Source organism: Jatropha curcas, chromosome 4 (genome assembly GCF_041381405.1).
Source record: "Jatropha curcas cultivar XTBG-Jc1 chromosome 4, XTBG_Jcur_1.0, whole genome shotgun sequence".
Lineage (NCBI taxonomy): Eukaryota > Viridiplantae > Streptophyta > Magnoliopsida > Malpighiales > Euphorbiaceae > Jatropha > Jatropha curcas.
In genome coordinates, this window is record NC_143154.1 from 27599693 (window position 1) to 27671781 (window position 72089).

General features: G+C 32.5%; 6 protein-coding genes and 1 long non-coding RNA gene across 9 annotated transcripts; 2 read left to right on the top strand and 5 right to left on the bottom strand.

The window, feature by feature from the left end:
• Positions 1-6422: 6422 nt before the first annotated feature.
• On the bottom strand, positions 6423-9569 carry LOC105644179 (receptor-like protein kinase FERONIA). The gene has a single exon (XM_089720631.1). The coding sequence runs from the start codon at positions 9325-9327 to the stop codon at positions 6745-6747; it is 2583 nt and encodes an 860-aa protein (XP_089576757.1). The 5' UTR covers positions 9328-9569; the 3' UTR covers positions 6423-6744.
• A 12323-nt stretch (positions 9570-21892) lies between these two features.
• Positions 21893-22757, bottom strand: LOC105644177 (uncharacterized). The gene is made up of 2 exons (XR_001047357.4): positions 22481-22757; positions 21893-22213 (listed from the first exon to the last, which is right to left on the bottom strand). It is a non-coding gene; the product is annotated as an uncharacterized LOC105644177 (long non-coding RNA).
• A 5495-nt stretch (positions 22758-28252) lies between these two features.
• On the top strand, positions 28253-34990 carry ABCB27 (transporter associated with antigen processing protein 2). 3 transcript variants are annotated; one of them, XM_089720616.1, is made up of 17 exons: positions 28253-28471; positions 29230-29304; positions 29414-29449; positions 29543-29617; positions 29717-29841; positions 30005-30104; positions 30407-30578; positions 30694-30812; positions 31514-31624; positions 31730-31874; positions 32231-32363; positions 32557-32674; positions 32929-32994; positions 33071-33178; positions 33807-33914; positions 34022-34219; positions 34536-34990. In XM_089720616.1, exons 1-17 carry the CDS (start codon positions 28388-28390, stop codon positions 34737-34739), a joined length of 1977 nt encoding a protein of 658 aa, XP_089576742.1. In that variant the 5' UTR covers positions 28253-28387; the 3' UTR covers positions 34740-34990. The 3 variants fall into 3 exon arrangements, with proteins under 3 accessions (XP_089576742.1, XP_089576743.1, XP_089576744.1); XM_089720617.1 differs by having other exon boundaries at positions 28254-28471; positions 32599-32674; XM_089720618.1 differs by lacking the exon at positions 28253-28471 and having other exon boundaries at positions 29249-29304; positions 29374-29449.
• Positions 34991-35635: 645 nt separating this feature from the next.
• LOC105644175 (uncharacterized) lies at positions 35636-39724 on the bottom strand. Its single transcript, XM_012229450.4, has 10 exons — positions 39499-39724; positions 38999-39134; positions 37880-38018; positions 37592-37804; positions 37326-37464; positions 36725-36875; positions 36522-36631; positions 36323-36420; positions 36167-36236; positions 35636-35957 (listed from the first exon to the last, which is right to left on the bottom strand). The coding sequence occupies exons 1-10, from the start codon at positions 39589-39591 to the stop codon at positions 35868-35870; spliced, it is 1239 nt and encodes a 412-aa protein (XP_012084840.1). The 5' UTR covers positions 39592-39724; the 3' UTR covers positions 35636-35867.
• A 717-nt stretch (positions 39725-40441) lies between these two features.
• On the top strand, positions 40442-41155 carry LOC105644174 (large ribosomal subunit protein eL39x). The gene is made up of 3 exons (XM_012229449.4): positions 40442-40601; positions 40719-40822; positions 40938-41155. Exons 1-3 carry the CDS (start codon positions 40599-40601, stop codon positions 40984-40986), a joined length of 156 nt encoding a protein of 51 aa, XP_012084839.1. The 5' UTR covers positions 40442-40598; the 3' UTR covers positions 40987-41155.
• Positions 41156-42233: 1078 nt separating this feature from the next.
• LOC110010547 (protein SPIRAL1-like 2) lies at positions 42234-43450 on the bottom strand. Its single transcript, XM_020683205.2, has 2 exons — positions 43174-43450; positions 42234-42506 (listed from the first exon to the last, which is right to left on the bottom strand). The coding sequence occupies exons 1-2, from the start codon at positions 43393-43395 to the stop codon at positions 42426-42428; spliced, it is 303 nt and encodes a 100-aa protein (XP_020538864.1). The 5' UTR covers positions 43396-43450; the 3' UTR covers positions 42234-42425.
• Positions 43451-44978: 1528 nt separating this feature from the next.
• On the bottom strand, positions 44979-51466 carry LOC105644172 (putative methylesterase 11, chloroplastic). Its single transcript, XM_089720513.1, has 5 exons — positions 50871-51466; positions 49102-49338; positions 48363-48506; positions 47019-47150; positions 44979-45692 (listed from the first exon to the last, which is right to left on the bottom strand). Exons 1-5 carry the CDS (start codon positions 51228-51230, stop codon positions 45414-45416), a joined length of 1152 nt encoding a protein of 383 aa, XP_089576639.1. The 5' UTR covers positions 51231-51466; the 3' UTR covers positions 44979-45413.
• Positions 51467-72089: the final 20623 nt, after the last annotated feature.

Sequence of the window (72089 nt, forward strand, 5' to 3'; positions counted from 1 at the left end):
ATTAAGCTTACAGAAAGTTCCTTATTCAATTGTCTTCCTGCCTGCTTCAATTGTCTTCCTGCCTGCAATTTACATACTTGACCTTTGTGAGCTTTATCATAACCTGGTGGTACTTGCATGTATATAGTTTCATCAATGGACCCATGCAAGTAGGCATTGTTGATGTCCAGTTGATGAACAGGCCAAGCTTTAGCTGCTGCCACAGTTAAGAATACTCTTACAGTTACTAACTTTGCCACAGGAGAGAAGGTCTGGTTGTAATCTAGACCCAGCAACTGGCTGTAACCCTTTGCCACAAGTCTGACCTTGTATCTATCAATGCTTCCATCTGGTTTATACTTTATCCTGTATATCCACTTACACCCCCACAGGTTTTACATTAGGGGGTAAATCAGTTAGTATCCATGTATTGTTGTTTTCAAGAGCAGTTAATTCTTCATGCATGGCATTTACCCAATTTTTATCATTTTTAGCTTGATTATAATTTCTAAGTTCCTGGACTTTAGACACATGTGCAACAAAGTTTAGGTGTGAGGGTGTGAAATGACTAGAAGCTAGTGTGTGAGTGGAGGAGATATGAGAAACCACAAAGTCTTGTAACCAAGTTGGTGTATGTTTGGTTCTTATGCTTCTTCTTAAAACAGGAGCCTGTATTGGATCTGCTGATAATGATTCAAGAATGTTTGGTTGTATATTAGCTGGTTCAGTAGAATTGGGCTGTGATATGCCTTGTGGAGACAAATTAGGTGTTCTATTAGCTGAAGATGAGGGAGATGTATCATTTTCTATGATTGGTGGGGAAGGAGGATGTATTTGTGAAGTTTTTCTGGGTGAACCTTGCTGAGAAACATCAAATGTTGTTGTGGGAAATGAAATTGGGGATAGATATGCATCAGAAATGCAAGCTGGTAGTGTAAAATTTGTTATGGTTTCAGGTGTTTTGTGGTGAAAAGGGAAAGTGGTTTCAATAAAGATCACATCTCTGGAATGGAATAAAGTTTTGGTACTGAGATTGTACAATTTATACCCTTTATGCTGTTGAGAATAACCAAGGAACACACAAGGATGTGCTCGGGGCTCAAACTTCAGTTTGTGTGGCAGTGTATTAGTTGAGTAACATAAACATCCAATTACTCTGAAGTGAGAATAATCTGGAGGTTTATTATATGATCTTTCATAAGGTGTTTGCCATTTGAGATTTTCAAAAGGAATTCTATTGGATATGTAGGTTGCAGATAACAAGGTTTCAGACCAGAATTGGGTTGGGAATTTGGCTTGGTGGAATATAGCTCTAGCAATATTTATTAAGGTTCTGTGTTTCCTTTCCACTACTCCATTCTGCTGAGGAGTATATACACAAGTTCTTTGATGAATAATGTCTTTTTCAAGGAAAAACTTCTGACATTCAGAATTTATGAATTCTAAGCCATTATCAGATCTAAAGATCTTGATATTTTGTTGGAATTGGGTAAGAATTAACTAGTAAAAGGATTTCAAGGCAGATGGTACTTGAATCTTGGTTGTTAGCATGTAAGTCCAGCAGTATCTGCAGTAATCATCCACCAAGGTCAACATATACACTGCATTTGTAACAGATTTAACACTGTGTGGTCCCCATAAATCTATATGTACAATCTCAAAAGGTTTTAAGGTAGAAATTTGACTAGTGAAAAAAGGTAATCTGGTTTGTTTAGTTATAGGGCAAACAGAACATGCCATATCCACAAAATCACAGTCATGTACATCATTCACATGTTTCAATCTCTTATTTGAGATATGACCTAATCTAGCATGCCACAACATTGCTAGATGTTTATTATGACTATTACATTGAGCTGTCATATTGTTTCCCTTATTTTGAAAGAAAGAGTCTTTTGTCATGTAGTATAGATCTTCATACTCTTTTCCCACTGCCAGTAATTCCTCAGTCTGTAAATCTTGGAATAAGAAGTATTCGGGAAATGAGTGCACAGACAAATGACATGTTTTGGTGAGTAAGTTTACAGAAATGAGGTTGCAGCTGAAGGAAGGCACATACAACACATTGTATAGAGTAATTCTATTGTTCAATTTAACATTTCCAATGTGAGTAACCTGTATGGTAGAATTGTCAGGTAGTCTAATGGTTTTGGGAGGGTTCAGTTTATGTACAAGGTCAAAAAATGATAGATTAGCAGTGATATGGTCTGTTGCACCTGAGTCTATTATCCAGTTACTTTTGCAGTTAAAATCAATGCTATAAATGACAGAATTGAGTAAAGTACCTGCAAAATGAACACTCCTGATGTCGGCATCAACTTGCTCCATCTGATAATCAATTTGCTGCTGCAAAAGGTGTGGACTGCTGCTACAGAGGTGTATCATCCATCTGAACTGCATTCACCGTGTTTGTTCCAGTCATGTTGACTCCTCTTTTCTTTTGTAACTCAATGAACCAGTCTGGATATCCATGGATTTTGAAGCAGTTGTCTATGGTATGGCCATTCATTTTGCATTTGAGGCAATACTTGTCTTTCTTGTCTTCTTATTTGTTGTAGTATGGTTTCCTGTTACCAGTTGCACCTAGATTGTTGTAATTGCTGTTGTAGTTCCTTCTAGCTAACAATACCGTTGAAGTTTCACTGGATTCCACATTCAATGTATTTACCTCTCTTTGCTTCTCAACACTCAAAATCATGGAATAAGCTTTATTGATTGAAGGAAATGTATCCATTAAAAGGATTTGATTCTTTACATTGTCATATTCTTCACCTAGTCCCATTAGAAACTGCATTAGCCTTCTATTGTTGTCATATTCTGAAATTGCATTTGTTTGACCACAACATGTAGGCAAAGGTGCCAAACACAGTAATTCATCCCATTTTCTTTTGAGATTTGTATAAAAACTTGTTACAGACTCGTTTCCTTGCTTGTAACTTGCAATTTCTCTCTCAATCTTATATATCATTGGGCCATTACACTCTCCATACCTCTGTTTTAGCTCATCCCAAAGTATTTTTGCAATTTTGCAAAATACAAAGGCATCTGATATCTCCTTGGATACAGCATTAATGATCCACGAAGCTACCATGCTATCTGCTTGTAACCACCTCTCATATTCCTCTGACTGTGAATCAGGTTGAGCTATGGTTCCATTAATAAACCTAGCTTGTTCTTCGCCCTGAGAGCTACCATTACACGTCTGCTCCATGAGAGATAATCCTCTGGTCCTTTTAATGAAGAATTCACCAACCGAAATCCAGGAGATTCTGAGTTATTCACATTAAAGGATCATTATCATGATTTTTGCTAGTAACTGCAGCAATAAGCCTTGCCACATCTTCTAGAGTCATCATCTTGATGTTCAACCAGATCTAAAATAAATTTTACTCTTGAATTGCAGAAATCCAAGAAACAGATCAATTAACCTGCTTTGATACCATGAACAGGATTAAGCAAGCTTAAAAAAACAATGGACAATATCAGTACGGAAATGAATAAAGGAAAGAAGGAATGAAAATAGCAGAGATTTTTGATTCTCTGCTGCATCTGGAAACTGTAATTCTCACTGTTATCAAAATATCTATTTACAAGAGAGTATATATGATTTAGTGTACAAGTAACTAACTATGGGTTTGGCTAAGTATATTGGACTGTGATGATTATTAGACAATGGTGCTGTGATATTTAATATGTGTAGACTATGACTTAAATAATATCTCCTATAAGTGGTGGTGGAATTGGAAACTAATGAGACATTAGGGCCTTGGAGGGCAAAGGAGTCCTTGTTTCACTTTTTTTCTAAGTCTTCTACGGCAGCTAGACGCGTTCATGGTTGGTTTGATTTGGTTCTGTAACAGAGCAACATCGCTTGGAAATTATTAGACAAGACAGGGCTAAAGATATACTTCTTACATAAAATTAAAAGAAAAAAGGGGACTTTGATTCCTGGAAAAGCTACTTTTAACTCTCACTAAGAACTAGTATGAGAATTACGGCGCACACCCTTGAACTGAATGGTTTAGTAAGAAATTAATGTAAATGGGGTTATTCATTTAATAAATAAATTTATAATCTCAATTAGTAAAGGAAAAGAAAATAATTTAGAAAACAAAATCTTAAAATACGTATGTACTATTACTTCTATCTAATTTATTTAATTAAACAATTAGGCTGACTTTAACAATTATTCCAAGTCATTCTTTATAGTTTTAGAAGAGACCAGCACCATCATCTTTAACAATTATGCCACTCCAAATTATCTCCTTCGCTTTTGGTAAAAGCACGACAATTATTAGTCATGTTGTTCTCTATATTATCACTTGATAGAGAAACCAGAATCGTTGATATTTCCACAGATAATAAGCCTCCTTACCTTTTTAGCTCTTATGTGGCTGTCGTTCGTCTTTTTATTCATTTAATTAAACTCAATTTTATTGACATTTATTTCCAACAAAGAAAGTGTTTTGCTTTTCATTTAGCATTTCTCTACATGCTTTCTGTTCTTTTACATATACATAATATATACTTATATATATAAATTCAAGCAGAGATGATTGTGATAAATAAATTCAAGTTAGATAATAGGGGATATTATTTGTTTATATCTGTAGATTGACTCATCTATATACCAATACAATAAATAAGTGTTTAAAAAAATTTTGACTTAACTTAGTGGGAAGTGTATATACTATCTAGTAATAGATTCAGGTTCGAATTCCCTCCTAATACTAAATAAAAATAAAATATGATTCTTTTGTCTCTTTTTTTTTTTTTTTTTTTTTTTTTGTGTCTACTATATTCTCCTGCCCTTATAATTAATTATTATTGCATAACGTTAACAAAATGTATTCATTTAAATCTTGCCACATTAATTATATAGACAATCTCTGCAGTTATATTCATTAATACGTTTTTACAAAATAAAAAAAAAAAAACTCCAGTGTTATGCATTGTAACCACAATGGTGACTTCCCTAAGAATTTTCATTCTTTTTCTTTTGGAGGCCAAATTCAAAATGTCGGTGTTAAGATTACAATATCCTAAAGTGGTTTTTAATTATACATGTGAAATATTATAAATTTAAACTCAGTTTCAAAACCGGATGGAAGTATTCTTTTGAAAGTACAATTTTTCATCTAACAAAATGTTAGAAGTCTTTATATCTCGATGTATTATGGTATGTGAATCGCCAGCATGAAGATAATGAAGTATGCGTGCTACTGCAATGCAAATCTCTAGCCTTTGTTTCCATGGGAGTGGAGGATTATGACTTTGATAAAGATGATCACGCAGAGTTCCGTGGGCCATGTACTCGTAAACGAGGACCATGAGACGTTGATCATTGCAGTAACCTATCAGAGATACGAGATGAGGATGACGGAGCTTCGAAAGCGTCTCAATCTCTGCCCAGAACTGATCAGATCCTTGGCTTGAGTTAGGTTTAAGAGCTTTAATAGCTAATGGTGTGGTTTTTTCACTGTCCAAGTAACCTTTGAATACTCTACCAAATTCTCCATCTCCGATTAGAAGATCTCTGTCGAAGTTGGTGGTGGCGTTTCTTATCTCTTTAGCTGTAAAATGGCGGCAAATGCCTTCCGGCATGGGAATCATGTGCTCTTCACTGCTTCTTTTCCTTTTGCAATAAAAGAAAACTGTGAACCAGATAAGAAATAATAAAACGATTGTACCTAGGGCAGCTCCAGTAAGGGCAAGTATCTCTGCATTCATTTTCATGGAATTTCTTGGCTTGCTTGTCTGGTTAAGAGCAGAAACTGTAAATTTAATAAGGATGGCCAAGTGAGTGGTGGAATTGGAAAATGGAGAAACTAATAAGACGTTAGGGCGTTGCAGTCCTTGTTTCACTTTTTTAATTATGATGGAAATTCTCACCAAATTAAATATGAATTAGAGAATAATTAATTTTAACAACTAAAAAAAAATACTAAATTATCTTTCTTTTTTTTTTTTTTTTCTAAATGAAAATATATAATTTTTCAAGGTGGAGCAATCCTCACTGAACCCTTAAGTTTTTGTTCAAGGTGGAGCCCAGGCTCATGACTTTGGGCTGCAAAGCCTGGCCCATCATATCACCCTTAATTTACTTTTTTTTTTTTTTGAAATATTTAATCTACTTTCCTGATTACAACCATAATTCATTTATTTAAACAATTAATAAGCTTGACCTTAAACAATTATTCCAAGTCATTCTTTATAGTTTTAGAATGAGACCAGCACCACCATTTTCAGGTATCCACACATAGCATTACAACGTTGATTTATAATCGACGTGTTTTCTGCGCTTAATATGTCTTTTCTTTTCTTTTATCTTATGCATGATCCACATGAGGCTGCTTTATTTGCATTGCTACTCCAATTATCTCTTTTTTTTTTTTTTTTTTGGTTTTTCTTAGAAAAAAAAAATCTAATGATCTCCTCCACTCTTGATTAAAGCGCGATAATTTTTTTAGATTCATATGAATAATGATTGCTACTTTACAATAAGGAATGAGACGTTCGATGAGAAGCCTACACTACCCAACTTTGGTATTATGATTATTTTCTTAACAATTCCTACTATTTCAAAAACACATTAATCATTCTAGACAAATTAAGACAGAAACATTAACCAAACAACATAGACACACTTCCCAATTACAAAAATCACAAGACAGAAAACCAATATTTCTAGTTTCTTCAAGAGTTGATAGTATCAGAGAAGACATGGCTAGACGTTAAGCTACCAGACAACGTACTGGGAAAAGTCTATCCAGTAGTAATATCTGTATCAGTATCAAGATCCATTAACCCACTTGCATTACTTGAAGCCAACTCGGACCCACCAAATATATTTGCATATCGAGAAGGATGAAATGATACTTTAGGATATAAACATTCACCTCCGGGATTCACTTTTTCTTTCGCAGAATCTGCAGCTTGCTGCAACTCCAATGCGAACTGAAGCCTCTCCATTACATCATGCATAGAAGGTCTATCAATACCCTGATCACGCACACAGCTCTCTGCAATCTCTACAAATTTATTAAAACACTCTGGAGATATTTTTCCTACTAATTCAGGATCAATTATTTGATGAATATTCCCATTTTGGATGCATTTTCGCGCCCAATTGACTAAATTCACCTCATCTTCATCCAAATTGCGGTTGACTGCTTTCCGAGCACATAGCACTTCAAACAATACAACACCAAATGAGTACACATCAGATTTTTCTGTTAATTGATGGCGTCGAGCATATTCAGGATCCAAATATCCCCATGTACCCTTTACTACAGTACTAATTGCAGAATTGTTTATACCAATTTTTGACAATCCAAAATCTGAGAGTTTAGCAACCCAATTTTCATCTAACAAAATGTTGGTAGTCTTTATATCTCGATGAATTATAGTGTGTGAAGCACCAGCATGAAGGTAATGAAATCCCCGCGCAGCTCCAATGCATATCTCAAGCCTTTGCTTCCACTCAAGTGGTTTCTTGTTATTTTCATAGAGATGGTCTCGAAGAGTACCATTTATCATATAATCATAAACTAGTATCATTTCACCTCCATCTATACAATATCCTATTAAAGAGACAAGATTGACATGGCGGAGTTGGGAGAGCATTTCTATCTCTGTCTTGAATTCGCGAGCACCCTGTCGAGACTCTCGATTCAAGCGCTTGATTGCAAGGGTCGTAGCTCCATTATCAAAATTAGCTCTATAAACATTTCCAAATCCACCTGAACCAATTATCAAACTCTCATCAAAACCATTTGTTGCTTCTTTAATCTCTTTTAGTGAAAAATGGCGGCATAGTTCTTGCGGTAGAGAGGAAGAAGCTGTTGTCCTTGATGATTTACCTTTGTAAGATTTCAACCGCAAACAATAGCTTAATGATTTATAATAAGCACCATGATGATGCTTTCTCTTCCTCAGTTGCCAAGCAACTAAACAACCCAACAAAGAAATTATTATCAAACCACCACCAAATGCAAGGAACAGTACCTTTTTAGTATTGGACTTGCTGTTTGTTGTTGATGGTGGCTGGCTGGCCGGCGCTTTGTTAGTTGTTGGAGAGACAGACACAACAGGATTAGGTCCGGCAAGATTACCGTTAGAATCATTCAACTTGAAAACTTCAAGCCCATTCAAGAAAGAATCACCTAACATACTAGAAGAATTCGGCCTTAAAGTTATTAAAATGATATAATCATCTGCAACCTCTCCTTTCTCCTTCCCAGTTGCGAATATATAGTCATTATATATAGGAGTCAACACACCACCGCTTGATTCAATAACATCAAAACCCAGATTCGCCGTCTGATTGTCGAAATAGACATTGAATCGTCTCATGTTAATTTCAACATCTTCATGAAATTCACAAAAATGAAGCCTTACAAGGTACTTGAATCCTCGATCAACTGGTAAAATCCAAGTCAAATGAGTATCAATGATTCTCATTTGCCGAGCTGTCAAGTAAACATCATCGGGTGCTATATAAGCTGGAATTCTTGAATAATTAAGAGAAAGACCCGAACCATCAGCGACAAGGGCTCCGACATTTGAGAACATGTTATCAACATCCCATAATCTATACATGCCAGTATCACTCGTAGACGGAACGGTGGTTGCTCCAACATTTAATCTATAAATATTTTCTAATGCAGTGCCATTACCCACATAAAACTGTTCTCTTTCGCCGATGAATTTAAGACCTTTAATCTCTGGTGGCGTATGGTAAAGATTAGCAGGCATGGATAAAATCTCAATTCCATTAATAAAAGCATAGGAATTGAAAGATGGAGAAAAAGTTAAATTCAGTTGTTGATTCTCTGCAACATTTAAGCAGAATTCTTTAAAGAAAGTCTCTTGCCGGTTAGAAGAATAAAGAGAGGCACTGAAGTTCTTGAGTAAAGTGAAAGGTCCTGTTTTGACGTCAAAGAAGTCCTTAGACTTGTTAAATCCGCCTTGATAATTAGATGGGTAGAAGAAGAGGCGGATAAATTTTTGACCAGCAGTAACAGGGAATGTATAAGTGAATTGGGTTTGAGAGATGCGAGCTGTCATGTAAGGAACAGACGCGACAGAGCTGCCTTGCCTAAGAGCGATGGCGGATACTGATTTGGTTGAATTAGAATGATCTACAGGGCCAAATTTGGAGTTTAAATCACCAGTCCATTTGCTGCCATCAGGTGCGGTTGTTTGGCCTGAAAAGCCACAATTGGAAAGGATTATGTCAGTTGGAGTGTAAGGAGGTTTAGAAATGGCGATTTTGATGTGTTGCAGTAAAAGAATGAAGAGAAAGGAGGAGATAGGTTTGAGAAATGAGTGGATATCCATGGACATGCGCGAACAATCAAACAGCAAATAGCTAGTCCTGAAGATTGGATTAGATTGATGAACTCGTGAATTTGAACTACTGATAATACTGCTCAATTCATCATCTTCAAACTGCAAAGGTATCTATTAAAAGCTAGTAGATTGGCCCCATACCCAGGTATTCCAGTCAATTTCCAATTAGTGTGATCGCAAAACCAATTTAAGTTCAAAAGTGGACTTCGGCAGACCTCTATTCATTGTTGATATTGTAAAATGTGAAAGCAAATATAAAGTATATTTGTGTGGTTATTTTTTATAGTTAAAATAGCGTTAGAATAGCTGTAACTCTAACAGATATTTATTAGTAGCGATAGAATAGTAATAACTCTAACAGATACACACTTGTATATATTCTTACTCTAATATGCAGAGTAGATATTACCGAATAATAATATTCTGAGGAGGCTATCATTCATCAGCTCCTCTTTCAATTTTGTATATTTCTATTTTATGAAATTCCTTTTTTGTTGGCTGCTTTGATCCTTTTCATGGTATCAGAGCTAGGGATAATAGATTGATTTGATCCCTGTATTCAATTTCTTGTATCTCCTTGTCGAGATTTTTTTTAGAAGATGATGTCCCCAGACGATCTGGCGAAAATTATCGCCGCCGTCAACGCCAAAAGTAACGAGACCGATCCGTATCAAACTCATAGTTCTGAGGCTCCCGGATTTAGTCTTGTGAGTGTTCCTTTGAAAGGGCCTAATTACCTTTCCTGGAGCAGAGCAGTACAAATAGCACTGAGAGCCAAGAAAAAGTTAGGGTTCGTAAATGGGAAAATAAAAGCCCCAGAACCAGATTCTGATGATTATGAGAAGTGGTTGACAGCGGACAGTATGGTAGTGTCGTGGTTGCTTAATGCTATGTCAAAAGAAATATCCGATGCTTTCATTTTTTGCAAAAACGCAAAAGCCCTCTGGGATGAGCTGAAACAGCGATATGGCGAAAGCAATGGGCCTATGGTTTATCAGATTGAAAGAGAAATTACAGGTTACAAACAGGGAGATGATTCTGTGACTGGGTATTATACAAAACTTAAGAAGAAGTGGGATGAGCTATTGTGTCTAGCTCCTTTACCAGTATGCTGTGAGAGGGGAACTACAATTACAGATTATGACAATAATAGAAGGCTTATGCAGTTCTTGATGGGTTTAGGCGATGAGTACGATAATGTGAAGAACCAGGTGTTATTGCAGGACCCTTTACCTTCGATCAACAAGGCTTACTCTATGGTTATGAGCGTAGAAAAGCAGAGAGAAGTGCAAACCAGTAGTGTTACATCTGCTGAAACTGCTGTTGCTATGATGGCTCGAAGGGGAAGCAACAACTATTCAGACAATGCCAGCAGCTCTAGAAACAATAACAGGAGCACTTGTTATACCAAGAAAGAGGATAGAAAAAAGAGGTATTGCACCAAGTGTAAAATGGGTGGGCATACTATAGAAGATTGTTTTCAAATTCATGGTATCCTGGTTGGTTCATCGAGTTACAAAAGAAGAAGGGGGTAGATGTGAGAAAATATTACAGTGCAAATAATGTTGCACAGATTGCAGTTACAGACTCTCCACTGCAACAACATGTCTCAAACCAGAGGGGTAATGATGCTCAAGACAAAGGGGTATCAGATTATATCTAGCAGGAGTTTCAAAAGTTTCTTCAAGCTAAAGGAGGGTTTCCTGAAACCGATGAGGAGGCAGTTAGAAACGTGAATTTCGCAGGTACGTTACTCAATTCTGTTATTACTGGTATTGATTTTAATTGCAAGGATAATTGGATAATTGATTCTGGTGCAACTGACCATATCACACCCAAATTATCCTTCCTTGATCAAGTTATTCAGTTAAATCCACCCAAAACAATTCGTTTACCTAATAACTCCACTAGAAAAGTCACACACATAGGGAACATAAAATTGAATGATCGGATAATTTTGTACAATGTTCTATATGTTCCTTCATTTAGCTACAACTTGTTATCCGTTAACTTGCTCACCCGGACTTGTCATTTGTCAATACACTCATTCCCTGAACATTGTTTATTCCAGGATTTACTGACTAAGGAGGTGTTGGGAGAAGGAAGAGTTATTGAAGCTCTTTATTTTGTGACTAGAGATTCTTTTAATAAGCAAATAAGTTGTTTTTCTGTCACTGGTTGTGGTGAACATGATAGACATTTAGCTATGCTTTAGCATGCTAGATTAGGGCATGTTGCTCATAAGAGATTGAAGCATGTTGATGGTATTTCAAAATGTGATTATGCTGATTTGATTTGTTCTGTTTGTCCCATTGCCAAACAAACCAGAATTCCTTTTTCACCTAGCCGAATTTCAACTACGGAAGTGTTTAATCTTATTCATGTTGATTTATGGGGTCCTTATCATTTGAAATCTATCACAAATGTTGTTTATATGTTGACTATAGTTGATGATTTTAGTCGGTTTTGTTGGACTTCCATGTTGAAAAGTAAAGATCAAGTATTCTCTGCCCTGAAATTTTTTTTTCATTATGTATTCACTCATTACACCAAGAAGATTAAAGTTATTCGAACAGATAATGGTACTAAGTTTCTCAATAATACTTGTAGCTCTTTCTTTCAAGAAAATGGGACATTACATCAATGATCTTGTGTTTACACTCCGCAGCAGAATGGAGTTGTCGAACGGAAACATCGGTCATTGTTAAACATAGGCCGAGCCTTATTATATCAATCCAAACTTCCACCCAAGTTCTGGTCTGAGTTGTTGTTGACTGCCACCCATATTACCAACAGATTACCCTCTGAAAACTTGAATTGGCAAACACCTTATGAGCGACTACATGGGCAGCAAGTGGATTACAGTTACTTCCGTACTATAGGCTATCTGTGTTTCGCTACAAATACCTTACCTCATAAACTGAAATTCGATCCAAGGGCATCTCCATGTGTTTTAATTGGTTATGCTCAACAGCAAAAAGCATATTGATTATACAACTTGATTATAAAGACTATAATCAATTCACGGGATGTTGTTTTTGCAGAGTCAGTGTTTCCCTTTCATCATACAAAACCCGAAACTGTCACTGATTTTTGTTTGCCTACATGTATTTCCGATGCAGACCTTGATGTTTTATCGTATCCTATACCTTCCACTGAGACAGATTTTGTGTCGCAACTAGACCAACAGTATGTACCCGAAGGAGATAGTGTACCTCAACTAGACCAATTGAATATACCCGATTCTGCTTCTTTTGAATCAGTTGAACATGTCACAGCAGAATCGTCCCCTGTTTTCCAACCTGCGAACCGAAGAAGTACTAGACAACGAAAACCCCCAGCTTGGCTTGCTGATTTTGTCACTAATCCACAAACCAGTTCCCACATACACTTTAATTCTTCTCATTTATCCTTTGTTGCTCAAATATCCAAAGTTATTGAACCTTGCACTTATAATCAAGCTAAAAATAACAATAGTTGGGTAATTGCCATGAATAAAGAATTGACTGCCTTAGAACAAAACAATACATGGGTGCTTACTGATTTGCCTTCTAATGTTACTCCTATTGGTTGTAAGTGGATATGTAGGGTTAAATATAATGCTGATGGCAGTATCGAAAGGTACAAAGCTCGGCTTGTTGCTAAAGGGTACAATCAGCTTCTTGGCTTGGATTACAACCAGACATTTTCACCTATTGCGAAACTTGTTATAGTTCGAGTGTTTTTAACTATTGCAACTGCATTTACTTGGCCAGTGCATCAGCTTGACATCAATAATGCGTACTTACATGGTTCTATAGATGAAGACATTTATATGCAGGTACCTCCAGGGTATGAGAAAGCCAAACCAGGGCAAGTTTGCAAATTGCAACGGCCTCTATATGGGTTGAAGCAAGCTGGCAGACAATGGAACAAGGAATTAACTGCAAGTTTAATAGCTGAAGGTTTTTGCCAATCCTCTTTTGATCATTGTTTGTTCACTCGAGGTAACGGTAATACATTCATTGCTGTCTTGGTTTATGTCGATGATTGCCTGATTTCTAGTCCCTCAGTTGCTTTGATTGATGAATTAAAGGCTTATGTGCATGGGACATTTACTATTAAAGATCTTGGACATGCCAAGTATTTTTTGGGCATCGAAATAGCTCGGTCAACGGACGAAATGTTGTTAACTCAGCATAAGTTTATAACAGATATTGTTACAAACACAAGTTTACAAGATTCCAAACCAACGTCTAGTCCTTACATTCAAGGACTCAAACTCAGTTCCGACATGAGCAGACCTTTGCAAGACCCAGAACGTTACAGACGTTTAATCGGCAGACTATTATATTTGTCACTCATTAGACCTGATATTAGTTATGTTGTTCAACAACTAAGTCAGTTTATGCAATCTCCTCACCATCAGCATTTCCAGGCAGCATTGACAGTGGTGAAGTATTTACATGGTACTATTTAAAGGGGTTGTTTCTTCCAGCTTCAAATGATCTAAAGCTTCGAGCTTTCTCAGATGCCGACTGGGCCTTTTGTGCGGATACTAGGAGACCTGTTACCGGGTGTTGTATCTTTTTGGGTACTTCCTTAGTGTCATGGAAGTCGAAGAAACAAACGACTGTAAGTCGATCTTTCGTCGAATCTGAGTATAGAGCTATGGCTTCAACTGTTTGTGAAGTTCGGTGGCTGTCTTCTTTACTTACTGATTTTCACATTACTGTTCCTACTCCAATTCCGTTACATTATGACAATAAAGCAGCAATTCATATTGCAGCTAATCCCGTTTTTCATGAGCGAACAAAACACATCGACATTGATTGTCATGTGGTTCAGGCACAGTTACAAAATGGATTCATTAGTACTCCTTATTTGCCCAGCTCCATGCAACTAGCTGACATGTTCACAAAACCTTTGTCTACTCAGCTATTTCAGAATTATGTGTGCAAGCTTGGATTGGTTGATTTCTCACCAACTCCAGCTTGAGCGGGGGGTATAAAGTATATTTGTGTGGTTATTTTTGTATAGTCAAAATAGCGTTAGAATAGATATAACTCTAATAGATATTTGTTAGTAGCGTTAGAATAGCAATAACTCTAACAGATACACACTTGTATATATTCTTACTCTAATATGCAGAGTCGATATGACGGAATAATAATATTCTGAGGAGGCTATCATTCATCAGCTCCTCTTTCAATTTTGTGTCTTTCTATTTTATGAAATTCCTTTTTTGTTGGCTGCTTTGATCCTTTTCAGCAAATTCACTTATTGACTATTATAGTGTAAACCTGAAACTTTGTTCAAAAAGTGGCCTTCTCTTTTTTTTTTTTTTAACTACTAATTATTTTTAAACAAAAAGCAAATCGATATCTCCATCTTATGGAATTGACTACCTACATTTTTTTTAATATAATACTACCTCCGTTCAGAACAAATTTTAGGATTAAGGAAAGAGTTAAATAGAAATTTTTATCTATTTTTTCCAATAACACCTCCAATTAGCTTTCAATGCATAATTAATAGTTAGAAAGACAACTCATTAATAGAGTATTTGAAGGATGCATTCATTAGTTAAAATCTTTAAGAATTTTAAAGAGTTTCCTCAATCTCAAATTTAGTAGATTTACATCGTTTTCAAAAATACGGCACTAGTAAGCAGAAATGATGAACTTATCTTCTTCATACTGTGAAAGAAGGGCATTGGGTTTATTCGCTAAGACAAAAATTTGTGCCCATATTAGTAAGGTGCAGTGTCAATTTAAAGGCGATTTTGGAGGAAGGATACAATAATATAAATCCGTGACCGTATTATAAAAACTTTCTGAGAAAAAATAGTCATATTCATGTCCACATGTGTAAAGTTGAGCACACTTCTTCAGTCATAAAGACTTTTTTATTATTAACGCACAATAATTAAAATGTGTGGCCATATTAGGATACCCGGCTGATCCAATACTCTTATTCATGCTCAAATTTGTAAAGTTGAGCACATTTCTACTGAACCGCTCATAAACATAGCAATTACTCATGCTTTGGAAACATAAGTTCATTAATTGCCCAACCCACATTTTGTTTGCCACTATTCTTGTTAATTGAACCGAAATAAAGGCAGTAATAAGGGTTATTGAAGGGTATTTTAGACTTTTTCTTTTGGCATCCTTTCCAAAATTTTCATTTATATTAAAATTCTCTATATAAAATAAACACCAAAAATAGAATATGTAACACCCACTGCCCAGTCCCGAGAGACCGGACGGCGAATGCCACATTCTGTGCCGGAGGCACCGTCTTAACTTAACATATAAATTATAAAATTAAAAATTATGAATTAGAAGTAATTGAGTATTCACAAGTTTAGCGAGTAATAATTTTTTTTATAATAGTAATTTCATTTCATTTTCTTATCTTTTTTGTTATATAGATTGGGAAAAATCCTACATAAATACTGAAAGAATATCCCTTTAAATACTGAGCTCGCCAAACATGTGAATACAAAACACTCCCAATTAAACTTCAAACTTCCAACATCTCCAAATTATCATCATAATACAACAACACTTTTATATTTTCATAATTGTATAAATCCTCGATGGCGTTTAATATCCATCAATTAATTGCATTCATTATATATATCAAGTCTTAATGAACTAATCATACCAACTATCTTAAAATATTTCATATTCAATCATTTAATAAATCTTATGGTTATATCCAAATATATACACCAAAATAATTTATAATTACATGCTTAAGTTATAACTCAAATAACATAATCTCCAAAAATGTAATAATTATACATGCCATAATTCTTAAATACATAAATCTCAATATACTACTACCAAAATAGTCACTTCTGCTCTGATACTACTCTTCTAATCTTCAAGTAGCAACCATGGTCTTCAACCTACGCGTGATAAAAATCGACGCGCTGAGTATAAAACTCAGTGGTGCTCATAATTCACATACTTACCAAAGTTGCGATGGCAACTTATTTAAAACACAAATTTCATAAAATCATTGATAATTATAGAATCATTAAATTTCAACATACATTTACATTTATAGCAAAGAAATATCAAATAAACTTATAATTAATAACATGAATAATTTAGTTCTAATTATACCATAAATCCTTCACATAAACATTTAATTACCATAAATACTTTAGTCCTTCGAAATATCAAATAAACTTATAATTAATAACATAAATAATTTAATTCTTTCAAATCATATATTCATTACTTGAACATTTATTATACCAATACATATACTATTTATTTTTAAAATCATTTACCGAAATATCATGCTTTGAAAATTCATTTGATAACATAATCATTAATTTCCAAAGTAAGGTTTACTAAAATAATATTATCTCATTCGTTTAATTGTCTTACAAATATTTTCCAAGGGGCTCGCATACACTTAGAAGAAAGAGAAGCAGATAGGTTTTCATAATAGCCTTAGGTCGCCAACCTTTTCATAATGGCCTTAGGTCGCCATCTTATTCATAAGATATAGAGCGCGTCCGCCCTAACATAAGACACCCATGTGCCTAGCATATGATCATAGCTTCTTATCATAATGGCATCAAATGCCGAGCATGCTCATCATACATAATAAAATCAAATCACGCATCAAATTCACACTAAGTACATTAGAGCCCAAAATCCTTGTTTTAATTCTTAATTCATAACACTTATCATAAAACTTGTCTTATTCTTTAGTCTTCTTAAATTCATATTGTAAGCTTACTTTAGAACGTAAGAAACTCATGAAAAATTCATACTTAAACATAATTACTTAACATAGAAAATTTCTTATCATATGAAATCATACATGTAAGCTTACGTTAGAGCTTTAGTGACTCATGAAAACTTCATACTTAAATATAATTACTTAATATAGGAAATTTCTCATAAAAATACTATTTAACATAATTACTTAACATAATTACACACCGTTAAAATACTATTTAAGATTTGAAAATATGTTTCAGGAAAATAATTTATTTTCTTTCATTAAATCTCAAATTAATACTGATAAATTTTGGTGGTCATAGTAATAGCAGTGGTGATCGTGACTAGTGCATGGTGATTATTGATGATTGACGATGATACCTACCCATAAATCAAAGTATTAACATTATATAAATCTGTGTTTATAAAGTTATAATTTCACTTTTCAAAAAATATTTTTCTTTTTGAAAAATTTTAAAATGACTTATAATTATTTTATGACAATAAACTTAGAAATGTTTTTATCTTACAAAGTTGTCTAAAAACTTCCAAGTATACAACTTTGTATATATGAAATAATTCAAAAAACTATATTTTTTAAACAATTCTTACAGTTAGTAATTCTTTCATTTTCAAATTGTAGCATTAATTAACATTTAATTATATTTTCAAAAAAAAAACATTTAATTATCAATTACACAAATCTTTAAAAATTAAAACGTTTTAATAATAGTGGGACTAATGAGCAACCAAAATACATATAATTCACAAATGCCATCAAAATTAGCAACCAAAATGTAAGGAGGGCATTTGCAATTCAGATATGGATAACCGTCTTTACATTCAGGTGTTTGGGTTCGAGAGGGTGTATATCCAGAAAATGGATCCCCACTCTGTTGAAGCATCCGGGTTATGTCAGAATCCAGCAAAAACTCCACCTCCAAATCGTCGGCGATGAGGCAGTCGTCGAGGTTTCTATCGTCGCAACTGAAAGAGGTGTTTCTACTGCTGATCTTGTAATCAAGAAATGCAGCTCTGCAACTATTATTGGTGCTGGAAAATATCAACAGCACCAACAATAATACAAGAAGAGTATTATTATAATTAACACCCATTTCTTTTCCAACACTTATCCTCTCTCCCCTCCTTTCTTGTCACCTTACAATCAATATGTTTAGAGATGGTCATATTACGGTTCCGGGAACCGGAACCGTCAGTTCGAACCGGTCCGGAACCATAACCGGAACCGGTGAGAACCGAAACCGGGCTGAACCGGAACCGAAACCGGAGAATTCCGGTTCGGTTCCAGTTCCAAATTTTCTGGAATCGGAACCGGCGGTTCCTGAGAACCGGTCGGAACTGGACTGGAACCGCCGGTTCCCCGGCCCGTTCGAACCGGCAGTTCTAGCCAAACTGTCAGGTTTTTTTTTTTTTTTAAATTTTGTTGTGAAATCTCTTAATTATGTTCAAGTCTTTAAAAAAATAAATTTAATTTAAGTATTTTTTTAATTTTTTAGGTGTATCTTTTAATTTTTATGTTCAAATATTTTTTTTTATACCAGTCTTCAAAATTTAAAATTATGTTCAAACTTTTTTAAACAAAAAATAAATTCAGTTGAAAATTTTTTTTAAAAAAATAATTATGTTCAAGTCTTTAAAAAAAATAAATTTAATTAAAGTATTTTTTAATTTTTTAGGTGTATCTTTTAATTTTTTATGTTCAAATATATATATTTTTTAAAACCAGTCTTCAAAATTTAAAATTATGGGATTCACCAGAAAACCGATCGGAACCATCGGTTTGGTCACCGTACCGAAACCGGAACCAGAACCGGAACCAAAACCAAAATTTTTCGGTTCGATTCCAGTTTCAGTTTTTTGGAAATCGTAACCACCGTTCCGGAACTGTGGCCACCCCTAAATATGTATATATATAGGCTCATGGAGGAGCGGACTTACAAATATCAACCAATGCACTAAAACCTAGAAGTGAAATAATTGTTCTACAAGTTCTTTTTTTTTTTTTTTAAAAAAAAAGGGAAAATGCAATTATATTTTAGAAAATGTGAAATAATTATTCTCATCACATTAAAATATGTTTATTAAATCAAAATTAAATTAATGAAACAATTTATATAAAATTGATCCTGTCAATTAAGAATTTTAATGCACATTTTATACTTGAATTTATTCAAATTCAATTAAAAAATTGATCTAATAAATTTTTTTTTTTTGATATATTAACAATTTTTAGCTATTTAGGATATAGGGTTCCTTAAATATAATGGTTAGAAGATAGAATTTGGCGTTGAAATTCCTAAATGCCATTATCTTAAATTCTATACCTCTTATTGTTAACATAAATTAATTATTTAAAAGCTTTTTGTAAAGATGGTGAGAAGAGGTCCACCAAATTCATGCTTTATTCGAAAATCCAAATTGAAGGCTCAATTTTTATTTTTATTTTTATTTTTTTATTTTTATTTTTTGTCTTCAAATGAGTAAAAGCACAGTCCACAATCCACATGGTGCTATTTATATTTGCTATCCATTAATTAACTAAAAAGCAAAAGCAAAAGCAAATTCCACACTTACACATGAGTGCGTCAATTTTTTTTAATATTGCGAGATGCATTTTTGCCTCTTCACGCAATGATTGATGCTATTAGTGCTTCCCTTTCTTTTTGACTGCGTTGGGCCTTGTTTGGTTCACGACAATGAAATAATGAAAAAAATGGAACAGGTTTTTCGTCAAATAAAATATTTTTTTCACTTTTTACAACATTTGTGATTTATAAATTTAAAAAAAAATATCTATCATTTATTATAAAATGTTATATGTTTAGAAATTTAATCAAAGATTAAGGTTATAAAATTGTTATACAATTGCAAAAGAAGTGGTAGTGCTCATTCTTTGGAACTAAAAGAAAGCAAATGAAAAAGAAAAGCCATGGAATCGATCTGCCACTGTCACTGATGTTCCAACATTTCTTTTTGTAAAGTTGTCAGAAATTCTTTGCTTCTAAATAAAAAAATTTGAAAAATATGAAATTACTATTTTGTCATTTTGCAAAAATATACTAATTTTTCATCATGTTTTTCAACGGTTACCCTGCTTTGTAGTTGATTTTTATACTTTGGTGAACTTTGGTGAATATATAATATATATATACATAGGGACAATTCAAGTAGCTATACGATTAAATGTGAAATTCAAGAAAATACAAAGTCATTTTTAAGATTCAAGAGGCCATATAATACTTTTATAGATTATATATTTAAACTTGTCATAAAGTTAATTTTTAAATTTAGAGTACTAAAAAATTTTTTTGTCAAAATTCGAGAATTAAATTATGTATTCAGCCTATTTTTAACAGTTTTGTATTGTATATTTTCTATTTAATTAATAAAAAAACTACACATACAAAGAGAAATATTATCTGAATTAAAATTTTTATTTGTGAAAACTTGTGAAAGAAAATCCTAATTGGAAAAGAAAAATCGAGATTGGCTAAGGGAAGATAAGGTTTGTTCCCCATGAGCGTGATTCATGTGAAATATACTTCGTTTGGCAACTTTAATAAAGTTACTTTAAAAATACTTTATCCCTTCGAAAAAAAATTTATTTAATTAAAGAGAAAACAAAATCAAGGTCATCTTATTTCATAAAAAAAAAAAAAAAGTAACATATGACAATAAACTAATAATTATTTTTAAAAGTATAAATATCAGCATGCAGAGCCTATTTCAAAGGTGCTCTCTTCATTCTTTATCCTAGTTTTCTTTTTTAGAAAATTTTGTGTTTTTTACTTTTTTTCCCTTATTTTTTTATGTTTTTTGATTTGTCAACGTAATTATTTTTTAATTTAATATTTAATATATAACAATGATATTTGATAATTTATGAAATCAAAATTTATCCAATTATCCAACTTGACCCAGCCAAAAATATAACTTTTGAATTTATTAAATTTAAAAAAAAATTATGGCTATATCGACCTCTCTATATATAGAACATACAGTTCAATTTCTTCATACCCTAATTCATTCTTCATATATTCTCGAAAACCAAACTGATAACAAAAAAAAAAAAAAAAAAAAAAAAAAAAAAAAAATAATCTGTATTCAAGCTTTTCTAACATTTATATTAAAAATAAAAACTTTTTAAAAATAATAACATAATTGATAATAATATTTATTTAAATGTATATATATATATATAACATACGCGGACGAAACGCAAAATAACGACTAGTTTAATAATGATATCAATTCAAATTCATTTAACTTAATTTAAATGCTAATTATTATTCAAAGGTGTCTTCTGTCTTAGGAATAAGCAGCAAAGAAGATAAAATGATGCATAAAAATAAGAAAACGAATGGAGATCTATGCTTGGCCCTATTAGATTATTTAAAATCACATATGTGGAAAGACTTAAAAGTTGTCTTCCAAAATACTTCTATGGGATCTATATGAGTTTACATGTGCAGGTTAAAACTCTAATCTCCTCCTGGACTGCGAGACAAATGGCAATCAATGATGTGAACACATGACTTAGCCTTTGACATATAGTACTTTTCTTAGGAGAGAAACACACACTAATACTAGTATTTATCAAAACCATAACAATCAAATTATGGCAAACAAATATCAAATCGTTCTTTCTCTGACGCTAATAGTATCGGTCAAATGTGTGTCTTGTCCGGTGTAATACTGCAAATTGAGTTTCAAGCTCCGACAATGCTCTCTTGATTTTTCTTTAAGTTTTTTCTAAGGGTTCCTTTGAAATCTTTAAAAAAATCAAGACAGTGCATAAACAAGTTGAATTCTGTCAAACAACCATCCTTTACTGGGAGCAAATACAGTAATACATGAGGGAGAAACACTTACAACTCACCATTGCAAAGCCAACGTAAATATTAATTAGAATAATACAAGGAACCACTTTGCTTTGTATACTGTAATATATACTGTTCTTTTGTTGCTTAATTAGCATCTAGGTCTGTAGACAGGGCATTTGCATCTATAAGATGGACTCTGACGACGGGTACATGTTGGTACTGCATCTCCAACGTTGCTTCCTCCTGTTGCTTCACTTACACTTTCTTTCTCCAGCAGAACTTCAGCTTTTTTACCTCCATTTTCATCTGAAGAAGCATTTAAATATAACAAATATCGCGAATTAACATGCCCAACTATTAATAAAAAGGAAAAATGTGGATATGTACAACCAATTGATGATAAAGAATTAACTGAAAGACTAGAAAATCATCAAATTGAAGAAATCAAAATTTTCTGCAAAATTTATAAAGAAACACAAAAGAATTTTTTATATTAGAACGTCAAAATTGTTTGCTTCAATCGTTTGAGAAGGAAATAGAAGCAATTTTTGCAAGTTTGTTTTCTTTTCTTACCGTTGTGAGCAAGCTCTCGAGCCACAGATGGAGAAGGAATGAGAAGCAAAGAAGAGAAAAGGATGCATACGATAAGAAAGTGAAAGGGCTTCATTTTTGCAGAATGGAGATCTCTAGTGCTGCATTCTTGGCCCCTTCAATTAGGTCTCTAATTTATTTATAGGACTGCATGTCAAAATTTTTGTTTATAAAAATACAAAAAAAAAAAAATTGTTTATGAAAATTTTGTAACTGTAAAACTATTAAAAAATCTATTGACTTATTTTTTTATACATATTCTAAATTATTAATATTTTTATCTATCATTTTTAAATGATTTTTATTTTAGTTGAAATTTGTAAGTTATATGTATTCAACAAATTGTTTCAAATAATTTAAAATTTGAAATTTTTAAATGCAAATAAATTGATTAAAAAATAATAACACAAAATAATTATAAAAAAAAGTATGTTGTGGTGTGACAATGACATGTGCATAATAATTGAAAATTGGGGTCCCATTTTTCCTTACTGATATTGATCTCCTCCTCCTCACTTCTTGGCTTTTGGAAAGTTATTCGATCATCGTTCATTTTAAAGGGCTGAGACAATCAACTATTGTATCACATACCTACCTTAATTTATTATTATTATTATTATTATTATTAATTGATATGAATCACCATTATAAGGGGAAAAAAAACAATTACCATAATTAATAATGTGAACACATAATTTAACTCTTGAAGTATGTTGTGTTATATGTTTAAAAAAGAAGGCAAGGGAAAAAAATAACATAAAATTCCCCCTCCTTGTCTTGAATTATGCTTCTAAAAATTAAACTTTGGATATTATTTTTTGAAAAATCTTTCCCGATTGGTTAGGTACATAAATAAATGGTTCTAAAATAAAATAATAATAATGAGCGAAGATATGTTTCTGAACATATATTAAATGTAATAATATAATTAATTGAGTCTTTTCTAAACATATATTTATTTGTATTTAGTTCTTAAATAAAAATTCTTCCTTACAAATTAAGAAAAAAAGCGAAGATAAGATTTGTTCTCAAAAAGTGTGATTTATGTGGAGCATACTTCATTTTGCAACTTTGATAAAGTTATCAATAAAAATAATTGATTAAATAGAAAGCAAAAGCAAGTTTATCTCTCTTTTTGGGAGATAGTACTTGTCGATATTTTAGAGCTCTTACAATATAAGTGATCTTCAATTTTATGGAGTAAATTAAATTTCTTTGCTATTTTACTCTATTCCCTGAATTCCAATTGATTCGCAAAAATAAAAGAAAGAAAAAAAAATAAAAGAGTAAGAAATATAGTCAATAATACTTTTTTATGAAATAATACTTTTTTAGCAAAATGAATCTGAAACAGTGTGGTCTAACAATTAAACGCATTAATCTCATGCTATTAATCAATAATAAAGTCAATAAAATCAGGGTGAAATGAATTATTCTTCTACTCAATTGTTAAACTAACAAAATATTTTAAAATGAATAAGTGTTCAAATTTTTAATTTTAAATATTGAATGATATTATCAAACAAAATAAATTAAAAAGGGGAAAAAAAAGAAGAATAAAAGAAGGAAGAATGTGTGTGCATGACATATGCATATGACTTGCGCGTACTCAAGTCAAGTGAATGTTACTACAACTCTGAAAAACGTAAAATCGATCAACATCATTCTTCAATGGAACTTCAATTTGCCTTTGTTATCCTATGAAAATAAACTTATTTAGCCTAATTCTATCAATTCCAAATGAATTTCATAATTTAAATTGTACAGTATTACCACTTTCATCTGAAGGCTAATCATTCACTCAAAAAAAAAAAATTTGTGAAGGCTAATAACAAGCTAGGTAGCTTCAAACCAGTAGTCGTGGCCCATTACATCGGAACAAACCCAAGCTCATGAGTGATGAAATTGTAACCCAAATCAAACCTTGGCCCAAGTTAACTTGAGATCCATGAATTGAAGATTTTAGAGCATTGGCAAGGCTACAGTATTTTTAAGAATTAAAAAAAAATGTAATTTAATTTTAATTTATTTTCAAAAAACGGAACTTAACCGATTTGCCACTGAACTCACAGAAGTAGGAATACTAAGACGCAATGGTGAGTATCTAAATACCAGTCGAGTCTCCTTACAAATAAGCAAGGCATGCAAAATAGACTCGTCCGCAGTTCCACAACGAATACAAATCGGATCAACTTCCACTCCTCTGTGAATCAAAGCCTCCTTAGATGGTAATAAATTATTAATTGCTCTATACGCAAAATGCTTCACCTTCGGAGGAATCTCCAACCTCCACATAAACCTGACACAATTGAGTTGCATTACCTGTACAAGAACCACCATCTTCATTATTGGAGAGAGCCTGCAGTGCACAAAAAAAAAAAAAACCTGTTTTTACTGTCTAAAGTCCAATCTTCGAACATGGCCAAGATAAACAATCCAAACCTCGCCGCGTAGATTAATTTTAATTGATATATATTATAATATGTTTAGTTATTCTTTTTAATGAATCTTTAATTTAATTGGTTATAATCTTACAAGTAATTTACTCTACGAAAAATAAATGAAATTTATTATTATTTATTTAATAAATATATCGTAAAATTTATTGTTTCATATATAAAATAGAAAATAAAACTGCCTATAAATATATATGTATAATATTGAAATATGATTATATAAGCAAACCATATAATAAATTAAAAAAAATTCTCTTATTCCCTAAAGGAAAGTGATCGTAAAATTAATTTTATATTTGTAGATTTTAGGAAAAAGTAAAAAAAAATTTAAAACTATAAATGATGTTAAAAAATATTAATATATTAATTATTATTAATATAATATGATAATTTATGAAAAGGATTATATACATAAATTAATAAAATATTTATATACAAAAATAAAATTACATTCACTTACGAACGGGTTTTATTAGTATAAACAAAACGTACTAAAAACAATTGGAGATAAAATCAAGAATGGTACCAATTTTGTCTTGTTTTTTGACTTTTTCTTTTTTAATAAAATCAAGAATGTGGAGATAAAAGAATTGATGTGCAATTGGACATCACCAAAGACAATTTAACTAAAATCATTTTACCCTTGTGCCTTCCTCCACAAACGACATCACATTGGCCACTCTCCACCAAAAGAATTAGAATTTCAAAAAAAAAAAAAAAGAATCATATATTTTTTGTCATTAAAATAAAAAACAAAATAATCTTGCTCTTGTTAGTTAATTATCTTTCTCATCGATTCAAGTCAATTTAAAAACTACTCTCTCTTACGAGAATATATAATTCAATTAGTATTCATGTGACATCCCGACCCGACAAAGCGATCTTAGGATGGCAGGCTAGCTAAGGTAGTGAAATACGGGACACATGAATGAATCGGATCATATATCGAAAAGGAGGAAACTAATCATTAGAGGGGCCTTTTGGTGGAATGGCTGAAGAATTAGAAGAACTTCAGGGTTAAGCATGCTTGCTTAACAGAAATCTCAGGATGGGTGACCTCCTGGTAAATTTCTCATTTCACCTACGGGACAAGACCGTGCGAGGACTACACTGAGGTGTAGGGCGTCCGTGAACTACACCAAAGCGGACAATTCCTTTGGTGATTAGAGTCGGGGCGTGGTGATTAGAGTCGGGGCGTGACAATTCAATTATAGATTGTTTTTACCAAATTATAGATTAGTTTATCAACAGACAACTGGATTAACGAAAATAAATTATATTTTCAAATAAATTTTATCTCTAAGTTAAAAAGTTGTAATTTAGAGTCGTTCTTAACGAGAGAATTTTACGAAGTACTATCTCAATGTGAACATAAAAGTACATAAGAAAAAAAAAATAAATTATAGAATATTTTTATTACAGTATAAAACATTAGGACTTTAATTTTCATAATTCTTTGATATTAATAATGATTTTATGTATTGAAAAGACCAAAGTTAAAGTTTGTCGTGCTTAAAAAATAATTTTGTGATTTCGCTTAATTATTGTTGTTGTGGTTAAATTTTTATTGTCGACAAAGTTAATTTTGGTATTTTAGTCTTTGGTGATTATAAAACAACCAAATTGTTGGTATTTTATTATAAATTGTTGGAAGTTAGAGAAAAGAAAAGAAAAGACATATTAAGCTAAAGACACAAAGGGAGAAACAAAAATTGTAATGAGATCAATATTGCATCATGTGCTGCTAACGCAGCTTATTGTCACTTAATAGACTTTTCTCTGTACCAAATCTCCAATCCAATCATGTGAAAGATAAGTGCCAAAGGAGAATACATTATTTCTAAACCTATTTCAATGGCACTTCCACCTTCACTTTAGGGTTTTAGACTTCTTGGTATATTTGGCGCCATGCATTTTTTCTCATAAGTGGGCTAGCCCATACAAATTTTAGCTACAAAATAAAAATAGTCTCCGTGATTCATAAAATTAGTGAAAATAATTATGATTTAAAGGATTTAAGCTCGAAATTTTCAATTCCTTACATAAATGAGAAGACTAACCAGACTACCACGTGATTGGCAATTCTAGAAAATATTTAATCATGAATTCGTGGCAGGGAAAATAGATTTTTTTTTTTCATATATATACATATAACTTGTGAATATGGCAATTGTGACTAAATAGAATACCGTTAAAATTATTTATTTTCGAATAATAATAATAATAATTTGTGCAAAATACATGTAAAAAATATCTCTATTTGATTTGATCTAAAAATATTAGTGATTCATAGTTCTTAAAAAAGATCTCAAAGCTAAACACCATGCCACGATTGTGATTTATAACATAAATAAAATTAAAAATATGAAATTCCAAATTAATTACTCCATCCATTCTATTTAAATAGCAACAAAAGGCATTTTACTTTGTTCTAATTTAGGTGATTATTTAGGATTTTGAGAATATATTAATATTTTTTTTTTCAATTTTATCCATATTTATTAATTAAGTGTAAATTTATTTTTATATTTATATTTATTTTTCTCCTTTTTATCATTAATTTAATTGTAGTTAAAATTTTTACTACGCCCGGAACTAAAATTACTACTCTAATGAAATGAAAGTACTACTCTAATGTTGTGTTGGTGTTTTAATATTTGATAAAATTTAGCATTGCTTTACAATAAAATTAAATGGGATTTTAAAATTTTAAGAATGGTAATTTACAGATTTTGTTATGTATTTTTAGAAAATTAGTGTGTTCTAATTATTTTCTCAATTCTTGAAAAAAACTGAAATATTACTATTAAAGTGGAACGCGTGAATATAATTTAATGAAAATTATAATTTAATTATATAAGTATAAATTTGTGCAAACAAATTAGAAATCAATATTTGCCAACATATGGTTAAATTAATCAATTTAAATTTCCCTACAATATTTATATACAAGTTGGTGGTTGTAAGAATATTATCAATTGGATTGGTAGAGGCTCTGCAGTGGAGACAGAGACCATTCCTATAGAATAAGACTCTATCAATACAATTTAACTATTTGCTACAATTCTAAAAAAATTAAGAAATATTTTATTATATTTTAAATAATTCAATAACTCTTTTTGCAAAAAAATAATTATCTTTTTAATCACCCTATAACTATATTCAATAATCTTTTATTTCTCAAATAATTTTTTTTTAAAATGCTGACGCATGTCTGGTTTTGGTCACCGTTGAAATCTAGTGGAGGGCGGAACCTTGCGTTGTCCTATTCTTATTAAACCAAAGAGGCGCATTTAGCCAATTACTATCACATGCTAACGACTTCCATGTGGACTTAATTTTTATCAGTACTCCATTAGAATTATAGAATCTTTCTTTCGCCTAACAGAAGCCTAAGCTCCTCCCGCGAAATACAGCTATTCATCTCCTTTTGATGGGCAAGAAACAGCAGTTGGATTGGACAACAAAGTCCATTTCATCTTCAGGAAGTGAGAGAGTCTCTCTCTTGACAAAGGAGGTTTGATTTCATTAATTCCTTTAAATCGTTTTTTTTTTTCTTTTTGGTCTTTTTATGGGATTTTTTTTTTTTTTCATTTGAAACTCATGCTTGTTCACTTTAGTACTGTTTTCTATTCTATTGGTGACTTCAATATGTGTTTACCTTTTCTGGGTATTTGCTGAATCACTTTGGTTGTCTGGAAAAATATGTTATTACATTAATTTTGTTTGGTTTGGGGTCATGGATAACAAGTTGATAGGCTAAGGATAGCTTCTTGTTTGTTCTTGGAATCGTGTAACTGAGTTTTGTTTCCACTTTTTTTTTTTTTTTTTTTTTTTTTTTTTTTTTTTAATTTCTCTGTTGAACTATTTATTTTGGTTGGAAGGTTATTTAGGGGTTTGATTCTAGTTGGAATGCTGCCATATCCTTAATGAAATGTTTGTTGAAATATTTTGGCTATGTCCCATTTTGATTGCTTGGCTTCGGATTTGTCTAAAATCCTTTACTTTGGGATCTTGTAAAAATAAATGAATAAAAAAAAGCATAATATAAGTTGAAGCACCCTGTAGTTTTTGGTTTTCAATGTTTGTGAGACAATTAGATTATTATGATGTTCTTGGCTCAAATTTTTGTTTTAATCAATCCCAAATAAGGAAATCCTAATCACCTATAGCTTGTAGCTAAGAGGTGTGGAAAGAAAGTATGGTGCCATTATTGAACATGATGGATTATTTAAGCACTGAAGATGCTTACTTAATGTGCATAATGTTGTGTAGGCACAGAGGAAAGCAAATGAAGACCAATCGCCCGATGGACCTCCAAATGATCTTGAACTTGGGGATGCAGTGGAGGTGATAACTTTTGATTGTTATTTCATGCTACACATTCACGTATACACATATTTTTGGTTGCCTTTTCAGGTTCTTTTTAAGGGGAGCTAATGTTGTTTTTGAAATTCAGGCAACAAACGTTGGATTTGGTAGAGTTTTTTCACTGGTAAGGACTTATATTTTCATTATTTCTGAGGATGGAATCTAAAATGAAATATATGTTGGTTCATAATCAATCTTTTATTTACTTATTTTGCAGGCAAAACCAGATGCTGGGAAGCTAGTAGTTGGCACCATTGCCCTGCTGATCGCATCCACATCAAGTCTTCTGATTGTAGGATTAAACAAACCATAGAATCAAAAACTTGAAAGTGGGGTCCTGTCCCATTGAGGTCTCTGTCTCTTTAACATGTTTTAAATTCTTATATTGCAGCCAAAATTTGGTGGAATAATAATTGACATTGTATCAAGAGATATAAGAACTCCTGAAGAGCAATCAGAAGCAATTGATGATGTCAAGAACACGATACTAGAAATTGTGCTGATAGTTGTGATTGGGTAAGACCAAGCTACTGTATCATTTGCCTCATTTTCACACCATTATTTACACTTTTGTAATGAAAGATATTTGCACAAACCCTCACCTACTTTGTTTCTTTTAGAGCATTTAGCTTTCTTGAAATGGGTTAGTAAATCATAGCTTTCTTTTCTCTTGTTTTAGTTCTTTATGCACTGCACTTCGAGCATGGCTGTTTGCTTCTGCTAGTGAAAGGGTTGTAGCTCGTCTGAGAAAGAACTTATTCACTCACCTAATCAATCAGGTGAGATCTCCTAGTTGTTGAACTTGTAAAAATCTGGACAAACTATGAAAAATCATTCTGATTCCTGATCCACTCACTTTATTGTCTCGTGAATTTAAGACCTATTTGAAATGCTTTAAGCATTTTGAAACAATAAATGTTTTATTTAGTGAAAAAAATGAAGCATAACAAAAATAGCTAGTTAAAGATATTGGAGCCCATCATTTAAGATACTGGTTTGCAATTGCTTCTTCTCTTTCTTCATTGCTAATTATTTGAAACTGAGCACATCTTATTTTTGTTTTACTACAATGATTCAACAGGAAATAGCTTTCTTTGATGTTACTCGAACAGGGGAACTTCTAAGCAGGCTGTCAGAAGACACCCAGGTCATAAAAAATGCTGCAACAACCAATCTTTCTGAGGCTCTCCGTAATGTAACAACTGCATTAATTGGTGTCGCTTTCATGTTTTCATCATCGTGGAACTTAACATGTTGGTAATCTAAGCTGAAATTTTGCAGGTCGTGTTTTTTATCAGAGGAATATTCTGCTCATCATTTCTTTGTTCTTTTTTTTTTTTTTTTTTTTTTTTTTTTTTTGCTGCTCAGTGTTGGCTTTGGCTGTTGTACCAGTCATTTCAGTTGCAGTGAGAAAATTTGGGCGCTATCTTCGTGATCTCTCACATGAAACTCAAGCTGCAGCTGCAGTAGCTGCTTCAATAGCCGAGGTTTGTAAGCTGCGTTTTTTCCCCCCTTGCATATATATATATATATATATATATATATATATATATATATATATATATATATACACACATGTATGTATGGACCATTAGTTCCATATTTGGTTTAAACATTCACAAGAGAAATAATGTTTTGAATACAAAAAACTTCAGATGGATGTAGGAAGGTTTTGAACTCCTCTTTTCTTTTCCTTCTTTATTAAGAAAATCTGCAGTTTGTTTAGATACACTTACAATGTGGAAGCCCAACAGACTCCAAAAGTAGTCGTGGAGTTTACAATTGGTTCAGAATTTTAATGAACATGTTTAGATAATCAGATAAACATTTTCTTTGCATATTTGAGTAGTAATTAGTTTTTAGGATAAGCATCATATATTAAGTAAATCTACCAATATGAATGTTTACTGCTTGATCCAAGAAGACATCGATAATCTTATGTTTTGGGCAGTTACAATATCACTTGTGAATGAAAATAAATGAAAACCCTAGTAAACATTTTACTAATGTTTCTCTGCTAGGTTTGACCATAAACTATATTCTGGAAATTAAATAGGATTTTGAACCCTATTCATAGATATCTAGTGCTTCTTTTCTTCTTTATTCGTTTCCCTTTATTTTGCATCTACTGAATGCAATGCAACTAGACTAGCATGACAATCAATTCCTAAGAAAAATTGATATGTAGGAATCTTTTGGCGCCATTCGAACAGTTAGATCATTTGCTCAAGAAGGTTATGCAATTTCAAATTATTCAGAAAAAGTTGATGAGACACTGAAGCTAGGACTCAGACAAGCGGTGAGTCTCTCTCTCTCTCTCTCTCTCTCTCTCTCTCTCTCATGAAGCTGAGAGTACAAAATAAAAGGTTTACAAGCTTATGAGCTTTGCTGTTTTTTATCACAGAGAGTAGTTGGTCTTTTCTTTGGAGGACTAAATGCAGCATCCACATTATCTGTTATCATAGTGGTAGTTTATGGTGCATACCTGACAATAATAGGTTTCATGACCGCGGGCTCTCTCACTTCCTTCATTCTTTATAGTCTCACAGGTACTTTCACTTTGTTCGACTTGTCTGGGAAATGTGCTACCACAGCTCACACGACTTAAATGATTCCCCGGGGGAAAAATAGAAATGTCTCCAATTAAATTTCACTTAACGAAAGCTTTGAATATCTATCTAGATTCTAAACATCCATGTAGCACTATTAACTGTCTTAGTAACTTTTTATGATTGTATCTTGATTATTCTCATGATTGTCAAATCATCCTATTGTTTATTTTAGAGAAATGTTCTATGCTCAAGCTAGCATGTTTTGAATGCTATTGTTCAGTAGACAGCAAATGACTTGCAGCTTCTGATGCTTTGAATTAGTTATTTATTTTGGCCAATCTTTCTGCATGCAGTTGGTTCTTCAGTATCTTCTTTGTCAGGATTGTATACTACTGCAATGAAAGCTGCAGGGGCCAGTAGGAGAGTTTTTCAGCTCCTAGATCGTGTCTCAAGCATGCCAAAATCGGGAGATAAGTGCCCTGTTCGGTTAGTCCACACCTCTCTCTCTCTCTCTCTCTCTCTCTCTCATGCAAACCTCATCTTGGAAATCCATTTTACTAGAATTTAACTTCAATCATTTTGACTGTATTTTGAGAATTGATACACTTACATTTTCCCAGTCATCAGTATTTGTATGTCTGCAGTGGATATTGAAAATAAGTTCTCTTAATATTTTAAGATCAGAGATATACCAACCAAAGTTTGCATGCTTCTTGGGCAGTGATCCAGATGGGGATGTGGAATTGGATGACGTGTGGTTTGCTTATCCTTCTCGTCCTAGTCACATGGTACTCAAGGTAATGCTTCAACCCAATTAAAAACAAAAAGATTCACATACCTATTATAATATTTACACAAAAATCAACTTATCTTCTGATATTGCTTATTTCTTTTGACTTTTCATTTTGCTCCCTAACAAAATGTAGATCATATTCAGTACAAGCGTTTTGGAATTTCTTGTGGTTGCAATATTTGGATGCAAACAATGCAGTGATTTTTGGAAATATTTTAACCTGACAACTGTGTCTAACCACGACTATTTGAATTCCAGGGCATAACATTGAAACTGAACCCAGGCTCAAAAGTTGCTCTCGTTGGTCCAAGTGGCGGCGGCAAGGTAACTCCAACATCACTTTTGCCACTTCAGATGAAGTAAAAGAAAACCAGAACTCATTCATTGTTTCTACTTGCAGACAACAATAGCAAACTTAATTGAACGGTTCTATGATCCTCTGAAGGGAAAGATCCTGCTAAATGGTGTTCCATTAGTGGAAATATCACACGGGTATCTTCACAGTAAGGTACCTTATTGTAAATTCATAGTATGTTTGGAGACTATAACTGCGAGCCACATGCTAAAGTAAAAACCATTACAATGGACCTTGCAATGTTTCACCCGTACTTGTTTTTCATGAGGTGATGGATTTAGGTTTTTAAAAATACCCAGACTATTTTCCTCCGTGAAACCCTTTGTTGTACAAGCATGGGATTCATTTTCCTCATGATGAGATTTTCCTTTTTTATGTTATGCTGGCAACATTTCCTTTCTAATCAGCATCACAATTAACAGAAGTGGACTGTGGCAAATTGTCACACTTAAGCTATATAATAGACAATAAGCCCGATAAATTGCCTCCATATGATCTGGAATTTCTTGAAATATTAAGTTCAATATATTCTGATATCTTTAGATTTTTACTGTTTTAAATCGTTTTCTGTCCGTAGAATGCTGAACTTAATGTATATCCCTTCTACCATTCAACTATTCTCTCTCTCTCACTCTCTCATGCTTGCGTGCACACACACTGACACACAAATCTTTGTTCTTCAATTGTCACTTGCATGATTTTGTAGTCTATCAAAATTTGATGACATGAACATCTATAGATTTTCTAAGATATCCAATTTCCCATGTTTCTTGGACTGTAGGTCAGTATAGTGAGCCAAGAGCCAGTTCTGTTCAATTGTTCCATAGAAGAGAACATTGCCTACGGGTTCAATGGCAAAGCCAATTCTTCTGAAATAGAAACTGTAGCTGTAAGTATCCAGTCAGCCTTCATATTTTCTGTTTTACCAGAAATCTAAACATCTAACTTTTCATTTTCCAAATACATCCATGTGCTTATGAAGTGATGACAATGCAGAAAATGTCCAATGCCCATGAATTCATAGAAAAATTTCCAGAAAAATATCAAACAGTGGTTGGTGAACGTGGGCTGAGGTTGTCCGGAGGCCAAAAACAAAGAGTGGCAATTGCAAGAGCACTATTGATGAATCCAAGAATTTTGCTATTGGATGAAGCCACAAGTGCTTTGGATGCAGAGAGTGAATACCTTGTTCAGGTACAGTTTGCATTTTCAGCCATAATTTCACTAAAGACTTTCATATGTATTGGTTGAGCCATTCTTAACTATTTCCTATATTTCATCTCCATTTCTTGACTATCCCCTATACTGCACCTATCTCTTTGATTCTAACTACAAATTTTGGAATCATTTTCCTTCTAGCATGTTCTGTCAGAAAAAACAAGTTTGTGTTTCACTAGAACCTGTTAAAAGATATAATGAGAAGGCTTTTCATTTGGCCAATCTTTTAAGAATTTATTTTTTATTTCTAATATATATGTATGCTGACAATTCTTTTTACGATGGACCATAGGACGCCATGGATTCTCTGATGAGGGGCAGGACTGTTCTTGTTATAGCACACAGGCTTTCAACTGTCAAAAGTGCAGATATTGTTGCTGTTATATCTGATGGACAGATAGCTGAAAGCGGCACCCACGAAGAACTTCTCAGCAAGGATGGTATTTACACTGCACTAGTCAGGAGACAACTACAAGAACCCAAAACTGCAATCTAATTTTTTGCAGTCCTGAAGAAATGAAATTGGAAACTATAGCATAAACATAATAGTTTGCTCCAGAAAGGTATAATGGCATGTTTGCCAAACTTTCATTAGTTCTGAAGATAATGTTATTATGCGAATGGCTTTGAATCAATACTGGCCCTTTCAACTCTTACAAAGGCTGAAGACTTTATATCTAAATCCGTCAATTGGATTGAAAATTTATCTAGAATTATAAATTTTTCATAACATATATTTTTTTTAAATTTCATAATGTGAATTTAGTTATTCCCAACCAAATGAACTCGCAATTTATTGGTGGAAACCTAATAAATTTGAAATACAAACTAATAAGGTACAAGGTCAATCCAAACATTATAACTCATTTACAAATAATCTTTTATTTATAAATAAATTTCGTATGAATTTATTCCATTTATTTGATATTATTGTTATTATAAATAATAATTTTAAGGCGGATTCCATGCCTGGCTTGAAGAAGCGAGATCTTGTTCCTTTTGATTTAATCCAAGTTCTTTGATGCAGTTCAAAAAAAGAAACAGCTGAAGCTTTTTTATGTAATATATAAAAAAAAGGCAATAGCTAATGATTACAAATAGCTATTGAATTCGGTTGCCTAATATATATTTTTGACTAACAAAAATATTCTGAAAAGTTCAATAATTCAAATGTGTAATCTTTATTCACAAAATACTTACTGATAAAGAGCATAAAAACGTATAATAGAAGCACTAATGCAAGAAGTTGCAGCGATATAATGAGAATTAGCAAGTTACAAAATTCATTTGACCAGCGTTGAACAAGCTTCGATAAAAGCAATTAGGACAACATCGAATACTCAGTAATGAGTTTTAAGATTAATTTAAGGAAGAAAAGTTTAACAGTAAAACTAAAAGCAAAAAAGGGTTGGAAGATGATACATACAATCTCAGTAAATCATTCGGAATTGTATAATGTTAAACAAGACTACAAGACTCCTCTGTCAAAAATTTTTGAATACACTATGGCTCTAGCTAAAACAAATTATAACTGAAAATAAACACATTGCGCACCAAGATTAGTCCCACCTATCTCCAGATTGATAGTGTCCTTGGAATAAAATGACAAATAAAAAAAATAACCTTAACGAATCATCAGCCCTTGCATTGCCTGTGATCCATCTTCAGTAATCTTGTTAGATTGGATGGTGCTTATCACATTCGCAACGTTACCCTGGAAAATATACAAGAACATCAACTCTGTAATAAATTGATACTAGAAGAGAAGTCAGTACAACGATTAGACCCAAACAAAGTATTAGTTTCCAAGATTTTCATTTGTCACATAGGGTAAAACAGAAGAAAAATAGATTAAATACAAGTGGATGCATATTAATGATAGATGATGCACATAGCAACTAAATTTTAGTCAAGAAATTTTACCCTCCAAGCTGCTAGCTTTGTTCTAAGTGCTAGCCACTGATGCTGCCCAAATACCCGCTCAGTACAGTTACTACACATCAGAATTAGACTCACCAAGTCAAAATCTCAAGAACTGTAGCATAATTGCTATGATCAGAAGCAAGCACAAGATTTTACCTCACAAGTACAACTTGATTCATCTGGTCCATTTTACAGCTGATTAACTTGGCAGTTATGGCCTTCACTACCCACAATTCCACCTCTTCATCATTAATCTGAAAAACAAAAATCATATCAATACTAGTACAGACAAGGAAATAACACAAAGTAAAGCAGAATAGCAAATTTTATCAAACTATAACAGAAGCCAGATTACCCGAAGAGTATTCTTGATAAGGGTATAGGGAATTCGACCAGATTCATTCGAGGCAAGATCCACCAATGACATCAATCTCATCTTTGATATACAATCTTCATGAACAAGACCTATAACATCCAAGAAGTGAAACTGAGAAAAATCTTACAATATCAGGCCATTAGCCAGTCTATCAGACTATGTTTTTTTGAAGAAACATTTACCATAGCTTTTCAGTAAAGCAGAATTTGCAGCCTGAAACTCCAAATAGGCATCTAGCCTCTGAGTCAGAAAGATCTTCAAAAGCTGGTATACTAATGCATATTTAGCGTCCTTTTCCAATTGCCCCACAGCAGGCATATCTAACAGGTCACACTGCAATAGAGCCATACAGATCAATGTCTGAGCACCCAAAATTCAGCTCATGGGCAGGTCCAAGAAGAGAATAAAAGGAGGCACAATAATTCAAATGTCCATGCAAATTGCAAAAACAAAGACCCAAATTTTAAAAGTAAAATAAAATCAGAACAACAGAAGACATAGTCAATATTCAGAGTACAGCATGTACATCTATTAGAACAGTATCATAGTATATGCCAAAATATAAATCATTTGGTAAAAGCCAAAAATGGTCAGCTTATGGGTCTCTATCATTTCAGTTTAGACTAAACATGCTTAAGCACATAATATAAGCCTATAAAGCAAGACATGATTAATATATGGAAATTCCGCTGTTTTTAGATAATTTTTTCTGCAAAAATAAATGCATTTCCTTCACATTTAATTTAGTGCAACAAAACAGGCAACATTACATAAGAAATATACCTGAAACATATCAGGTGCCTTGACAAATTCAATAATTGTGCGCACAGCTTCCTCCTTGGCTTCAGCCATTGCATATGCATCCTCACCAGAGAAGGTTGCTAAATACTTGGTCAGGAATTTGAAAGAATCCTTCGCTGAGCTGGAAAAGGGGCCAGGGGAAGCATAAGAATATACTGATGAATATTACAAAACAAGGATATTTTACAGTAGCAATTATATAGATGAAAAAGTACTTTTAGTTTCAGGCTCTTTGCTTCTTATCTCACCTCTTACTCTCTCTCAGTACATTAGCAATGCTGAGAAAAAGCTCCCTCTCATCCTTCACCTCAAGATTCCATTCTTTCAAGAAGCTGTCAATTTTCTTGAAAGAAGGTATGACATGTTCTGTGACTTTTCCACTCACTGCCAAATTTAGGGCCTTCAGGTAAACATAAAACCGGCTGTATGTGTTTTCCAGTAGATTGTACAGGTTGAACAAGCTGATAAAACAGGCAAGGATAAGATTATGCTTCAAAAAATTTTTAAACTAAAACTGAACTCCTCATTCACATTACATCTTTAATCGCAATGCAGGCTTGTCAGTAGGTTGCTGGATAATTTTTCCACATACAAGTTTTGCCATCTCAAGCGCTTCATCTGGACTTTCAGACTTGGTGACAAGATTGCAGATAACAGTGAAGATGCACTCAAGTTCTGCCATAACGAATTATAAGCATATTATGCTTAAGTGAAAAGTAATATATGTACCATAACAATAAAATGTAGATAGACAGCATAATATGAACACAAGAAGTTTATGTAATGGAAAATATTGCTGGTTGAAAGTAGCTTTATCACCTTAACTCATCATTGAAAACAAAGAATTAGCCTCTGCATAACACAAGGAAGGGCTAAATAGATATCGACTGCTGCCCACACACTGCATTAGTGGAAGCCTTCTACAATAAACTACCCTTATTCATTTTGAAGACTTCCACTAGTTTTCCTTGATCAAATCATAAAAATAAGCCTATGTTTTTTAAGATTAGAACAGGGGAGGCAGAACTGAAGCAACAATGTGAGGGACTTTGATAAGGCAAAGTTGTTTCAATTCAAATAAATGAGAAATATTTTGCAGTGAAGTTGCTATAACTGAAGAAACGGCAGCAATCAAGCTATGTGCTTAGTTGTATAAACTTAACAGGTAAGTTAGTCTTCAGATTTCAGTTCAAGCCAATCTCACGAGCCACATCCGCAAGTAGGTTGCAAGCACCTCCAAGATAACATCAAGCAGAATCTATAAACTAATAAACACCCTCCTCTGCAAGTTTCTAAAAGTTGGCAGGTTTCGTGGCATCAATAATACATCAAACGCCATAAGACCCTCATTTGATCTAATTCTTCAGAATCTGAACTAAGAAAACTCCAACAAGTTTTACATACATCTTCCTACTCCTATAAAGAGGTATAACCAACCACAATAGTTGAATGTTTGACCACATGATCCAACTGATCCAAAAGCAAACACATCTCAAATACATAGCATTAACTTATTTTCTCACATATTTGCTCAAATACATAGCATTGTCCACCTACTTAAAAGCGTAGGGCTATCAACCTCCCCACCACCACAGTTAAGTTTCCACAGGAAAAATATAATACTACAATTTCATAATCACAGATAAGAACCCTACCTTTCTCTGAGACCTTAGAGTTGGAAAATATCAAATCAGCAGAAGTGAGCATTAAAGATGCCAGGTCCAGCCATCTGCCCACCACCATACATTCCTGTGCCTCCTCACAAAGCCTAGTAACTTGTTGCTCTGCAACCTGAGCATCAAATGATACACCATTAGAATTCATTATAAATTACAGCATGACATCCAATTTAACCATCCACGAAGAAAAAAATCCTTAAAAACAAAAACGGCATTCCTTTTACGACTATACACCAATCAAGCAAGCCAAATACTCGTGCTCATAAATTATTTTGTTGAGCCAATAATTACAAAAGACAAATATATATCTAAAAGAACTCTAATTTTCTCAATCTAACTGACCGACCAAAATCCATTCCAAATATATTGAAACAAAAAGCTAAACTATTAAACCAGAGGCTGGTTCGTAAAGCAAATCTTTACAAGACAAACGTTTTAGATGTACCGATAAAATGCTATTAAGTATATATGGATACCTCAGGACCCGCGTCGGCCCAGGCAAGCTCAGACGTGAAACGGACGACGGCGAGGGCTGGATCTTCTTCGGAGGTGGGAACGACGGTCGTCATTGCAAGAGCTGTCTGCAGCGGCTATACTAAAATTTCTTTCGCTGCAGAGAGAGAATGTAAAACCCTAGCTACGGGACCTTTAGTCTGATGGGCGCTGCAGTTCTTTTTCAGTGTTTATCACTTATGCACGGTAAATATCGTCTACAGGTTTTTATATTGTACAATCGACGTAAAATTGGATGAAAAATATATAATTCATTGCTAAATTTAGACCTTGATAAAAATCAATTTCACAACACACATATATATATATATTCTATTGTTTTTTATACATAAAATTTTATTTAAAAGTATATTTTTAATATATAGAATTATTTATATTTAAATCAAAAGTTGCTAAAATATATAAAAAAAACACATGAAAATATAAATTTTCAATGATTTATTAAATGTTATTTTTATAAAAGTATTTACAAGTCAAATGCATTTATTTGAAAAATATTATAAGTATAAATTTTCTGTAGGAAAATATTATAGCTCAGTATATAAACTATTTAATTTGACTAAATAATTACGATTAATAAATAATCATTGACGATTCATAAATTAAAATGTTAAATAATTATTTATACCACGCTGATCTATATAAATATGTATCTATGCTAAAAGTTATCACATCAAAATATGAATCTCATCATATATCGTTATTTTTAATAATTTTTGAAAATAACAAGAACTACAAAATTTAAGGAAGGAAATTAAGAATTAGCAAGTGTTTTTTTTTTTGGTGAAAAATAATTAGCAAGTTTTTACTGTTTAGACATTGAAAAAGTACCACATATTGCCTGGACCATAGTCCATTGACTACAAGGTCGGTAGTCATAGGCGGTTAAAAATCAAAGGTAAAGATTACTTCAAGGCAAACAAAATAAACGATCGTGATCAAATCCCACACGAACCATACATACAAGAACACTTGAGCTTTACTGTTAGGGTTTCCAAAGCTGCCGCATTTATCATCGCAAACACATATCGGTAGGCAAAGCTGTCAGCTAGAAGACTCGAAAATGGTACGCTCTCTCCCTCCTTGCTATCGCCCGCTCGTCTCTAAATGTATATAGTATATTTATATGTTTATATATACGGTTATAAGATATCTGATTCTAGAAATTGCTGTTTAAATGTAGCCGTCGCACAAAACTTTTATGATTAAGAAGAAGCTAGCGAAGAAGATGAGGCAAAACAGGCCTATTCCTCACTGGATTCGCATGCGCACCGATAACACCATCAGGTTCCGTCTCTTTTATCTTTTATCGATTTCATTTTTGTTAATTTCGTTTCGATTGAATGATTAATTCCAGTTACTGTAATTGTTTGCTTTTTCTTCTTTCTTGGGGAATTTGTAGGTATAACGCGAAGCGCAGGCACTGGCGCCGTACCAAGCTTGGATTTTGAGGCTGCTTTGAGTAATTCGCTGTTCTTTATAGGACTTAATATTATGGAAGTGAAAAGTGTTGTATTGATATGAAGAGATTAGAATTTACAAGTGATAATTACGTTTCTGATTAGTAATTCTTTCTGAATTGATTATCGAATGCAATGAATTAATTGCTTGCTTTGGCCATCTTTTTTGTGAAATTTTTAGTTTTTGTTACTATTATATTCATGTCTTTGTTGTTGTTTCTAGGTGTTAATGTGGAATTATGGGCATGTGAAACTTTTGGGTTTGCAAATTAATCGTATGGTATTCACTAAATTAGTTCGATGGATCATGCACTTAGAAATCCTTGCATATGATTTTTTGGATGAAAAATATAGCTAATGAAGCATTCAAGCATAACAATCAATGGCTAAGGATGGTTATTAGTTATGCTGCTCTTCATTTCACTTTGAGTCTTTTACATATATTTGGTGAGCTATGATTAAAAGCATTATAATGTTTGATGCTAAAATAATTATTTCTTCTTAGTGTTTACAAAATTAATTAACTCAGTCCTCGTATTTCTGTGTATTAGGTATTTACTATTTAGTTCTCGTGAAAAGTACTATATATTCTATAATATTTGTCACATTTAAAATTTTAAAATTTTACGTCTCTTAAGAAAACCATTAAATTTGTCAAAATTATAATAAATTATTTGTCATATTTAAAATTCTATGTCTTTTAAGAAATCTATTAAATTTGTCTAATTTATAATAAATTATTGTGTAAATTGATTATATTACTCTTAATTTAATATTGATTTTTTAAGAAAACCATTAAATTGAAATAATAATTATTGGTTATATATAAAAGGTAAATATTGGAAAAAAAATATTTATTAGTTCTTGAAACCATTAATGTGAAAGTATTTTGGAACAGGAACAAAGAGATAAGAGAATTAGGCCATGCTTAAATGGCTAATTAATCAAACTGAATTAAACCATAGGTTTTGTTGTTTGAGTTCTCTTTTTGTGATTTAGTTTGATTTATACTTTCTTTGATTCGTTTTGTTTGCATAGTTTGACAAAACACGCATATTAAGAATTTAGTCAACAAAAATTATTTTGTCCTTTTTTACCTTTAACTTATTGAAGATATTAATAAAAGTGTCTCATTTAATAAATGATCGTAAAAGTTATCATGAAAAAAATAATTATTTACATGTCTAAATTTAGAAATTTTGTAAATATTTTGAAACATCCATCAAAGGAATAATAAGTAAACAAAATGGGACTGAGGCATTATTTTTTACATATCATCATTATTAATTTTGTTTATACAAATCTTTCAAACTGAACTAAATCAAACTATAGGTTTTCATAAACATTGAGATTAGACAAGAATTTCCAAGATAGAAATTGAGCTTCCTAGAAACTAGACAAATTATACATTATAAAGGAATATAGATGGATTAGTTCCCATTCCCACCAAATAGGTAACCAAGAGAAGATCCACCCCCTGGGGCAGCATGCACTTTAGTGGACGGTCGATCCTGCACCCATGTGTAACAGAAAATAAAAAATCAGATTCATCTTAATTAATTATTTATACACCAAATTTTATATCAACCAAATTTAAATCAGATTTTTCTATTTTACCCTTTGCAATTTGAAAATTATGATTTAGTCCTTGAGGCATATTGAAATTTAATCACTTAATCATTATATTTCCAAAAATATATTACTTAATCATTGTCTTTGGCAACCGTTAAACAAAGTAGTCATTCTATTTATACTTTTTGCTGTTATTCTATTTTTATTGTACGTTTTATGCTAAAAGCAAGAATTAACTTCTTCTTTTTTCTTTTTCTTTTTTTAATAATTGTCTTCAAAAAGAAAACTTTTTTAATAATGAATAATATACTTTTGCTTTTTTGAGCATATTATTTTTTAATAACACTCAATTAATTGGTCATAAATAGATAGTCTTTATTATACTTTCTTAAATTGCACTTTAAACATGACCAACATGAGATTTTTTTTTTTTTTTGGTTAAAATTTTATAATTGTTATGAGGTTTCTCAGATAACAATAATAAAAAAAAAATTTTAAAAAAAAATCTTCATAATCAACTAAATAACCTTACCTTACAATCACATTGCATGCAAAAATATTATTTCCCAAGTTTATATCACAGAGAATAGCTGAATTTGATCGTACCGTAATAAAATTACCACAGTTCTGCCCATCTGCTCGATAGTAATTATTGGTAAGATTTCCATGGATGCCTGCCGGAATTTGCTTATCTATCGGTTGTGAACCAACAATAGGTTTCTGAGAAGAAGGGCTTTTAGCAGCCTTATCATTGTTAGCACTCTCGCCGTTACCAAATAGGTAACCTAACGAACTCTGTCCACCGCCGGCGCTAACTCCACGGCCCATCTTTTCTTCTTCTTTTGAACCCAATCAAATGAGAACTGAAAGGCAATCAAAGTTAGGAAGAGTATATATAGAAAGAGAGAATAAAAATGGTATGATCTTAATTCCAAAAAAAAAAAAAATGGTAAGATCTCAACCATCAAATTCAAATTGGACGGTTGAAATTTCATTATCTTATTATATAAATGCTCACGATTAAGACAAAAATAATGTTATTATTAGATATTTAAGGTATATATGGGATTATTTGGAAAAATATAAAAATAAAAAATAAAATAGGAGGTGTGAGCTGGCTTCTGTTGTTAGTTTCCTTTCAAAGCTCTTGTGAGGACGGCAATGGTTCACGTGTCTTTCCTTACTTTAGTTCCGGTAATAGTTAAGTAGTGAAACGGTAATGCTGTTGTAGAAAAAGCTTTTCTAATATTAATTAGATATTCTTAAATTTTAAAATAAATTTTTTACATTTTTAAAATTTTCTAATTATAAAGTTTTCAACTTTAAGAAAATAAGTCGATTTCACTTGAAATCCTGAGACCAACCCAGAATCAATTAATTCTGAACTAATTTTGGTTTTTTTTTTTTTTTTTTTAAATCAATTCCAATTAGATTCCGGTTCAAACCAACCCCCGATCAAGCAAGTCCGTGGAGTATAAAACAAGCACAGTAAGCACGATCTAAGCTTAGATCATCCAATACCACATTTATGACAAAGATATGGCCAAAACAGGAGGAAAAATCATCTGTGTACACAAATTATATACCTACCGAATCTCAGAAATCAAATCCTGAGCCACAAGGAAGGTACCCTACAATCTAAAATACAGTTGTTGAAGATGGTTGCATGCATTCATGACGACAGCCGGTATACACCTCAAATTTAAGAAAAAAAGAAAAATACAAGCTTTTAAAAAATCATGGCATTTTTGATAAAGGACACTAACCCATAAATTTGATAAATACCCACACTTTACAAGCCACGTGAACGTTTAATAAAATTTAATTAAAAGCTAAAACTTCATTAAATCAAATCCATATACTAGGCTTAAGAAACCAAAGCAGGAGGAACAGCTCTCCATTCAGTCCCTTCAAAGCTTGGACTCTGCTTAAACTATCAGACTCAAAAATCACAGATTGAAAATTCATATTGAAACTTTGGCGCTTGACCCAGTTGAGAGCTTCTTTGAAAGACTGAAACTTGCAGCTTCAGCCACCTTGGGTTCTGTAGGTCCTTGCACAACACAACACTATTCCAAGCAGCAACATATTTTCATTATCATCCCAGCCAACCTTTTTTGGTTATTAAAACCAGCAGTCAAGGACGCATCTGTATTGCACTTTGAGTATCCAAGAGGAGAACACTGCTATTTTATTACATTTCTCATATATATAGATATGTACGATTCAAAATGACATGAAATATAAATCTAATAACAAAATAATCTGCTATCACAATAGCAATTCAGTGGTCAAATACAAGTATATCGATTTAAAAAGGATCCATGCATGCATATATCTATATATTTTCAACATGTAAGCTTTTTTATAGTTGCATTCACTAATTAGTGCAAAAAGGTAAAGAAGTGAAGAACCAAGGAACAAGCTATCATCTTACTGTATTCATTACTTTAATTTATGGTGGTCTTGAATTCAAATACACTCTCCCAACAATCAAAAATAGGAAACCAAGATCCAAGGAAAATGACTTCCGTTACTCTCTTGCAATTCTGATAGTGTGAAACTTCACTACCATAAATAAAATATGAACATTCTCTTCTTACCAAGAGAAGAGGGAAAAAAGGGGAGATGGGAGTTAAATTTTGCGCTCTAATAAAGATGGTTGACATTTTTTATGGGAACTAAGCACCAGACAACAAATAATTTAATGTTGTATAGGCATTTATACAGCCACCCAAATCTTCTCTTCTAACCGGTTGTAGAGAAGACTAATGCGAGCAGCAATTCTACAGCATGTCAATTAAACTCTCAACAGACTCTTAAGAAGTCATCTAATTACCAATCTATCAAGATGAAGGCATCTTAGAAATCTCTACCAATATCTTGTGAAGGGCTTGAGGCTTTGAGAAAAAAGGTGAGTGATCAGCACCTTTTAAACGGAAAACCTTTTCTGGGGGACTTGAGTTTATCATGCTTTCCTGTAGTGCAATGGGTATGGCATTGTCTTCAGGAGTTTCTATATAAAACCGTCTAACTGTTCCATATTTCATGTCTGAAAGACAAAGCTTCTCCAAAACTGGTGCAAAGGGTATTGGCCTCATTGAAACAGATGCTAATGCAACATCCTGAGCCAAAAAATACAAAAAGAAGTAAGCGACAGCGACAGTGATAAAAGATAAAGACACAAGACATGTTCCCATACCCAGGCATATATGGAATCAAATTACAAGACGGCCAAGGAATGTTTTTACATATCTTTTTAAGAATATACTATGGGAACTATAAAAACATTCTCAAGAATTAGATTCACAAAAATAGAACAATACAATTTGAAACTGATAAATCAATCCAGACAGAATTAGACTTGTGAGATTTGATATGTGTACACAGGTCAATTTGGTGTGAAGTTCGTCAATTTGGTGTGAAAGTTCATTAGGTGTGATGTAGGATGAACCACATAGGAGTCCCATATATGTGGTCTGCCATCTTAAAGTTCCGATCCATGGCCACAACCAGTGGCAGAGTTAGAAATAATTTTCAGTGGGGTGATTTATTTATTTTGATTTTTAGTGGGGTCAATTAGGTTAAAAACTCTAAATTTTTTCACTTAAATATACTTTTTAAAATTTTTTTTTATCAATTAAGTCCTATATATAAATTTTTTTAAAAAAAGTTGAGTGGGGTCAATTGACCCCACTTCATTGGCTCTGGCGCCGCCCCTGGCCACAACCCTAGACTCATGTGTAGGTGCTATCATTTTGATCCAAAATGGCAATCCTATCAGCACAGTTTCAGATTGAGCTTTTTTAAATTTTTTGGATTTCAATTTTAGAAACCTATTGAATATCCAATATGAAGTAACCTATTGAATATTCAATATGAAGACGTTGTATAATTCCCCAATTCACTAATAGAGTCAGGAGGAAAGAAGACTTAATACCACAATTATAGGGGTCTTCCTACTAAAAACTTAATTGCACATGGTATTTTAACTAGCCTGTCTGCCTTCCTAGATGTTAAGTTTCAAACGAATAAATTTTGATCACGTTGTGCCAAGCTAAGCACTGCCAAGATTGTGGTCTAAGTCTCTCACTATCCATATTAAATTGATGATTACAGAAAGTTAGTATGTTTAGACAACCAGAAACCTTATAAGACTCCTTTAGATGCCATTGTGCAAACTTCATTTTTTGTATGCTCTTAGATCAGCATGATCAAATTACCTTTTTGCATTTGTTGGGAGGCCTGCCTGAGATACAAAAAATGGGGTGACCCATTTTCCATCTCAAATCACTTACATAAGTTACTCCCTATATCCGTAGGGGAGTTGCTAGCCTGGAGATAAAATCCCAAGACCGATAGGCAATGATACACCAGATCAAAGACCATGTAGTAGACTGCCTCTCAAATTCGAATAATGACAAAAAGCAAAGAATGAGGTTGGACCATACCTTTGCAGGACTTTGGTTGAACAGCAACTCCTTCAATAATGATTTGTCCAGGTCAATGGCAGTCGGAGGAAGACTGCTCCCATTTGCATAAACAAATATCTGTGCCTGTCGCATCAAATCATTTGAATCTGCCTGCAACAATTTTGAATTAGTAAGAAGAACAAAAGGAGAAGAAAAAAAGACAACCTCTTGTCAAGCAATAACATTAACAGGAATATTGAAAGCTGAGATGGGTAGGGTTATGTCTAAATATAGCTTCAGAAATGGACTTGCAAACTAAACAACTATCAATTGCATCTCAAATTATCCATGCATATGTAGATCCTAAAGCCAGTACATGTGCTGATGTCATGTCCTCTCCTCAAGACTAACCACAGTCGACTAGGTTGGACAACCTCAGTCTAACATAGAGAAATAACTTCTGTAATTCCAAAATGGATCTTATCAGTAAACCATGAGCATGTCCCACAGGAAAATGCAGAAACCTCAACACTGTGTTGGCCGCAAACAACTCTTTAAATGATTTAGAAAAAAAAAAAAGTAGTTTTTGTTACATGTCTTGAATAGTTGATTGATACCTTTATTAAGAATATAAAACTAAGCCAAGCTCCAAAACAGCATCATTTTAGTAAAAATTGGAAAAAAAAAAAAAAAAAAAAAAAAAAAACAAGCTATGGACAGATACTAAGGAAAGCAATTCATACTACAGGGGTAAATTATATTAATGGTCACCAAACTTTACATTTAATCTTACAAGGTCACATAATTTCAATTTTTCAGTCACTAAACTTTGATTTTTATGTCAATGGGAGGTTACTCATCAGAATTCGATCATCAAAAACACTAATATGGTACAAAAAATAAAATATTTCATTTTAAAAAAATCACATCTTATCCTAATACATTAATTTAAAATTTACATAATAATTTATTTAAAAAATAATGTCATTTAAAAAAATAAATAAATAAATTTCACTCTACCATTTGTATTATGTAGCATTTTTTTTCTTGTCTTTCCTTTATTCCTTCATAATCTTGATTTTTCTTTTGTGAAATATGTAATATTTAGTGTCATATTACCATTCCGATTGTCGGATTTCAGTAGGTGACCTCCCGTTGAAACAAAAATTAAAGTTGAGTGACTTAAAAATAACAAATTGAAATTATGTGACTTTAATGAAATTAAATGCAAAATTAAGTGGTCGTCAGTATAATTGACCCCATACTACGGGTATCCTAAATTTCGTTTCGATTAATTCCTATAAGAAGTTTCTTGAAACACACAAAAATATTTCCAAATGAATCATTTCATTGAAATGAATGAAGATTTTACAAGGGGCAAACCTGTTGTGAGAACATATCAAGAGTGCTCTGTCCATTAGTCAGCATAGCTGCAGCAATAAAAATAGCTTTTGAAGTTCTATAAGGAAATAACTCCATTGCATATGATATACAAGCACCGCCAAAATCATGCCCCACCAAAATCACCTGCATAAATTAGCACAATTAACAAGAAAAATTGAAATACTAGCATCAATGCATTCACGCAATAACAAATAACTTAAAACTGAACCATGAAAACTTCATTAGAAATGCAACGTATTTGCACACTAAAAAGCAGGGGATAATCAACATCAATCTTGTCTTTAATGTGAAAGAAAAAGAGAGGTGTGTTTGTTAATGTAGAACACCTTCCAGCTCAAATTAGTAAAAGGAAATCATGTACTTGAGTATTTCAAAAGCAACTAGAGCGACCCAAGATCGGAAATTTTCTGATAATTTTCTCATATGTTAATTCAAAATAAGTTTTGAAAAAACAATAGAGTGCAACGTACAGTTTCTAGTCACATTGAAGAAAAAAGTTGTGACCGAAAGGTATCACATGGTAGAGAACAATAAAAAAATAGTAATAAGGATGTGCATGAACCTATCTCAACAAATTTGAAACAGAATATATATAATTGTTGATGCTGGTTCTCATAATTTCGTGGTAATTGATAAAATATTTCAAACCCAACTTCTACTAAGAAAAGGCAGCACATATTAAAAGAAAGAAAAGACCAACAAAGACATAGAAAATAACCTTCTCCCCATCAGCAAGTTTCTCGAGAAAGTCAGTAAGAGGCTTCACATATTGAGAAAGACTGGTAATGCAATTTGTATCAGAAGAATGAATCCCAGAGCCAGTTAAGTCTATGGCAGTAACTCTGAAGCCACCCTCTTCCAGAAGTGCTATTGTTTTGTACCAACACCAGGCACCAAAGCCTCCCCCATGAACAAGGACAAAATGATTTGTGTCAAGGCCATCAAGCTTGATATCCTGTTGAAAAGGAAAGCAGTTAGGAAAAAAAATTGAATTTGACAGAGCAGAAGAACTGTGAAGCATAAAACCCAAGCATTTTGCTTCAGTACACAATTTTAAACTGTTTATCAAATCAATCCCAAGGTAAAACCTCCCAATGGGATCTTATGCTGAAAATTTATCAGAAGAAACTCAAACAAGGTGCTTAAGGCACAGAAAAGTAGGAACATAAAAGAAGGATCTAAACATCTTATGGTAAAATAACCTATACACACCTAGATGTCACATTGAATAAGGCATATGAGAAATAAATAATGCCAATGGATTGGAATGATTCCCAAAGGAGAAGGGCATGCCTAAAGCACTCGGATCTAAGTACTCGACATCATTCTAAGTACATGAAAAAGTTTTGAATGGAGTACAAGATTTTAGATTTTAGAGTACAATATAAATTATAGCCAATTAGCCATAATCTTGGATTTTTTTAGAACCCTAAAAATTATAATTTGAAACTGTAGGCCATTACTTAAGCATCACAAAATGAAAATTCTAATAACATAGTTGTACAATTTCAGTTGAAGTTCTAATAGATTTAGAAAGCAAGTGATTTTTGACTGCCTATATCTTAATTTTAATGTCAATGACTAGTTCAGATGCATAAACTCAAACACAAGACACAAGTAACACATGCATCCAAAAATCTAAATGAGCATAAATGAATTAACTAAGGAATTAAGACAGTTTGAAGTGGCCCATGGGGAAGTTACAGATGAACATATAAATTTGTTCCTCAACAATGTCTCTTTCAACTATTTACATGATGATCCACTGATCTTCTTGCCATTTAAGAGCAAACGAAAAAGAAAGAGATTGTAAAAATAGAAGTGTATACTCAGAATTGACAAATTCATTTCCCAAAAGCCTTTAGATATCCACATAAAATTTGTCACGAGAAAAGGTAAATCCTAAAAATATCACATAAAAAGAATAAAAAGGATGAAAGACTGAATATTAATTGAAAAAATATATGTAGAACCATTGAAGACCAAAATTTGCAATCTTCAGAAACATAAGGCAAGCAAGAGACTATTAATCCAACTAATTAGCCAATTTAGGCCTCCAAACAATCAGTATACTAAATCAGAAAGTAAAATGATCATTAAAGACCCAAAATTTAACATCTTCGACCATCACTGTCAGACAGAGAAACCAATGCCAGTAGATAGACAATTAATCAAACTCATTACTTTTGCTCTAATAAATATGCAGATATAATACAACATAACAACAACAGGATCCTCCTATTCACTCTTAATTAGCAACTTAATTCAAACGACATGAAAATTACATAATCCTTCATGTCCTATAATTAACAAATACAATAATCATATCCCAAAATTGTCCAAACCCACAAACACATAATCCCACCAATTCATGATTAATAGCATATAAAAAATACCGGCATAAATCCTGTTATTTCCATAACTATGAATTAACAATGCCCAAAACCATATGCATGTCAATGTATATATAAGCTAAACCACATGAACCTGGTTAACAAGCTGGTGGGGCTGCAACAACGGGTCAGTAAGTGACCGGGCCCTCGAACTGGAGCTCCGGGGCAACTGGGTTTTCTTGGACCCGGAATTATTCGGGTACCGAAGCGAAGCCGACCGATCAAACGGCAATATTCCAGTCCCGTTTTGTTGTTGCTGCTGCTGCCTGAAAAGAATGGCTGCAGCTAAAGCCTGTTCCTGAATCAAAGAGTCAGTACTGTCTTTACGAGTGGATCGGACACGGGTCCACCGGTTGCTGGAGTTGGGCACGGATTGCGGGTTACCCTGTAAACGTTTTGTGGGTTTCTTCTTTTTCACCGTTTTGGGTGCGAAACAAGTGCAAAGGTTGCCCATTGCTTGTTCATGTATATAGAAGAAAAACTAGAAAGACACTATATATACATACATGTATATATATTAGATTATCAAGGTGTGGAAGAAGCGATAATAGAGAAAGTAAACACAGGCGGGTCCGGCAGGACTCAGGTGACTGCCACGGCGGTCGTGCTGACGGCTGCAGACTACTGAAAAGTTCCAAAGGAGTGGTTTTTATAGGAAGCTTCAAGTTGATGACAAAGATGCGTTATATGTTGGGTTGTGCAAGCTTTTATTTCTTTTACTTTTCTTTTTCTTTTTTTAATTTAATTTTTTTTTTCTACTTTTCGAACTTTTCTAATCGAGGTCAGACAAAATTATTTCACGGGAGCAAGTATAAGGCATGGGGATTTGGGGAGGTGGCACCTAGCAAGCAAGCTAATCAAATAAATAATTTATATGAATTTTGTTTTTTTATGTTTAATTGTGATTAAAGATGTTAATTTATCATGTAGAATCATAATTTGTCCTTCTATTTTGTCCACATTTGGATTTTGTTTAGTCAATGATGTTCTATTTGTATTTTTCTTTTTAATCTTATGCAAAAAAAAATATATATCATAGTATTAGAGATTTTAATTTTTCACTTATTAATTATGTTTCCTCAGACAGTATATCATTAAAATTCATATATGCTATAATAGGAAGTAAACTTGTCACGACCCGATTCCATGGGCCGGACCGGCACTAGGGCCCAGGTAAGCTTAAGGCCCCCGAGACCCGTAGTAAGCCTGAAACACTAAAAATTTATTATCTCAATATAATTTTAAACATTCAGCCCATATTATTATGAAAGATAAACCTCAATATTTTATTATTTCTCGGCCCAAGTTTATCTTCTACAGCATTCTATAGTTCGAGCCGAATTTACAATACATCACATTCTAATATGGGCTTACAGAATTATTTTGTCTATGTTAATTTACAGCTAAATATATGTAAATTCTACAACTGCGGAGTCACTAATTCTTTGGTATACATAGCTTTTTATACGCATAATTACATAGTGAAATAATTATAGAACCAGGAAAATTTTCCTATTGCCCTGCGCCGAAGAAACATAGCCTAAACTGGATTAAAGAAAAACTTACTTCCTGGAAAAATAAACAAGACATGTGAGTTTTCTAAGAAGTAATACTTATTGCACAACACATGCATTCACACAAATGTATAAATATATCAATCTAGTCATCCGACTAGTTATGTGCTCACGCGACCAATCACACAAATGGCATATCACCAGCACTCACAAGTAATGTCACCTTCAATTAAACAAGCAAGTGGAAATTAGTCAGTGGCGCCACCTGAAACCCCAACGAGCCGTCCTCACACATGGCTCGCCCTCTCATACATGTGCACCAGGGAGCCGATCCCCCATACGGCCAACTGGTCTAATCCTCACTGACCAGTCCTCTCATTATTTTTCCATTCTCTCTTCTCTTTTCCATATTAACAGGAGGCAACTCGGTGGTCTCCATCCAATCTAGATCATCAAGTGCTCACAACAGGAGGCCACCCTGCGGGCTACAATCAAATCTAGATTATCAGGTGCGCAACTACAAGAAGCCATCCTGTGAATTTCCATATAATGTATATCATCAGGTGCACAAGGGGGCGCCGATCTCCCATTTTCCCGGCCGACGGTCAAGTATCATATCATAACCGGATCCATATCACAGACCGTCCTCACAAACCCATGGTGGTCCACTTCATCCCAATTCCACACAAACAAAGCACAACATATCACAACGCAATTAATCAAGTATTGCAATTAAATGCAAACATATTAATCAATTAAACATCGTAACGCAATGCACAATTAGGCATCCAAAATCAAATGCAAATAAATAAGTAATAGTGTTAACAACAAACAATAATAAATCAACAAATAATAATAATGATAAACAATAACAATGAAAATGAATAAATAAATATTCGAATACTTAAATGAATAACAATGATAATAAATAATTAATCAGAGTACTTTATTTATAGAATTTATTTAAATAAACTTATTAATTATATTGTTAATTAAAACTAATCTAAGTTCTATCGAAATTTCGGCAGCATCTCCCCTAAAAGTGGGATTATCTACCTGCTTAAATATCAGCAATATTATATCCATCAACCATTACACACACAGCCCATCCATCGGGCAATCAAATAATTTAATTTCCCTTCCTCCTTCAGAAACAACAATGTCAACATTCAACTAATAATTCAAACATGTTCCATTCATATTTCAATCATTCCTGCTTCACATCAATATAATTAGCCACTTTAGCTAAATACCGAATAAATGAAATCGTTTATACATACATATACAAGCAAATCTTATACTGTTAAGTTAGTTAATTTCATATAATTCTTATTCCAAATACATATACCTTTAATAATCTTATGCAATTATAATTCATAAACTCTTTTATTTTCTTGATTATTAACAAGGATCTCATAATTGAATTTAATGATCTACGAATCATCTTCCTCACCATACATGATCATAGCTAACAAACCCATTTTAATCGTCTATCAAATAAAAATAAGCATTTATATATCAACCAATACAGAAACTTGGAAAATATACTCACTTATATATTTTTGTTGTTCTAAAACAATGCAAGAACTAAGGTCATTGCTGCCAAAATACAAAAATTCATAGCTCTTCTATACTAAAATCATAGATTACACAACAACTAACCCACCTTGCAAAAATTGAACTTACAACCTCATTCTTAGCTTTGATTAGTCAAAATTTATAAGGATCAATTTCATAACAGCTGTCAATTCGCAAAGGAATTAAGTTTTTCTATCTTAAAATCATGGATCACACCAACTAACTAAGTCCACGCAAGAATTAGATTTACAACCTTAATTGTACCATGTCAAACCAAAAAAAAAATCAATAGAAATAATTGAAGATAGCTGCTGCCAACCTAAGCAAATCAAGGTTTCTCGATCAAAATCCATATTATAAACACTAGTTAACTCATTTACCAACAAAACTTAACTTATCATGTCAAATGCCTCATATCAAGCAGAAATTTTTTAAGCAAATAGCTAGGTTGGCTGCTACCCTATCACAATCATTCTAAGTTCTTTCATAGGACCTACCATACACACCCTAACTTACACATTTCCTTGAAAAATGCAGTTATAGTGTCAATTAATAGTCAAAAATCAGATTTTTCCCAACTTCCAGTCGTGTGACTAGTGTTTCAGGAACCTAGCATTTCTCATTCATGATTCTAACAACCCTTTCTTCAAATGAGCTATTGAATAAGCTAAATAATTGAAGGAAAAGGGATCATATAGAGCTCACCAAGGTTTTGAATGCGACTTTACCCACTACGCTGTGATCGCAGTTTCTTGGTTCGCTGCGCCAGCCGGAACGGGAAGGAGAGAGTGAAGAAGAGAGATCGAATCTTCTTCCTCGACAATACTGAATCGACGCCGCTGGAAAATCAGGCAGGAGGAGGCTCGACGCGAACTTCCGATCGAAGGATGTCGCGGTTCTCCTGCACCTCCTACGTACACCAGAGACGAAAGAGAGAAGGGAAGGGAAGCCGGGACCCGCTGCGACGTGGAGGCGATGGCGAGGAGGCGCGGCGTTGGTCTTCGATTGTCGGAAGAAGAGGAGGAGGAAGAGGAGGTCGCGCGCTGGTGCTGGCGCAAGGAAGAAGAAGGAAAAAAAAGAAAAAAAAAAAGAAAAGAAAAGAAAAGAAGAAAAAGAAAAAAAAAAAAAAGGAAAAGAAAGAAAAAAATCTTTGAGCTTCTAGACCCTTCCGGTTCGATTCGAACCGGTTTGGTCTAATTTCAATGATTCGGCTCGACTTGCTTGGTTTTCGAGTTTTCAAATTGGTTTATGGGTCCAGTTTAGCAATAATAAAATACTAGCTGGTATGATTTCATTGGTTGAAATAAAAAAAAATTAGTTTTTAAATGAAAATTCTACGAAATTAAATTTTCGGGTCGTTTCAATCTTCCCCCCTTATAAAAATTCGTCCTCGAATTTTCGAGATGAGCAAGAAATAGGAATGCAACTAGAAAAGAAAGCATGTAAGGATATTTAACAAACAAATTATCATTTGATTGACATCCACGAATAAATGAATGAAAGGTTTCATTATAACTCAAAATGTATTCGTTCAACCATCTATTACATTTATTGTCACTTGATTAAAACTCACAGGAAACTTAAGTCTATTACTATAACCTCGAATTTCTATTGCCAACAATCCTATTTAGTGCCACTTGGCTGAAATTTACGAGAAACTTAAGCCTATTGTCTAATTCTCCAATTACTATCTTCAGACAGCTACTGAAATCTCTTTAGAAAATCTTTCTTTGAATAAAACTTTTACAATAAAACGAGAATTATCAAGAAGATGCATAATATATGTCATATATATTTCTCAAAATTATATAATTTCCTTTGAAAATTTAAATTTTCACTAAGCATTCCTTCATGAAAACCCAACATATAGTTTACAAACACAAAACGACTGAAATTTAATTGACTTCTAATATCAAGATTTAACTCGTTCAATTTACATATATTATTATTAAAACTTTTCTTTAATCAAAAATTCAAAAACTTATTACTTTAATTCAAAACTTTAAGAAAAAAAAAAAAAAAAAAATTTGTCTGCGACTTCCGTTGTCTATTATATCATAGGGCACTTCGAAATAACTGTCTGTTAATCCTCGTTAATCGTGATTTATCTAATCACCAACATTTCAATCTAAAACTTACTACTTACCCTTTCATCTAATACACATCAATACTAATATCTTCTATGAAAATCTCTTAAGTCCTAACCTAAGGCCATCTTAACACCCAAATATCACACCAAACCAATCTCATTAGTTTCTTATCGCCTAATGCATATATACTAATAACTTCTCACTTTTCTGTCCATATCATAGACTAGAATTTTCTAATCTATAGTCTTAACATTTAATTAAATGTCTTAATTAGCCATACGTCTACCTATCACTAACTTGAGTCAACTGTATATTTAACTTACCTATCTCATTTGTCCTTAATCAATCAATATTCTCCTATTCAAGTCGAGTAAGGTATTTATAAATTCCTCAAATTTTTTTTTTTTCTACCACTAACTCCTAATATGTATATTACAATTTGTCAACTATTATGTCTTACCCTTAAACTATCCAAGTTCATTTCTATTGTTATCTTTCTTACTTACACATTAAACAATCCTATACTCCAAATTTAGTAGCAACTCAACTTCTGTACCCAAAATTGCCTACCTGACCATTCCAACATTCGTGTTTCTATCTTGACTGCGAACTACCTACTTACCTATAGCATTGTTATCATTATCATTACCACCCCTTTATCTTATCCCACCGGCCCTGTGATATAAATAGACAATTTTTCAAAAATAATTTTTCTATATAAATAATTAATTTTCAATTTATTTATCATAACACAATTTGAATTCAAAATAAAAATGGGGTTTTAAATTTAAATATCAATATCAAGTAAATAAAACGATAAAAAGAAATTCTAAAGAAATTCAGTAGCCGAACTGAATACTAAAATACCGATTTCTTCACCCCAAATTCATCAATCCACCATACAATTAGAAAACCTACTTATTCTCTACACTATCCTGTTCACTGATAGGAATAGAGTTCACATGAAAAGTAGTGTACTGGGTGATCAGGCCAATCCACTACCATCAGGTATTACTCTATTCCCTAGCTTAAGGGTTGATAATTGCTTTAGCCCCTACAGGTATTGTGATGGGTTCATCCTACTATCCATTACTTTCACTCTAATCCTCAATTAGTTCTTCTATAGTTTACGGATCTTCACAATAAGTGTGGGTTTTCCCACCTCATAGGGTCTGGTGCGTCCACCATCCCTAGAGAGGGAAATCACAAAGTTTCCTTCCTTATGTTGGTTACGGCCGATCCCAACATAAAGAAATTTCCTATACTCCGCAGTTGTGTCCTAAAACCCTAACCTAAGCTCTGATACCAACTTTGTCACGACCCGATTCCATGGGCCGGACCGGCACTAGGGCCCAGGTAAGCTTAAGGCCCCCGAGACCCGTAGTAAGCCTGAAACACTAAAAATTTATTATCTCAATATAATTTTAAACATTCAGCCCATATTATTATGAAAGATAAACCTCAATATTTTATTATTTCTCGGCCCAAGTTTATCTTCTACAGCATTCTATAGTTCGAGCCGAATTTACAATACATCACATTCTAATATGGGCTTACAGAATTATTTTGTCTATGTTAATTTACAGCTAAATATATGTAAATTCTACAACTGCGGAGTCACTAATTCTTTGGTATACATAGCTTTTTATACGCATAATTACATAGTGAAATAATTATAGAACCAGGAAAATTTTCCTATTGCCCTGCGCCGAAGAAACATAGCCTAAACTGGATTAAAGAAAAACTTACTTCCTGGAAAAATAAACAAGACATGTGAGTTTTCTAAGAAGTAATACTTATTGCACAACACATGCATTCACACAAATGTATAAATATATCAATCTAGTCATCCGACTAGTTATGTGCTCACGCGACCAATCACACAAATGGCATATCACCAGCACTCACAAGTAATGTCACCTTCAATTAAACAAGCAAGTGGAAATTAGTCAGTGGCGCCACCTGAAACCCCAACGAGCCGTCCTCACACATGGCTCGCCCTCTCATACATGTGCACCAGGGAGCCGATCCCCCATACGGCCAACTGGTCTAATCCTCACTGACCAGTCCTCTCATTATTTTTCCATTCTCTCTTCTCTTTTCCATATTAACAGGAGGCAACTCGGTGGTCTCCATCCAATCTAGATCATCAAGTGCTCACAACAGGAGGCCACCCTGCGGGCTACAATCAAATCTAGATTATCAGGTGCGCAACTACAAGAAGCCATCCTGTGAATTTCCATATAATGTATATCATCAGGTGCACAAGGGGGCGCCGATCTCCCATTTTCCCGGCCGACGGTCAAGTATCATATCATAACCGGATCCATATCACAGACCGTCCTCACAAACCCATGGTGGTCCACTTCATCCCAATTCCACACAAACAAAGCACAACATATCACAACGCAATTAATCAAGTATTGCAATTAAATGCAAACATATTAATCAATTAAACATCGTAACGCAATGCACAATTAGGCATCCAAAATCAAATGCAAATAAATAAGTAATAGTGTTAACAACAAACAATAATAAATCAACAAATAATAATAATGATAAACAATAACAATGAAAATGAATAAATAAATATTCGAATACTTAAATGAATAACAATGATAATAAATAATTAATCAGAGTACTTTATTTATAGAATTTATTTAAATAAACTTATTAATTATATTGTTAATTAAAACTAATCTAAGTTCTATCGAAATTTCGGCAGCATCTCCCCTAAAAGTGGGATTATCTACCTGCTTAAATATCAGCAATATTATATCCATCAACCATTACACACACAGCCCATCCATCGGGCAATCAAATAATTTAATTTCCCTTCCTCCTTCAGAAACAACAATGTCAACATTCAACTAATAATTCAAACATGTTCCATTCATATTTCAATCATTCCTGCTTCACATCAATATAATTAGCCACTTTAGCTAAATACCGAATAAATGAAATCGTTTATACATACATATACAAGCAAATCTTATACTGTTAAGTTAGTTAATTTCATATAATTCTTATTCCAAATACATATACCTTTAATAATCTTATGCAATTATAATTCATAAACTCTTTTATTTTCTTGATTATTAACAAGGATCTCATAATTGAATTTAATGATCTACGAATCATCTTCCTCACCATACATGATCATAGCTAACAAACCCATTTTAATCGTCTATCAAATAAAAATAAGCATTTATATATCAACCAATACAGAAACTTGGAAAATATACTCACTTATATATTTTTGTTGTTCTAAAACAATGCAAGAACTAAGGTCATTGCTGCCAAAATACAAAAATTCATAGCTCTTCTATACTAAAATCATAGATTACACAACAACTAACCCACCTTGCAAAAATTGAACTTACAACCTCATTCTTAGCTTTGATTAGTCAAAATTTATAAGGATCAATTTCATAACAGCTGTCAATTCGCAAAGGAATTAAGTTTTTCTATCTTAAAATCATGGATCACACCAACTAACTAAGTCCACGCAAGAATTAGATTTACAACCTTAATTGTACCATGTCAAACCAAAAAAAAAATCAATAGAAATAATTGAAGATAGCTGCTGCCAACCTAAGCAAATCAAGGTTTCTCGATCAAAATCCATATTATAAACACTAGTTAACTCATTTACCAACAAAACTTAACTTATCATGTCAAATGCCTCATATCAAGCAGAAATTTTTTAAGCAAATAGCTAGGTTGGCTGCTACCCTATCACAATCATTCTAAGTTCTTTCATAGGACCTACCATACACACCCTAACTTACACATTTCCTTGAAAAATGCAGTTATAGTGTCAATTAATAGTCAAAAATCAGATTTTTCCCAACTTCCAGTCGTGTGACTAGTGTTTCAGGAACCTAGCATTTCTCATTCATGATTCTAACAACCCTTTCTTCAAATGAGCTATTGAATAAGCTAAATAATTGAAGGAAAAGGGATCATATAGAGCTCACCAAGGTTTTGAATGCGACTTTACCCACTACGCTGTGATCGCAGTTTCTTGGTTCGCTGCGCCAGCCGGAACGGGAAGGAGAGAGTGAAGAAGAGAGATCGAATCTTCTTCCTCGACAATACTGAATCGACGCCGCTGGAAAATCAGGCAGGAGGAGGCTCGACGCGAACTTCCGATCGAAGGATGTCGCGGTTCTCCTGCACCTCCTACGTACACCAGAGACGAAAGAGAGAAGGGAAGGGAAGCCGGGACCCGCTGCGACGTGGAGGCGATGGCGAGGAGGCGCGGCGTTGGTCTTCGATTGTCGGAAGAAGAGGAGGAGGAAGAGGAGGTCGCGCGCTGGTGCTGGCGCAAGGAAGAAGAAGGAAAAAAAAGAAAAAAAAAAGAAAAGAAAAGAAAAGAAGAAAAAGAAAAAAAAAAAAAAAGGAAAAGAAAGAAAAAAATCTTTGAGCTTCTAGACCCTTCCGGTTCGATTCGAACCGGTTTGGTCTAATTTCAATGATTCGGCTCGACTTGCTTGGTTTTCGAGTTTTCAAATTGGTTTATGGGTCCAGTTTAGCAATAATAAAATACTAGCTGGTATGATTTCATTGGTTGAAATAAAAAAAAATTAGTTTTTAAATGAAAATTCTACGAAATTAAATTTTCGGGTCGTTTCAATCTTCCCCCCTTATAAAAATTCGTCCTCGAATTTTCGAGATGAGCAAGAAATAGGAATGCAACTAGAAAAGAAAGCATGTAAGGATATTTAACAAACAAATTATCATTTGATTGACATCCACGAATAAATGAATGAAAGGTTTCATTATAACTCAAAATGTATTCGTTCAACCATCTATTACATTTATTGTCACTTGATTAAAACTCACAGGAAACTTAAGTCTATTACTATAACCTCGAATTTCTATTGCCAACAATCCTATTTAGTGCCACTTGGCTGAAATTTACGAGAAACTTAAGCCTATTGTCTAATTCTCCAATTACTATCTTCAGACAGCTACTGAAATCTCTTTAGAAAATCTTTCTTTGAATAAAACTTTTACAATAAAACGAGAATTATCAAGAAGATGCATAATATATGTCATATATATTTCTCAAAATTATATAATTTCCTTTGAAAATTTAAATTTTCACTAAGCATTCCTTCATGAAAACCCAACATATAGTTTACAAACACAAAACGACTGAAATTTAATTGACTTCTAATATCAAGATTTAACTCGTTCAATTTACATATATTATTATTAAAACTTTTCTTTAATCAAAAATTCAAAAACTTATTACTTTAATTCAAAACTTTAAGAAAAAAAAAAAAAAAAAAAATTTGTCTGCGACTTCCGTTGTCTATTATATCATAGGGCACTTCGAAATAACTGTCTGTTAATCCTCGTTAATCGTGATTTATCTAATCACCAACATTTCAATCTAAAACTTACTACTTACCCTTTCATCTAATACACATCAATACTAATATCTTCTATGAAAATCTCTTAAGTCCTAACCTAAGGCCATCTTAACACCCAAATATCACACCAAACCAATCTCATTAGTTTCTTATCGCCTAATGCATATATACTAATAACTTCTCACTTTTCTGTCCATATCATAGACTAGAATTTTCTAATCTATAGTCTTAACATTTAATTAAATGTCTTAATTAGCCATACGTCTACCTATCACTAACTTGAGTCAACTGTATATTTAACTTACCTATCTCATTTGTCCTTAATCAATCAATATTCTCCTATTCAAGTCGAGTAAGGTATTTATAAATTCCTCAAATTTTTTTTTTTTCTACCACTAACTCCTAATATGTATATTACAATTTGTCAACTATTATGTCTTACCCTTAAACTATCCAAGTTCATTTCTATTGTTATCTTTCTTACTTACACATTAAACAATCCTATACTCCAAATTTAGTAGCAACTCAACTTCTGTACCCAAAATTGCCTACCTGACCATTCCAACATTCGTGTTTCTATCTTGACTGCGAACTACCTACTTACCTATAGCATTGTTATCATTATCATTACCACCCCTTTATCTTATCCCACCGGCCCTGTGATATAAATAGACAATTTTTCAAAAATAATTTTTCTATATAAATAATTAATTTTCAATTTATTTATCATAACACAATTTGAATTCAAAATAAAAATGGGGTTTTAAATTTAAATATCAATATCAAGTAAATAAAACGATAAAAAGAAATTCTAAAGAAATTCAGTAGCCGAACTGAATACTAAAATACCGATTTCTTCACCCCAAATTCATCAATCCACCATACAATTAGAAAACCTACTTATTCTCTACACTATCCTGTTCACTGATAGGAATAGAGTTCACATGAAAAGTAGTGTACTGGGTGATCAGGCCAATCCACTACCATCAGGTATTACTCTATTCCCTAGCTTAAGGGTTGATAATTGCTTTAGCCCCTACAGGTATTGTGATGGGTTCATCCTACTATCCATTACTTTCACTCTAATCCTCAATTAGTTCTTCTATAGTTTACGGATCTTCACAATAAGTGTGGGTTTTCCCACCTCATAGGGTCTGGTGCGTCCACCATCCCTAGAGAGGGAAATCACAAAGTTTCCTTCCTTATGTTGGTTACGGCCGATCCCAACATAAAGAAATTTCCTATACTCCGCAGTTGTGTCCTAAAACCCTAACCTAAGCTCTGATACCAACTTTGTCACGACCCGATTCCATGGGCCGGACCGGCACTAGGGCCCAGGTAAGCTTAAGGCCCCCGAGACCCGTAGTAAGCCTGAAACACTAAAAATTTATTATCTCAATATAATTTTAAACATTCAGCCCATATTATTATGAAAGATAAACCTCAATATTTTATTATTTCTCGGCCCAAGTTTATCTTCTACAGCATTCTATAGTTCGAGCCGAATTTACAATACATCACATTCTAATATGGGCTTACAGAATTATTTTGTCTATGTTAATTTACAGCTAAATATATGTAAATTCTACAACTGCGGAGTCACTAATTCTTTGGTATACATAGCTTTTTATACGCATAATTACATAGTGAAATAATTATAGAACCAGGAAAATTTTCCTATTGCCCTGCGCCGAAGAAACATAGCCTAAACTGGATTAAAGAAAAACTTACTTCCTGGAAAAATAAACAAGACATGTGAGTTTTCTAAGAAGTAATACTTATTGCACAACACATGCATTCACACAAATGTATAAATATATCAATCTAGTCATCCGACTAGTTATGTGCTCACGCGACCAATCACACAAATGGCATATCACCAGCACTCACAAGTAATGTCACCTTCAATTAAACAAGCAAGTGGAAATTAGTCAGTGGCGCCACCTGAAACCCCAACGAGCCGTCCTCACACATGGCTCGCCCTCTCATACATGTGCACCAGGGAGCCGATCCCCCATACGGCCAACTGGTCTAATCCTCACTGACCAGTCCTCTCATTATTTTTCCATTCTCTCTTCTCTTTTCCATATTAACAGGAGGCAACTCGGTGGTCTCCATCCAATCTAGATCATCAAGTGCTCACAACAGGAGGCCACCCTGCGGGCTACAATCAAATCTAGATTATCAGGTGCGCAACTACAAGAAGCCATCCTGTGAATTTCCATATAATGTATATCATCAGGTGCACAAGGGGGCGCCGATCTCCCATTTTCCCGGCCGACGGTCAAGTATCATATCATAACCGGATCCATATCACAGACCGTCCTCACAAACCCATGGTGGTCCACTTCATCCCAATTCCACACAAACAAAGCACAACATATCACAACGCAATTAATCAAGTATTGCAATTAAATGCAAACATATTAATCAATTAAACATCGTAACGCAATGCACAATTAGGCATCCAAAATCAAATGCAAATAAATAAGTAATAGTGTTAACAACAAACAATAATAAATCAACAAATAATAATAATGATAAACAATAACAATGAAAATGAATAAATAAATATTCGAATACTTAAATGAATAACAATGATAATAAATAATTAATCAGAGTACTTTATTTATAGAATTTATTTAAATAAACTTATTAATTATATTGTTAATTAAAACTAATCTAAGTTCTATCGAAATTTCGGCAGCATCTCCCCTAAAAGTGGGATTATCTACCTGCTTAAATATCAGCAATATTATATCCATCAACCATTACACACACAGCCCATCCATCGGGCAATCAAATAATTTAATTTCCCTTCCTCCTTCAGAAACAACAATGTCAACATTCAACTAATAATTCAAACATGTTCCATTCATATTTCAATCATTCCTGCTTCACATCAATATAATTAGCCACTTTAGCTAAATACCGAATAAATGAAATCGTTTATACATACATATACAAGCAAATCTTATACTGTTAAGTTAGTTAATTTCATATAATTCTTATTCCAAATACATATACCTTTAATAATCTTATGCAATTATAATTCATAAACTCTTTTATTTTCTTGATTATTAACAAGGATCTCATAATTGAATTTAATGATCTACGAATCATCTTCCTCACCATACATGATCATAGCTAACAAACCCATTTTAATCGTCTATCAAATAAAAATAAGCATTTATATATCAACCAATACAGAAACTTGGAAAATATACTCACTTATATATTTTTGTTGTTCTAAAACAATGCAAGAACTAAGGTCATTGCTGCCAAAATACAAAAATTCATAGCTCTTCTATACTAAAATCATAGATTACACAACAACTAACCCACCTTGCAAAAATTGAACTTACAACCTCATTCTTAGCTTTGATTAGTCAAAATTTATAAGGATCAATTTCATAACAGCTGTCAATTCGCAAAGGAATTAAGTTTTTCTATCTTAAAATCATGGATCACACCAACTAACTAAGTCCACGCAAGAATTAGATTTACAACCTTAATTGTACCATGTCAAACCAAAAAAAAAATCAATAGAAATAATTGAAGATAGCTGCTGCCAACCTAAGCAAATCAAGGTTTCTCGATCAAAATCCATATTATAAACACTAGTTAACTCATTTACCAACAAAACTTAACTTATCATGTCAAATGCCTCATATCAAGCAGAAATTTTTTAAGCAAATAGCTAGGTTGGCTGCTACCCTATCACAATCATTCTAAGTTCTTTCATAGGACCTACCATACACACCCTAACTTACACATTTCCTTGAAAAATGCAGTTATAGTGTCAATTAATAGTCAAAAATCAGATTTTTCCCAACTTCCAGTCGTGTGACTAGTGTTTCAGGAACCTAGCATTTCTCATTCATGATTCTAACAACCCTTTCTTCAAATGAGCTATTGAATAAGCTAAATAATTGAAGGAAAAGGGATCATATAGAGCTCACCAAGGTTTTGAATGCGACTTTACCCACTACGCTGTGATCGCAGTTTCTTGGTTCGCTGCGCCAGCCGGAACGGGAAGGAGAGAGTGAAGAAGAGAGATCGAATCTTCTTCCTCGACAATACTGAATCGACGCCGCTGGAAAATCAGGCAGGAGGAGGCTCGACGCGAACTTCCGATCGAAGGATGTCGCGGTTCTCCTGCACCTCCTACGTACACCAGAGACGAAAGAGAGAAGGGAAGGGAAGCCGGGACCCGCTGCGACGTGGAGGCGATGGCGAGGAGGCGCGGCGTTGGTCTTCGATTGTCGGAAGAAGAGGAGGAGGAAGAGGAGGTCGCGCGCTGGTGCTGGCGCAAGGAAGAAGAAGGAAAAAAAAGAAAAAAAAAAGAAAAGAAAAGAAAAGAAGAAAAAGAAAAAAAAAAAAAAGGAAAAGAAAGAAAAAAATCTTTGAGCTTCTAGACCCTTCCGGTTCGATTCGAACCGGTTTGGTCTAATTTCAATGATTCGGCTCGACTTGCTTGGTTTTCGAGTTTTCAAATTGGTTTATGGGTCCAGTTTAGCAATAATAAAATACTAGCTGGTATGATTTCATTGGTTGAAATAAAAAAAAAATTAGTTTTTAAATGAAAATTCTACGAAATTAAAATTGACAATAGAAATTCAAACATAAACGTGCATATATATCATTTGCAATAATAATTTCATATAAACCGCTTTTTTTATGATTTATCAAACTTTTTCTAATTTGATAGAGTAATAAAACTTAGAAGAGAAAAAAAATATCAATGTCGAAAATTGAAATTATAAAAAAGATTAATCTATTAATAAATATTGAAACGTTTGAATATTCATTGCTATTAAAGCTATTAATGCATGTTTTCACCGTTAACCTTCTCTATCGTTATTTTCAATATAAAATTTTCATTCATAATAATAAATTATAAGTATGTGTGATTATAATGGTATTCAATATCAATATTATAATAGTATTAATTTAAAAAAGAAGTTATAATACATATAAATATTATAATCAACATCAAAATTATGATAATTTTTAATTAAAAAATATATTATAATATTATAATAATTTTAATTATTTAATACATATTAATATGATAATTGAATGATAATTAAAATTAATATTATGTAATTTTAATTAGAAAGATAAGTTACAATACTATAATAATTATAATTATTTACTAATATGTATTAATTATGACAATTAATGTCAAAATTTATATAACACTATAACCAATAATTAAATTCTATATGACATTATCAAAATTTAAGGGTTATATATGTCATTATAGTCCTATGTGTCATTATAATTTTATGTATCATCATCAATAATCTTATATGGCAAGAGTAAACGAAGAACATTTATTTATGAAACGTCACATGTCAATTTTTAGAGAAAAAAAATACTTACTTTATATATATATATCTGGATTGGTTACCCAAGTTTTATATATGGGAAAGTAAGATTTAGATTTTTAATTAGCACCAGAGTGCTGGATTCTGTGGAAAATCTTACCGATTTCAGGTGGACCTCACTCTTACTTTCCATCTCAAAGGGTGAAAATTTGAATTTCTATAAATGAAAAAAAAAAAAAAAGATAAGTTAAAAATTAAAATGACATTAATACTCTTAATTATCTTACTTTCATAGAAAATTACTACACATGATAATTCGACATTCCTAAACTACCTTTCCTAAAATCTACTTTCCTAATAAAGCAAATTTTCATTGAAAATTTGAATTCTAGTAATTAAATGCCGCCGTAAGTCAAAGTGAAAATTATTTGTTCTAATTAGTTTTATATTTTTAAAATTTATGAACAGTAAAATTCAAACTCGAAGGCCTCTCAATCTTTCACCGTGACAATACTAACCTGATCGCACTTAATTAGCATATATTGATTTTTTTTTTTTCTTTTAAAGATCACAGCATTTACAGGAAAATACACACACAATGCCCCCCTCTCCCAAAAAGAAAAAAAAAAAAGGAAAAAAAAAAAAAGAAGTCTAATTCTCCTGAAATTGAATACAAGAATCTGAAAGAATTTTCCTACGAGTTTCTTCATATTGACTTTTGCATAGTACAATGCAATTCATGTTTTTGTTTGTTGGCATAAGACATGTGAAAAAAATAATTAATATCCAACAAAGTGAAACTTCCTACCATTTCATGCAATATATATATCTACATCTATATTAATACTAGCTTTGTTCTATTATAATTGATGTTTAAGGTAATTATACAAACATTAAAAAAATCATTAAAACAACTTCAATTTTAGAAAAACTAATCTTAATTGATTAAATTACTCTTTTATTTCTTTTTTTCTTTTTTTGAATATTGGGGAGGGAATTCAAGCCAGAATGTATTGTCAGTCGGATATGCATTTACCACTAGAGAAATACTTAATCACATTTGATAAAGAGCCCATCCATATACTGATTTAATTTAATAAAATTATTTGGATAAATAATAATATTTATATGTTTTTTTTAAAAGACAAAATAGTATTAGATTTTGACAAAAAAAAAAAGGTGGCACATGAGGATTGAGTTGGTATATGGATGAGTTAGTAAATCGGTAATAAGCAAGTGTTATTTATAACTAATGCTTACTCAGTCGAAATATCATTAGAAAAATGATAAAATTAGAAAAAAATTAATTAAAATGAGAAAAATGAAACTGGAAAATCTCACATGAAACGGGATGATGATAGGAGTGTTTACTATTTACTAATCTTTGGGATTTTTGGTGATTATTTGTTGGTCATGTTAAGAATGTAAATGTGTCAAGCTAGTTGACAAATTGTTCAAATTCGATTTATTTAAATCGTAAAAATTCGACACGAATCAAGCTCGAATCAATTTATTTAGTAAACGAGCTGATCTCAAGAGTAATGATATTTAGCTTACTCTCGAATCAAAATCGTTAAGTCTTATCGTGTTTTATATATACACCTATATAAAATATTTATTTTGGACTTACCTGAGTCGAGATCGAGTTCAAAAGTTTTCAAACTAAACTCAAAATTCAAAGTTAAGTATGATTCTAAAATTTTTAAATCCATGGAAATTAAAATTTAATAAATTCAAATTTGACTCGGCTTGTTTAGATGTGGTTTCAAAATAATTTGTGGTCCACTTAATTTCTCTAGGGGTGTAATCAACGCGTTATTCTATTTTTTGGGTACAGGGGACCACACTTTAGTTCTTTCCAACTAAAAGAGAAAAAAAATTAAAAAAAAAAAAAAACCGAAAGGCTAGAAAATAAGGCATCTTCTTTTTGAAGTTAGTAAGCTTTTTGAATGCTATTCTAAATTTATATGCGTATACTGGGGTCAGTACGATTTGGTTTTAATCCAAAAATTGGATTTAACTGCGTTGATTTGGAAATTTGATTCTGTTTTGTTTTGAAGATTTTAATTTTTTTTAACTATTTCGATTTGTTTCGATTTTTTTATTAAAATTCAGAAAAAAATTAAACAAAACATGTATTGAATCAAATCAAATTAAATTAAAATTGAAATATATATTATTTTTTTTCAATATCTATTTTGATTTATCTTGGAATTTGATTTGAATTAAAAATAGATATTGAACTAAATTCCAAAATAAAAAAATTAAACTAATTTGAATTAATTCAATTTGATTTAGCTTATTTTATAAAATCAATAAGTTTGATTTTTATTATAAAATTTTCGATCATTTAGTTTTGATCAATTCAGTTCAGTTATAATCAAACCAACCATTTACAGAAGTACAACTCTCCGAAAGTATTGTAATAGAGATAATCAATTTTAAGTTTGACGACATTGTAAAAGAAATGATCATTTATTTATTGCATAAATATTTTTTAAAAAAAAGCATTGTTTTGTTGTTCTTATTATTATAAAAATTATATTTACAAAGGTATTGGATGAGTGCGAGTGAAGTATTTTTCTTTTAAGAAATTTCACTGTAAAAAAATTCAAAATTCTCTACTAACTTTCTTATTAATTTATATTGAATAATATTATAGTAAAAATTAGAAGTATTCCATATTTTATGTTGATATACAATATCGTTGAATTTGCACTATGCTCAAGCGTCAAGAGGAATATGCTTTTATAATTCAAAGGTTCTGAATAATAAAATTCAATTGAAGTATAGGGCTATTGCTATTTCCTTTTTATCTTATAGTTTGACCAATTTCCAAATTGAGAAAGAACATCCTCCCTTATATTCCTTCAATATTCAAATTCCTTCAATAAATGTTATAACAAAATTAAATAAAAAATAGCCGTTTTTATCTTATATCTATAAAATTGTAATTTTTTCGATATCGCTCTCTTAGTTAGCAATGTAGATTGAACATATGGAAAGAGCTATTGAATTCGATCTCTACTAAATACATCTGCGGAGAGAGGCGAAGAGGCTTAATTGTAACTACTTCCGAGCTAGATTTAGTCGTTCTGATAATAGAGTCCGGATACCAATGATTTAGGCTTCTTCTCATAATTTTTTTTTTCCTATTGATCACTCCTAAACCTAATAAAAGTTGTTCGCTAACGTGGAGGGTGTGCCATAGCACTTAATTTCTACTTATTATGGATATGACGAATAGCCTTTTATTGGTTGTTGTTACATTTGCTATTTAGAGTTGAGAGGAAATAATGTGTTTGACAAAATAGGAGCAGGATAGAAATTAAGAATGGCATGATAATAACTCTTTAGACTTGAATATATATATAGGTCATTGCAAAGACTATTGTAACATTATATAACTTTCCGAACGCAATTAAGAGAAGGGAATGTGCATGTGAATATTATCATGATGACCACTTTTTGAACTCTTCATACTTTGTTTTCGTCATAATAGTCTTTTTTCATATTCTAAAAAGAAATATTATTGAAAAAAAGGTTTCGGGTTTCTTTTTTTAGGTCAAATTTTGATATATACATATATTTATAGGGTGGCTTGTTATGAGAGCAAAAATTATTAAGATTAGTCAGAGATTGTCTATTTTTAATATTAAAATTTACGAAAAAAAACATCTTATTCAATAATTGATCTTTCCATATTAATATGTTTTCTTGTATTATATAAGGAAATTTTAAATAAATAAATAAAAAAAGAATTGCACATGATTCATGAATGAAACTTCAAATTCAGTACTGCTACTATACACATATTTTCTTTTGAGTGAAAAAGAAGAAAGAACATGAAAGGGAAAAGATAAAAAAAGGGAAGCTAAGCTGACCCTAACCCTAACCCTAACCAATTAAGAAACATCGTTGGAATTTTCTTTTCAAGCTCGCATTGGTAGTTGGATGATGATAACATAATTGCAGAGAGACTCAAAATCATATGGTCCCCAACACTTTCCTTTGTATAGTCCTGCAGGAGTTGCTATAAAAGCTGAAATTTGGAAATTTTAATTTCTTTAAATGGTTTTGAAGTCTTTTGGGTTCTTTAAGCAATGCATAAATGGAGGATGGTGGAAAGTAGTGGTTTACAAGCTAGTCTTTCTGCTTTTATAAATAGCCTCCCATGAATTAAGGTTTGAGTTACCTATCAACTTCCCAACTATGTGCGTCTATTAATTGATTCATGCATGCACCTTTTCTTTCTCTACTAACTATGTTTTAATAACTCTAATGATATTTTCATGCCAACATTTTAATTAGTCATTGCTATTCTGAGTTTTGACTGTGAGTTGTGATCCACAGTATTGTATATATTAAGTTCCACCTCACCTGATAAATTGTCATTTCCATATCTAATTATTAGGTCTATCACAATTGTGATTTGATTGATCTTCATACGATTTATAAAAAAAAAAAAGAGAAGTGACATGTATTGCATTCGACTTCTCTCTGGCACAAATAAAAAAGAATATATATTCTTGCTATTGCCAATTGAACCTATAAATTCTTAAATAAAGATGTGAAGCGAAAACTGCATTTTTTGAGCAATCTAGGAAAGTAACTTGATCGTAATAAATAGAAAAATATTTATTTGAACAAGAAATTTACACTCAAACAATATGTAGAACTGTAGTTTCATTGCTAGAATAATTATACATTTGCAGGCTTAACTTAATGATCTAATACTAGTTAATAAAATTAATTAATTAAAGCTCTTTTTTTAAAAAAAAAAATCAAATTGCAACCTCTCTATGACTAGGACCACTACTTTCTGTATTACTCCAATAAGCATTATGCATCAAGACATCATAAGAAAGCATGTGGTTCCTCTCTTATATCATATTTAGATAGATTGCAAAATCATATCTTCTATTTCCATATTAATTATTTTGTTTTAATATGTATATATAGTGTGTAAAAGGAGCTTATGGTCTTGTAATTATAGCATACATGATGTACACATCATCCTATAGTGATCCCGTTCAATGTTACACGTGTCAATTCTGCTTTAAAGGTATGAGCACATGATTCAACTCATCTTTCAGTTCTTCTCATTGTTTTTAAGGAAGCCAAATACATGGCAAGAATAGTGCTTTTCTTTTTTCTTTGGGGTATTGATTTTTTTTTATTCATTCAATTAGATTATTTTCAGATTAATTTGTAGGTCAATTAAAATTATTATTATTATTATTTCTCAATTTGTATACATATTTTCACATTTGGACTGGAGATAGTATTTTAGATAAAACTCTCTCAATAATAACAATTTCAAAGTTCCTAACTTTTTATCTAGAAACATAGCTAAAGATTAATTTCTTTTTTTTTTTTTTTTTTGTTTTGAATAGTCTAACAATATACCATTT

Coding starts and splice junctions, on each gene's coding strand:
- LOC105644179 (XM_089720631.1), bottom strand. CDS start 9,327: ATGTCCATGGATATCCACTCATTTCTCAAACCTATCTCCTCCTTTCTC.
- LOC105644174 (XM_012229449.4), top strand. Junction 40,823..40,937: donor CGCACCGATAACACCATCAG/GTTCCGTCTCTT, acceptor GGGAATTTGTAG/GTATAACGCGAAGCGCAGGC.
- LOC105644172 (XM_089720513.1), bottom strand. CDS start 51,230: ATGGGCAACCTTTGCACTTGTTTCGCACCCAAAACGGTGAAAAAGAAG. Junction 49,339..50,870: donor CCCACCAGCTTGTTAACCAG/GTTCATGTGGTT, acceptor CCTTTTCAACAG/GATATCAAGCTTGATGGCCT. Junction 45,693..47,018: donor TCAACCAAAGTCCTGCAAAG/GTATGGTCCAAC, acceptor TTTTTGGCTCAG/GATGTTGCATTAGCATCTGT.
- LOC110010547 (XM_020683205.2), bottom strand. CDS start 43,395: ATGGGCCGTGGAGTTAGCGCCGGCGGTGGACAGAGTTCGTTAGGTTAC. Junction 42,507..43,173: donor ACTGTGGTAATTTTATTACG/GTACGATCAAAT, acceptor ACATGGGTGCAG/GATCGACCGTCCACTAAAGT.
- LOC105644175 (XM_012229450.4), bottom strand. CDS start 39,591: ATGACGACCGTCGTTCCCACCTCCGAAGAAGATCCAGCCCTCGCCGTC. Junction 37,465..37,591: donor GTACTGAGAGAGAGTAAGAG/GTGAGATAAGAA, acceptor CCCCTTTTCCAG/CTCAGCGAAGGATTCTTTCA. Junction 35,958..36,166: donor CAAAGCTAGCAGCTTGGAGG/GTAAAATTTCTT, acceptor TATATTTTCCAG/GGTAACGTTGCGAATGTGAT.
- ABCB27 (XM_089720616.1), top strand. CDS start 28,388: ATGGGCAAGAAACAGCAGTTGGATTGGACAACAAAGTCCATTTCATCT. Junction 29,305..29,413: donor AACTTGGGGATGCAGTGGAG/GTGATAACTTTT, acceptor TTTGAAATTCAG/GCAACAAACGTTGGATTTGG. Junction 29,842..30,004: donor GTGCTGATAGTTGTGATTGG/GTAAGACCAAGC, acceptor CTCTTGTTTTAG/TTCTTTATGCACTGCACTTC.